The sequence below is a fragment of the Oryctolagus cuniculus genome, chromosome 11 (assembly GCF_964237555.1).
Source record: "Oryctolagus cuniculus chromosome 11, mOryCun1.1, whole genome shotgun sequence".
Lineage (NCBI taxonomy): Eukaryota > Metazoa > Chordata > Mammalia > Lagomorpha > Leporidae > Oryctolagus > Oryctolagus cuniculus.
This window is the reverse complement of record NC_091442.1, coordinates 57824343-57889549: the sequence shown is the minus strand read 5'-3', so window position 1 is coordinate 57889549 and position 65207 is coordinate 57824343. Positions and strand designations below refer to the sequence as shown.

Here is a 65207-nt window from a genome sequence, read left to right as displayed (position 1 = left end):
TCTCATCTCGTCCTTCATCGAGTTTCATTTTCAATTACCTTCATATACTGAAGATCAACTTAGTATATACTAAGCAAGGATTTCAACAAGCCTGTACTCACACAACCGCACAAGGTAAAGGGTATTGTTCGACTAGTAGTGTTGTTTTTAAGTTTCATAGTAAAACACATTAAGGACAGAGATCCTACGTGGGGAGCATGTACCCAATGACTCCCGTTGTTGATTTAACAATTGGCACTCTTATTTATGACATCAGCAATCACCCGAGACTCTTGCTATGAGCTGTCTAGGCTATGGAAGCCCCTTGAGTTCACCGACTCTGAACTTGTTTAGTCAAGGCCATATCACAGTGGAGGTTCCTTCCTCCCTTCAGAGAAAGGCGCCTCTCTCCTTGATGGCCTGTTCCTTCTGCTGGGGTCTTGTTCACCAGGATCTTTCATTTAGATTGTTTTTTGCCACCATGTCATGGCTTTCCATGCCTGTGAGACTCTCATGGACCTTTTAAGCAGATCCGAATGTCCCAAGGGTTGATTCTGAAGCAGGAGTGCTGCCATTCTATGAGTCTGCTGTGTGTCCTGTTTTCCCTGCAGGATCATTCTCTCCCTTTTAGTTCTATCCTTCATTAGTTGCTTACACTGGTCTTATTTGTGAAATCTCATCGACACATACCCTATCTTTTTGATCGGTTGTGTATTTATACTTATCACTTTACCAAGTGTGCTGGCATTGGTACCTGCCTCCTTGGTAAGATTGAGTTGAAATCCCCTGGCACATTTCTAGTTCCACCATTGGAGGTAAGTCCGAGTGAGCATGTGCTAACCTATATATCTCCTCCCTCTCTTATTCCCACTCCTATGTTTAACAGAGATCACTTTTCTGTTAATTTTAAATGCCTAAGAATGATTGTGCATTGATTGCAGAGTTCAACCAGTGGTCTTATGTAGAACAAACAGAGCAACAACAACAAAAAAAAAGTCAGAGTTACACAGAGACAGAGAAGGAGAGGCAGAGAGAGAGAGAGATCTTCCACCCACTGGTCCACTCCCCAGTTAGCCGAAAGGGTCGGAGCTGTGCCGATCCAAAGCCAGGAGCCAGGAGCTTCTTCTAGGCCTCTCACGAGGGTGCAGGGCCCCAAGGACTTGGACCATCTTCTACTGCTTTCCCAGGTCACAGCAGAGAGCTGGATCTGAAGTGGAGCAGCCGGGACTTGCACCAGCGCCCATATGGGATGCTGGCACTGCAGACGGCGGCTTTACCCGCCATGCCACAGCACCGGTCCCAAATCACATATCTTTATTAAGGGTATTATCTAGGATTTTTAAAATTCCGATCAATGAAAAATGAGTAATACAATGAAATTTGACAAATCTGGATATCATCAAAGTAAACGATACATTTTCAGAAAACATGTGTTCAACACCATGAAGAGCATAAGGAAGTTCCACCACATATGAGAAGCAGCGGTCCCCACTCAGACAGTGTTACCCCCGTCAAGAAGGCACTCAGCAGGCTGTGTGGTCTCCAGGACTGGTATGGTTGGATTTCATCACTTCTTTCTACCTGAACGAGTGTAAAATTGGCTCTTATTGTCAATTTGAGTCCCATTTCTCTGATTACTATCAGTACAAAACATCGCAGGCAATTTTATTTTTGTTCTTCTATGATATGTGTGTGAGTATATTTGGTCCATTCCCCAGTGCTTGGCTGAGCCTCCATTACAGATTTGTAGGCACTCGGTATATAATCCTGTTGGTTGTGTGTACTCTGGACACTTCTATAAAGTATCCTTCAATGTGGAAAAAAATTAATTATCTTATATTTATAGGGAAGTTTCCTCTTACATGGTTGATGCTCTTTGTGATTTTTGAGCAATATTTTCTATTGTGTGCCCTAAATAATTTTATAATTTTTCAAGAGAGGTCTTATACATCTCTTGCTAAATTACTCCTAAAACTTTGATTTTATCTGATATTGTACTTGCTTACTGCTTTTGTATGGACAAGCACTCTTCTTCGTAAATTAACCCAGGCATCTTTGTAAACTTATAAAGATTATGTAACATAAATGTAATCCCACATTTGATCATTAGACTTTTTTTTTTTTTTTTTGACAGGCAGAGTGGACAGTGAGAGAGAGAAACAGAGAGAAAGGTCTTCCTTTGCCGTTGGTTCACCCTCCAATGGCCGCCCCGGCCGGAGCACCACGCTGATCCGATGTCAGGAGCCAGGTACTTATCCTGGTCTCCCATGGGGTGCAGGGCCCAAGCACTTGGGCCATCCTCCACTGCACTCCCTGGCCACAGCAGAGAGCTGGCCTGGAAGAGGGGCAACCGGGACAGAATCCGGCGCCCCAACCGGGACTAGAACCCGGTATGCCAGCGCCGCAAGGCGGAGGATTAGCCTAGTGAGCCGCGGCGCCGGCTGATCATTAGACTTTTTATCTCTCTTTCTCTCTCTTTTTTTTTTTTTTTTTTCTGACAGATAGAGATAGACAGTGTGAGAGACAGAGAGAAAGGTCTTCCTTCCATTGGTTCACTCCCCAAATGGCCACTACAGCCAGAGCTATGCTGATCCAGAGCCAGGAGCCAGGTGCTTCTTCCTGGTCTCCCACACTGGTGCAGGCACCCAAGCACTTGGGCCATCCTCCACTGCTCTCCCGGGCCACAGCAGAGAGCTGGACTGGAAGAGGAGCAACCAGGACTAGAACCCAGTGCCCATACCGGATGCTGGCGCCACAGGTAGAGGATTAGCTAAGTGAGCCATGGCGCTGGCCCCCTTTTAATCTCTTTTTGTTGCATTGCACTGATTAGATTTCTGACATAATGTTGAATTGCATTAGATATAAAAAGCATGTTTATATTTTTCCTAATTTTTAAGAAATGCATATAATATTTTCCCATTTAGAATATGTGTATTCTCAGATATATCTCAGTTGTAGATATACTTTTTATTTAATAGTGAAGTTTAGTTATTTTGTAAGTTTACTAATGGTTTTTTTTTAATTATAACATGGTGTTAAAATTTATCAAATGTTCTTCTACAGGTTCTATGATATTTTTTCATGATTTTAAGGTTTTTCAAAAAAATTTTTGTTAATATAAATAGAACAGATTTCATGCATTTCACAGGATAATTTTTTTTAAGATTTTATTTATTTATTTTAGAGGTAGAGCTACAGATAGAGAGAGGGAGAGATGGAGAGAAAGGTATTCCATCCGCTGGTTCATTCTTCAAATGGCCCCAACTGCCAGAGCTGAGCTGATCCAGAGTCAGGAGCTTCTTTTGGGTCTCCCACACAGGTGCAGGCACCCAAGCACTTGGTCCATCTTCCATTGCTTTGCCAGGACATAACAGAGAGCTGGATTGGAAGTGGAGCAGCGGGACTTGAACCCGTGTCCACATAGGATGTTGTTCATGCAGGCAGCCCAGCCTACCATTCCACAGCACCAGTCCCTACAGGATAATTTCTTATTCTTTTACTCAGTTAATATGGTGAGTATTGTATTAAACAAATCTAACAATTTGCTCATAATGAGCAACTTTTATTATATTTAATTCAAGAGAAATCTCAATTTTATAATATAGAACAAGCATCCTGTGCTTAAGTTAATAGAATATTTAGAAAATAAATCTTGTGGGGCTGGCACTGTGGCACAGAAGGTTAAAGCCTCAGCCTGCAGCACTGGCATCCCATATGAGCACCAGTTTGAGTCCCCGCTGCTCCTCTTCCAATCCAGCTCTCTGCTATGACCTGGGAAAGCAATAGAAGTTGGCCCAGGTATTGGGTTCCTGCACCTATGTAGGAGACCCAGAAGAAGCTTCTGGCTCCTGGCTTCAGATTGGCTCAGCTCTGGCCATTGAAACCATTTGGGGAGTGAACCAGTGGATGGAAGACCTCTCCCCTCCCCACCTTCCATAACTCTGTCTTTCAAATAAATAAGATTTAAAAAAAAAGAAATCTTGTACAATAAAACACTATACAGACATTAAAACAAGATCTGAGCTTAAATTTTCTAAACTTAAGGTAATAAAAACTAGAAGTCAACAACAAAAATATATCATCTAAGTAAATTAATCATATTGAAATAGGAAACCTCCTCTAAATAACTCAGTGTGAAAGAGAAAAGTTAACAGAAAAATATTTATAAAACAATGAAAATAAAAACAAATTATATCAAAAGCTATGCAAAGTTTTAAACATAACTCATTAAAATAGAAACTGAAGGTAATGTAAGCACATACACATTCAGAAAAATAAGGCTAATAAAACAGACTAACTTAGAAAAATAAATTGAGCTAATTATGTTGGTATGTAGATGTACATGCAATTTATTAATAAATTTAATGTGTATCCAGTATTTGTAATGTTTTATATGTTGCCATTTTGAATACAAAATTTTTCATAGGCAAAACAAAAATACTAATGAGTAGACATCATAACATAAATAGTTTAAAAATAGTAATATGAAACAAAATCCTAAAGGTATGAAATCAAACTTTTGGTAAGTTTAACTGAGGGGAAAAATAGGATAAAATGTCTAGGATGAGAAACAGACATTTAAAGGAGCACACTGTTGCAAGAAGCTGGGTAATGCAGCAGGTTAAACCGCTGTTTGCATCCCCAGCATTCCCTGTCAGAGTTGCTGGTTCAAGTCCAGCTGCTCCACTTCAAATCAAAATTCCAGCTGATGCACCTGGGAAAGCAGCAGAAGATGGCCCAAGTAATTGGGTCCTGCCACCCATGTGAGAAAGCAGGTGGTTTCTCTACAGCTGTTACTGCCATTTGACTAGTGAATCAACAGATGGAAGATCTCTTTCTCTCTCACTCTGCCTTTCAAATATGTAAATCTTTAAATTTTTATAGGAATCCATTTCCTAACATTGATAATATATTAATTTGTTGTATTGTTTTATCATATTTTAATATTTGGATTCAAGAAAACATCTGTGAAAAATTATTCAAATCCAGTCGATAATACAGATTTTCAAATCAATCTATAAACTGTGAAAATAATAGGACATAAATAGAAACTAATTAAACCAATAAGCACCATACTGAGTATTTTCCAGACATTTATTTGAAGAGTCCCATGACAAGACAGTTTTGCAACAATGCTATCACCTCTATTTTATTTTTTATTTTGCTTTGCCTCTTGATGGAATTATTAGTATTTAGATGATTTATCAATATTGTGGTATAATATTTGGTACCATTCCTCTGTATAATTATTTGACAAAGTCAATAATTTATATTACATTAGCACTATAAATTCTTTTGCAAAGATTGAGCAATGGCAAACCTGATTATGATCTAAGGAAAACAAAGCTTGTAGAATATTCGATTGTGTGCATCTCTCTTTCTACCTCTCCACAGATAGATGAATATGTAGATATTCATATTTATAGAAATATCAATAAATTTATTATCAGTATTAATATATTAGTACTATAATTTAATTGAAATTTCAAATACAAATAACCCAACTAAAACAAGAATCACAAGTTTATGTAATACCTAGAAATCATATTACCTAGAAATATTTTTTAAAGTATCAGTTTTTTTTTAAACTTTTATTTAGTAAATATAATTTTCCAAAGTACAATTTATGGATTACAATGACTTTCTCCCCCATAACTTCCCTCCCATCTGCACCCCTCCCCTCTCCCGCTCCCTCTCCCATTCCATTGACATCAAGATTCATTTTCAATTATCTTTATATACAGAAGATCGATTTAGTATATATTAAGTAAGGATTTCATCAGTTTGCACCCACACAGAACATAAAGTATAAAATACTGTTTGAGTACTAGTTATAGCATTAATTCACATTGGACAACACATTAAGGACAGAGATCCTACATGAGGAGTAAGTACACAGTGACTCCTGTTGTTGACTTAACAATTTGACACTCTTGTTTATGGCGTCAGAAATCTCCCTAGGCTCTAGTCATGAGTTGCCAAGGCTATGGAAGCCTCTTGAGTTCTCCGACTTCAATCTTATCTAGACAAGGTCATAGTCAAAGTAGAAGTTCTCTCCTCCCTTCAGAGAAAGGTACCTCCTTCTTTGATGGCCCCATTCTTTCTACTGGGATCTCACTCACAGAGATCTTTGATTTAGGGTTTGGTTTGTTGTTGTTGTTGTGGTTTTTTTTTTTTTTTTTTTTTTTTTTTTTTTTTGCCAGAGTGTCTTGGCTTTCCATGCTTAAAATACTCTCATGGGCTCTTCAGCCAAATCAGAATGCCTTAAGGGCTGATTCTGAGGCCAGAGTGCTGTTTAGGACATCTGCCATTCTATGAGTCTGCTGTGTATCCCGCTTCCCATGTTAGATAATTCTCTCCCTTTTTGATTCTATCAGTTAGTATTAGCAGACACTAGTCTTGTTTGTGTGATCCCTTTGACTCTTAGACCTATCAATGTGATCAATTGTGAACTGAAATTGATCACTTGGACTAGTGAGATGACATTGGTACATACAACCTTGATGGGATTGAATTGGAATCCCCTGGCATGATTTTTTAGAAGATTTTATTCATTTATTTGAGAGGTAGAGTTACAGACAGTGAGAGAGACAGAGAGAAAGGTCTTCCATCCTGTGGTTCACTCCCCAAATGGCTGTGATAGCTAGAGCTGGGCTGATCTGAAGCCAGGAGCTTCTTCTGGGTCTCCCACATGGGTGCAGGGACCCAAGCACTTGGGCCATCTTTCACTGCTTTCCCAGGCCACAGCAGAGAACTGGATCAGAAGTGGAGCAGCCGGGACTCGAACCGGTGCCCATGTGGGATGCCGGCACCATAGGCGGAGGATTAATCTAGTGTGCCACAGCATCAGCCCCATGATGACTTTAAAAATGAAAATAAATCTTAACCTCTGAAACTTTTCATGGAAATGCTTCCACAGGAAGTTATTGATAATATTGATCTTGGTTGAGTCTTAGTTTATACATGGCTGGAGGTCAATGAAAAGATAACTCTTCAACAACACCCTTTCTGGAGCACTCTGTTCCCTAGACTATAAATAAGAGGATTCAACATAGGAATGATGAGAGTGTGGAATACAGCTAGCATCCTGCTTTGCTCTGGTGCGGAGATGGCCCGGGGCTGGGCTACATGAAGAAGACGGTTCCATAGAATGAATTCAGCACGGCTACCTGGGAACCACAGTGGGAGAAGGTCTTGCTCCTGCCGCGGGTGGAGGAGATCTGGCACAGTGCAGAGGCTGTGAGTGCAGGAAGCCAGGAAGACAGCCCAGCCGTGGTGCTGATGGTGCCCAACGCAGAGGACAAACCGCAGGAGCTCATTCACAAAGGGGTCGATGCGTGCGATCTCCATCAGGGCTGGGACATCGCAGCAAAAATGCCCCAGTCTGTCTTCTGCCAGAAATGCAGGCTGAAGGTGAAGCCTGTTTGCATCGTGGAGCTTGGGCGGCCGCAGCTGTAGGAGCCCATCAGCAAACGCACGCCAGCCAGCTGAGACAGCCGCACAGCCCGCGGGGAGAGCAAAAGCTGCCTCAGCCATGGCGGTCATCTGAGAGTAGACCAGCAGGTGGACGATGCCTCTCTCTTTCTGTCACTCTGCTTTTCAAATAAATTTTCAAAAGTCTTTAAAAAAGAAATACATTAGCATAACAAATACCTTCTTATGGGTACCTTCTTTTGGTTCTGTTTCTACTAATACATTTACTTTGTAAAAGAAGGACATATTTCATTATTTCTGCAAATAATTAATAAAAATACCAACATAAAGTAAGCAAAATTATAATCAATAATTTGACACTACATTAATAAAAAATTAAAATTGGAAGAAAAGGTTTAGAAAGAAGTTTAAAAAATTAATTTTTTCATACAGAATCTCAACACAAAAAACATGGTTACTTTTTTGAATTGAAAGTAAACATTAATAAATGTAAACAACCTAAATAAATATATCATTTCTTTTTTTTTTTTTTTTGACGGCGGAGTTAGACAGTGAGAGAGAGAGAGAGAGTCAGAGGGAAAGGTCTTCCTTTCCGTTGGTTCACCCCAAAATGGCCGCTACGGCCGGAGCTGTGCCAATCCGAAGTCAGGAGCCAGGTGCTTCCTCCTGGTCTCCCATGCAGGTGCAGGGCCCAAGCACTTGGGCCATCCTCCACTGCTCTCCCGGGCCACAGCAGAGAGCTGGACTGGAAGAGGAGCAACCAGGACAGAATCCGGTGCCCCGAACGGGACTCGGTCCCGGGATGCCGGCACCGCAGGCAAAGGATTAGCCAAGTGAGCTGCGGCGCCGGCTATAAATATATCATTTCAAACATAATTTCATAACTTCTTAACCTCAGAGTCATTGTGCATCTACACATATCAAGGAGAATTTAGTGGAAACCTGGAGAGGATTCCGCACTATGAATTATTTTACTGAAAAGTTTTTTCTTCAAGCACCATGTCATGTAGTGACTTTCAAGTGTACAGAACTCTTTTTGGTCTCCTTGTTTCAGATTTAAAACTGTGACTCAGCGTTCGGTGACAGCAAATCAGTCCCATGATTTCCCCAACAATTTGTAAAAACCCATAGAGAACTTGGAAACCTGCAGAAGGGCTTGGTTAAATGATGTATGTTAAAGAATTTTATCACTCATTAAGCAGTTTTGTAAGAACCTCAGACTATTTTGTATTATTGATTTATTTATTGACGTAAGAAATTGTACATCTCAGTTACTTCACAAGTTGTTAAATACATCATCATCTCTTACTTTTTTAACCACTAAAGGAAAAAACTGATGGGTCAACTCTTAGTAAAATTTGCGCAGATTATGTCTCCTGTTATTTCTTGCAAACCTTAAGGGTGCATAATTTCAGTGTTATCCAATCTCCTCTTCAGAATTAAAAAAAAGGCAGAATTTCTCTATCTTGAAATGATGTAACAAGTTTGAGCCCTCAACATGGCATGGGTAATATGAAGAGAACAAATACTGTTCCTTCTTGATTTTAAATTTAAATGACTCTTAATGAAATTTATCAAAATTGTGCAAAGGATAAGACAAATTCAGGGATAACATAATTGCCAAATACCATCCATCCTGTTCACCCACTTTCTGCAGGCCAGGGAGCAAGGTGACAGGGCAGGCAGCGCCAGACGACACAACAAGTTCGAGTGGCTTGCACAGTGCCAATTATTTCCAACCAGTCTTCTTTGTTCAAAACAATTTGGTGAGGGAAGGAAATTCCTAGAAATCTTGGGTTGTCCTGAAAGTTTCATTTTGTCCCATCATCCACAATCACTGTAGGTTGAAATTACAGCGAAACAGCCACCAGAGGGCAGCAAACTGCAACCGAGTCCAGGGTTGCCCTCTGAGCCACAAATCCTGCAGAGGGCTCACTTCACGCTAGCAATACCCTTTCTTTTAGGAGAATACCTTGGAAGGTTTCTGAAATCAAGCTAAAGTGTGACTTTAAAAAGCATTAGGAAATTGCATTCGTCAACTTATTAGAAGTACAGTACCTTACCGCAAGGTTGATCATATTCCAAGAATGCGACGTTGTTTTACTATTAGAAAATCTATTAGTAATTACCACAGTGTTAGAACAAGGGATCATGGAGGCATCGAGTGATAGCTCAAAAACCTGGGTTCCTGACACCTGTGTGGAAGACCAGGGCTGAGTTCCTTTAGCCCTGGATGTTGCAATGTTGCAGGCATTTGGAGAGTAAACCAGCAAATGGGAAATTCTCTCTCTCTCTCTCTCACAAATACACACACACACACATACACACACACACACATCAACATTCGAAGCAGTTTGTTCTCTGAATATACAACATCAGGTGTGCAGCAATTTTTATCTCAATCGTATCCCTGTTTTCTGATCCACATGTTGACTTTGAGAACTCAGCTGCTAGTCTAAACTTGGCTTATTTCCTCTAGTGACTTCTATGTGTCCTTGGTATTTGCAGCCTCAGTATGATAACAGTGCCCTGTATACTTCCCTGTTGGATATTCTGTTTGGAATCATCTTTACATCATTTCCATTGGACATATTGTGGATTTCCTCACACTATTATCAAAATTCTGCACGTTGACCTCATGTCTATCGCTAAGCTTGATCTCTTTTGCTGTTTTTTTTTTCAAATATCCTAATTCTTTATTCAGTTGTTCTCTACCAGTATTTAAGTTATCGATTTTAAGTTTTAACTTTAAGGTTTTTTTTTTTAAAAAAAAAGGTTTATTTCTTTATTTGAAAGGCAGATTTGGGGTGGGGGAGAAGGGGAGGTCTTCCTTCCACTGGTTCGCCCCCCAAATGGCCACAGCAGCCAGTTCTGGGCCAAGCTAAAGCCAGGAACCAAGAATTCCAATCTCATCTCCTACATGAGTAAGAGGCTCAGGTACTTCAGCCATGTCCTGCTGCTTTCCCCGGGTGCATTAGCAGGGAGCTGGATCAGGAATGGAGCAGCGGGGACTCAAACCAGCACTGTGATACCGGATGCCAGCATCGCAAGCGGCAGGTTAACCCACTGAGTCAAAGCACTGACTCCCTGTATAATCAGTTATTAAAAACTGATACCCAAAATTACATGCAAATGTTCACTGCTCAGTACCAAAGATTGATTAAAATGTTAAAATAGGAGCACAAAATAGCTTTTACACAAATAATGACAAGAGAGGGGTCAACTTGGTCAAATTCCAAAACTGACCCTGTGGCTACACTGCTCCTAAGGAATGGCTGTTTCTAGGCTGTTGGAATGTGTATTGGAACACAGTTTGGATTAAAAGATTGGAAAGCCTGCAGGTATTAAGTTCTGCCTCTACCAGCTACTTCATCTCCTGATACTTCATACTCCTTGTCTGAAAAACAGATAAAAAACAATCTATGGTGTATCATCCCCACTGCATAAAAAGGCTTTTATTATGTTATGTAACACTTTGCATTAAAAAGAGAGTGGAGAAATAAAGGTAGCAGAACGTTATGGAAACATTTTTGAAGTGAAGAATTAGAGACCCCTTTTAAAATGTGTCAACTATAGAACAATGCTCCCCAGGAAGCAAATCCAGGTACTCAGGGAACAATCGCCTTTCACTCAAGTGTGCTCTGTAAATTTTGCCACCAACATGATGGGTTTTACCTTGTGAAAAATGTAAGCAATAATACACACAAATATAGTATTATTTCATGATTATGTAACAATAATTCTTAATATCTAACCAAAGCATAATTTAAATGAAAATAGTATTGTTACCTCATAAATTAAAAATACATATGCTTTAATATATTTTAACAAAATTAAATGATTTTATACCTATCTTATTAGAAATATTAATTTATAAAACTTAAAAAAGAAACTTGTTCCTATAAATAAGTATTTTTGACATACTAATTTTGTAAAAACAAGAGTAACTAGAATCCTTAGAAAATCAACTTTGTCTAAGATATAGCAATTTTATAAATATTATTGAGAGAACCATCTCCCACATACTATTCCTTTCTCTTTTTTAAAGATTTACTTATTGATTTGAAAGGCAGAGTTACAGAAAAAGGGAGAGACAGAAGGAGGCCTTCCATCCGCCGGTTCACTCCCCAAATGGCTGCAACGGCCAGAGCTGGGCCGATCCAAAGCCAAGAGTCAGGAGCGTCTTCTGGGTCTTTCATGTGGGTGCAGCGGCTCAAGGACTTGTGCCATCTTCCACTGCTTTCTTAAGCTTATTAGCAGGGAGCTGGATCTGAAGTGGAACAGCCAGGATTCGAACTGGCGCCAATAGGAGATTCCAGCACTATAGGTGGCTTTTCCCACAACGCCATAGTGCAGGCTCTATTTTTTTTTTTCATAGATCTATTTACTAGAGTGACAGAAAGAGAGAGAGAGAAAGAGAGAGAGAGAGAGAGAGAGAGAGAGAGAGAGACAAGTTCTCACTTGCTGATTCACTCTCCAAATGTTTGAAATGGCCAGGGGTGGGCCAGGCTGAATCCAGGAACCAGTAACTCAGTCCTGACACCTGACACCATGTGGGTGTCAGGTAACCAACTACTTGAGCCATATCCTGCTCTCTCCCGGGTACTGTAATAGCAAGAAGCTGGACTCAGGAGTTAGAGCCAGAACTCCAACTCAGGCATTTGATACGGGGGTATAGTTTATCAACTGCTGAGCTAAACACCTGCTCCTCTACATACCATCCTTTTCACAGCGTCTTTCACATCTTTGTTTCTCAGACTGTATATGAGCGGGTTTAGCATTGGTATGATAAGTGTGTAGAACACAGCTACGATCTTGCTTTGCTCTGGTGCAGAGATGGCCCCAGGCTGGGCGTACATGAAGAAGACGGTTCCATAGAATAAACTCACCACGGCTACATGGGAGCCACAGGTGGAGAAGGTCTTGCTCCTGCCGCGGGTGGAGGGGATCTTGAGCACAGTGCAGAGGATGTAAGCGTAGGAAACCAGGATGATGGCCGTGGTGCTGATGATGATGAGCGCAGAGAGGACAAACAGCACGATCTCATTCACAAAGGGGTCGACGCACGCGATCTTGATCAGGGCTGGGACGTCACAGAAAAAATGGTCCAGCCTGTTTTCTCCACAGAAACGCAGGCTAAAGGTGAAGCCTGTTTGCACAACAGAGTTGATGCAGCCGCAGAGATAGGATCCAGTGACCAATCGAACGCAGACTTTCTGGGACATGTGCACTGGGTAGAGCAGAGGGGAGCAAATGGCCGAGAATCGATCAAATGCCATTACGGCCAGGAGGAAGCCTTCTGTTGTGACAAACAGGGCGAAGAAGAAAAACTGGGCTGCACAGCCATTGTATGAGATCTTCTTTTCCTTGGTCAAGAAGTTGGCTAATGTCTTGGGAGCAATGACTGTGGAGTAGCAGAGATCTAAGTAAGACAAATTGCTAAGGAAGAAATACATTGGTGTGTGGAGCTTGGTGTCTCCCCTGACGACAATTATCATGCTCACGTTTCCCAACACAATGACCACATAGACCATCAAGAACATCAAGAATAAGAGAAGCTGCAGTTCGGGGGGAGCTCTAAATCCCAGCAGAATGAAGTCAGTCACCTCTGAATCATTCATTTTAGCTCCCTCTTCATGGCTGAGATATAGATAGAAACGGAGGAGTGACGAAAATGAGAGAAATGAAATGATCAGAACCCTTGCATTACTGTGAGTAACTGGTGAACCTGCATGGAAGAAGGTTTGTCATAGGAGTCCCAATATTTTATAAAAGCATCGATATATACAGATAATTACTATTTAAAAAAATCTTCCTAATGAACAGTTCAATGGAAACCTTTTCAGTTGGGGGGGTGGGGGCCTGAGGTTGTGATGTACCAGATTAAGCCACCACTTGCGACTCCAGTATCCCATATTGGAGCTGTCCAACTCCCTGCTGATGCCCCTGGGAAAGCAGCGGAGGATGGTCCAAGTGCTTTAGTCCCTGCCACCCAGGTGGAAGATCCAGTTAGCGTTACAGGCTCCAGGCTTCAGCCTGGACCAACTCTAGAGGTTGTTGCCTTTTGGAAAGTGAACCAGCAGATAGAAGATTGATCTTTCCTTCTGTCATCTCTGTCACTCTGCCTGTCAAATAAATAAATAAATCTTTTTTTTCAAAAGTGGAATCTTTGGCTTATATTTCCTAAACATGATGAAATCAAACTTTTGTTTTTCTCCTCCCTTCCTTCTTTCCTACACTCTTTTGTTTGCTTTGGATTTTTAACATAGGAATTCAAGTGGAAAACTGTAAGATCTTTGGGAGAGCCATCTTTTCTTTCTAGAAAGAAACCTCATTAAAAATGCAAGGTCATCTTTAGTTGGAGTACAGAAAACACAAAGACAATTAAAGACAGCTGCAAATGTAGAAGTAAAAAGAAGATGTATGTATTTAAATAAACATCAATTATATTTATTTATGGTCATGGTATGACAATCAAATGCTGTGGTGACCTAGGGAAAGAAATAACTTTTTCTTCTAGTTTTATGAATGAGAAAACCAACAAACACAGACTTATCTTTATTCTGAGTCATGAGACTGACACGCCAAATAACTACCCAATAATCTATCTAAAATGGAAAAGAAAATCAGCAAACAACAAATCGATAATTAGTGTTGTATGGAAATGTCTTTTAGAAATGTGCAATTATCTAAATTTACACTAATATGTAAATCATGTAACTATATTGAATTAGTTATAAATTATGTGTTAATTATTATAATTACCAAAGGTCTCAAATTCTTATTGCTAAGTTTGACATTCTTTTTGTAGATATTGAATTTATAGAAGCATAGGAAAATCAATTTGATCTCATCATAATATTCTACATTACTGAAAAAATTTAAAGGGAACAGAAATGTCTTTTGTTTTCCTTAAATTCATATTTTATGTGAAAAAAAACTGGTTTCAACAAAGTTATTGAAAAAAATGCAACTAAAGCTATCTAAAAGAAGGGTATGAGGAGAATAAGCAAATTAAATATGAGCCATGCTCAGGAATGAATACTAGTTCTTACCTTAGTTACCATTGTACTATCCATGACAGTGAGTACATTCATGAAGAAATAAAAGCATGAAAAGAAAGGTTCCCTTAGAACCTTTGTTCTAAGGGAAGATTTTCCTGCAACACAGATTGCATTTCCTCATGACTCCAATTTGCTGATGTGAGCAAATACTAGCGCAAATTGTGGCTTGTCCCTCTTACTACTTTTTAGCTTGCTGTACTGTTTCATTGGTTAAACTAATAGACCTTGGTTGGGTCCTGAGAGAAATTATCTCCAGGGGCACAAAAACAAAGTGGTGGGCAATCCCTCCGCAAGGGACTCACTGGAGATTAAAGGTCTCTCGCCAGTGAGATATCTTGTGTTGTAACACAAAGAGAAAAAGTGACAGAAGAAATTATTAACTTGCAAGCTTCCCAGGCCTATGGAAAAGTCAGAAGAGATCCCTAGAGGGCCCAGGGCTCTACTTACTCAGCAATAATTATAATAAAGCAAACATGGCTGGGTGAAAAGTATTTGATTCTTCCCTTTTAAAATTTGTATTTAGGGGTTGGTGTTGTGGGTTAAGCTACCGCCTACAATGCCAACATTCCATTTAGGCACTGGTTCATGGGCCAGCTGCTTCACTTCCAATCCAGCTTCCTCCTATTCTCCTGGGAGAAGCGGTGGAAGATGGCTCAAGCATTTGGGCCCCTGCCACCCATGTGGGAGACCCAGATGAAACTCCTGGCTCCTGGCTTCTGGCTTCTGCTTGGGTCAGCATTGGCTGTTGCATCCATTTGGCAAGCAAACCAGTGGATGGAAAACCTCTCTCTCTCTCTCTCTCTCTCTCTCTCTCTCTCTCTCTCTCTCTTTTTCAAAATAAATCTAGGGGCTGGCACTGTGGCGCAGCGGGTTAACGCCCTGGCCTGAAGCGCCAGCATCTCATATGATATGGGCGCCGATTCAAGTCCCAGCTGCTCCTCTTCCAATCCAGCTCTCTGCTATGGCCTGGGAAAAGTAGAAGATGGCCCAAGTCCTTGGACCCCTGCACACGTGTGGGAGACCTGGAAGAAGCTCCTGGCTCCTGGCTTCAGATCTGCGCAGCTCCAGCCATTGCGGCCAACTGGAGAGTGAACCAGCAGATGGAAGACCTGGCTCGCTCGCTCTCTCTCTCTCTCCTCTCTGTGTAACTGTGACTTTCAAATAAATAAATAAATCTTTAAAAGAAATAAATCTTCAGAAAATAAAATAAAATTTGTATTTATTTATTGTCATTTTATTTGAAAGGCAGAGACCTTCCATCTGCTGGCTCACTTCCCAAATACCCTCAACAGGCAGGGCTGGGCCAGGCTGCAGCCAGGACTGTGGAATGCAATCTGATTCTGCCACAGGGGTCACAGTGACCCCACTAGCTGAGCCCTCACTGTTGCCTCCAGGGTGCATATTAGCAGGAAGTTGGATCAAAAATGGTGCTGGAACTCAAGCCAGGCACTCCAGCACAGGATGTGTGCATCCCAAGTGATATCTTAACCACCATGCCAAACACCTGCCCCTTAATTCTTCTTTTTATTTCTGTGATGAAAACGGATAATGAGCTGACAGCCAATGGAAGCACGGGATTCAAATGTGCAGGATGTTGGAGTAACAGAGAGGCTGGTCCTACTGCCACTTGTGATACCAAAGCACAAGGAAAAGTGGTCTTAGAGGATTCCAGAAACCTGGGAATTCCTTCAGGAGTGAGAACTATACAGAGGTTTTCCTGCCAAGTTCTAGAGCCAAAAAGTGAAAACACCCCCAAGGAGAAAGAAATACTGTGTATTCCTACCTCTGCCATTGTGCACAAAAGCAGCAATAGTGAGGAAAAGGTGAATGAAAGCAATTGAATTTGGCCCATAGTACATAGTTCGTTGACCACTGCTCTAGAACACACAAAGATTCTAGAGGAAAAAAGAATCATCCAGAAAAAATGTTCAAGGCTTTTCACAATCATATTCTGATATTTTATATATTTTCTCATTTTTGTTGCATCAATTCCCTATCAAGGGAATAATTTTAACGGATTCTGTGTAAATGACATGTTAAAACACTGCAAAAGGAGCTTCAAAGATACACTTCTTTTGCAGAGATGAATCAAAGCAACAAAGAAATGCTTTTCAAGTAAGTGCTTGAAGGAGAACATTGAACTCACTGGGGGGAAATAGTGGGGACTTGGTAGGACAGGGAGACCTGGGATGATAGCATAGAGATAGAGATGGGGGGGGGGGAGCCAACCAGCACAGAGACCCCACCTCTGTGACCAGGGAGAATCCTCACTTTAGGGGAAAGGGGTCCCGGGAGAGCCTCAAGAGACCCCATCTGCGTGATTTTGCCTTAGGGGTAAACCTAGCTACAGAAGGAATCCATGGGTAACACAGAATCCATGGTAGCCCAGTAAAGAGACTGACAGTCCGTCACTTTCGATTCAGAGTAAAAGACGGTATTATGACCCCCACACCCCCGAGAGCTGAGCTGTGGCCATATGACTCTATCCTGAGACAGGAGTCACTGTAGGAATCCATACTTCACTAGAGGACAGAATCCTCTGTGTATTCTCATTCCTGGTTCTCCACAGATATTCTGACACCCTAGGGGGAAAAAAACGCAACCTCAAAAATCCAACAAGACCTAGCAGAGCAATGGGGCACAGGAGCTCCGCACAAGGGGCAGGGAACATGGAAGGTCAGGGGACCCGGCCCCTAGAACACTCCAGGTAGGCTCATCTACTTCATCAGAGTTGGGCCCTTCACCCCTCCCTCTCCCTCCACTCCACCTGCTACACAGGGCACAACTCACTGCCATTGCAATCCGTGCACACCTGGACTCCCAGTAAGGTCTCCTGTGACCCTAGCCAGGTCTGCCCAGCCTTGCTCAGAACTGTGTACCTATTCAGGACTGTGCTCCGGACTATAAAAGTGCTGGGCTTACTGACAGCACAAATGCCTCTTCTGCAACTTTGCACCCTCACAAGCATAGTAGCTGAGAGTTCCTTTATGCCCTGTCTGTCCTGATAGTGGTGTTGGTCTCATAGTTTCAGGTCTTCACACCCAGGCAAAGCCCAGAAGAAGGGGTGTCTGTCTGAGTCGTCCATCCCAGCACCAGTGTCTTTGGGCTTTTGAAAGGACAATGTGCAGTAGCACAGATTCTGTATGCCCTGCCTGAATCAGCACCAGTACCGCTGCCACCACTTTGGACCCCCACACAGACAGCAACGGGGTGAGGGCTGCAGACTGAGCGAAACCCCTGGGCTCCAGGAGTGCCCTAGGCCCCTGTTTCTGTTGGCCTCCACTTGCAGAGAAAGAAGTTAGACAGGATTACCCTATAGTCTCACCTATTTGTGACTATAGCCACAATAGACTATGAAGCCAACACCCAAAGATACAGGCTCAGAAAAACCCTTCATTTCATGAGATTCATCTATAAAAGTGACAGAAAGAACTGAGCCACAAAATGTGCAAATATCAATGTAAGAACATAAGAAGTAGGGAAAACCAGAGCAATATCATGCCCCAAAAGGGATGTAGCTACACTTTAGGATCATACTACTGTGAAAGAGAGATTGAAAACAAGCTGACAAGGATTTTAGGGATCCTAACAGGCCCACAACTACAGGTAGATAATTAAAAAGAGACTGTGGAGGGGCTGGCACTGTGGCACAGTGGGTTAAAGCCCCAGCCTGCAGTGCCAGCATCCCATATTGGTGCCAGTTTGAGTCCTAGCTGCTCCTCTTCTGATCCAGCTCTCTGCTATTGCCTGAGGGAAGCAGTAGAAGATGGCTCAAGTCCTTGGGCCCCTGCACCCATGTGGGAGACCTGGAAGAGGCTCCAGGTTCCTGGCTTCAGATCAGCTCAGCTCTGGCCATTGCAGTCATCTGGGGAGTGAACCAGCAGATGGAAGACCTCTCTCTCTCTCTCTGGCTCTACCTCTCTTTGTAACTTTGTCTTTCAAATAAATAAAATAAATCTTAAAAAAAAGAGAGAGAGAGACTGTGGAACTAACTATGAGAAATTCAGGGAGAGATCCTGAAAAAGAACAAAAAAGAAAATGTACATAACTCAGTGAGTGAAATGAACAATACAGTGCAGTTGAAGGCCCCAAGAACGGATTAGATCCAGCAGAAGAAAGGATATCTGAACATGAAGGCCTTTCCAGACACGCCAGACCAATCAACCGAACAATGAAGGCGGACTCCAAGCTCTCTGACACGTGGCTAAATGAAGTACTAGAGCATGAGATTGTAAGGGAGAGGAGAAAGGCACAGAAAACAACAGAACACCATGAAGTCACGCTAGTGTCTCCAGTCTGGAGAGAGATGTGGGGGTACGAGTACAGAAGGCCCATAGGACCCAAAATACACACGACCAGAAAAGACCCTCACCACAACACTTATAGTCAGATGCTCAAAGACGCTCACGAAGACAGAATCCTAAAATTTACAAGAAGGGCAAGGTTACCTTTAAGGGAACTCTCATTAGTATAATGGCAGTTCTGTCAGCAGAAACACTACAGGCCAGGAGGGGTTGGAATGATTTATTCCAAAGAAGTGCTAGCAAGAACACGTTAACCAGTGAGGCTAACTCATGAGTGAGGGAGAAACACTTTCTAAGGCAGGGAAACCGAAGGAGGTCATCACCACCAAACCAGCCTTAGAACAGATACCATGAGACTCCTACATACAGAAACAAAGAAAGAGAACAGCTGTCATTAAAATGTGGAGAGCATAAAACCCTTAAGAAAAGAAGAGAGGATATTCAAACCAAACAGAACAAATGTTAAACATGAGTAAGTCATTCTTTATCACTATTTTGAGTTGAAATGGACTAAAGTTCCCAATTAAAAGATACAGACTTGGACCCGTGCTGTGGTATAGCAGGTAAAGCCTCCACCTGCAGTTATTGACATCCAATATGGGTGCTGGTATGAGTCCCGGCTGCTTCACTTCCAATCCAGCTCTCTGCTATGGCCTGGGAAAGCAGTGGAAGACGGCCCAAGACCTTGGACCCCTGCACCCACATGTGAGATCTGGAAGAAGCTCCTGGCTTCTGGCTTCCAATTGGCCAACTCTGACTATTGTGGCCATTTGGAGAGTGTTCCACTTCCAATTTATCTCCCTGCTAATGCACCTTGGAGAGTAGCTGAAGCCAGCCAGTCCAAGCCATCTTGGCCATTTGGTAAGTGAACCAGTGGATGGAAGACATCTCTCTCTCTCTCTCTCTCTCTCTCTCTGCCTTTCAAATAAATATTTAAAAATTCCTGATAAATTCTAGAAATAGTTTTTAACTAAAAGGGATTTTTTTTATTTATTTATTTATTTATTTATTTATTTTGACAGGCAGAGTGGATAGTGAGAGAGAGAGACAGAGAGAAAGGTCTTCCTTTTTGCCGTTGGTTCACCCTCCAATGGCTGCCACGGCCAGCGTGCTGCGACCGGCACATCGCGCTGATCCGAAGCCAGGAGCCAGGTGCTTCTCCTGGTCTCCCATGCAGGTGCAGGGCCCAAAGACTTGGGCCATCCTCCAATGCACTCCCTGGCCACAGCAGAGAGCTGGCCTGGAAGAGGGGCAACCGGGACAGAATCCGGTGCCCCGACCGGGACTAGAAACCGGTGTGCCGGCGGCGCAAGATGGAGGATTAGCCTATTGAGCCGCGGCGCCGGCCACTAAAAGGGATATTTTAAAAAAGGATTGCAATTAACTTATGGAGCTATTTAGGGAAGAATAACAACCTTAAAGTTTCAGACACATTAAGAAGTACTATAGCATTAATTTTAATCTAGTCTTTCAGTTGCAGTGCTATTAGGAAGTTTTAAATATAGGTTCCACTCTCTTGTCAATATGTTTACTGGAGAATTTTTTATAATTATAATTATGTTGAGTGCTATTATATCTTCTATTGCATTCTCTTTTAGTATTCAAATATAGAAACAAATAGAATTAATGAATCATTATCGGCCGGCGCTGTGGCTCAACAAGCTAATCCTCCGCCTAGCGGTGCCGGCACACCGGGTTCTAGTCCCGGTCGGGGTGCCGGATTCTGTCCCGGTTGCCCCTCTTCCAGGCCAGCTCTCTGCTATGGCCCAGGAGTGCAGTGGAGGATGGCCCAAGTCCTTGGGCCCTGCACCCGCATGGGAGACCAGGAGAAGCACCTGGCTCCTGCCTTCGGATCAGCACGGTGTGCCTGCCACAGCGTGCCTGCCGCAGCAGCCATTGGAGGGTGAACCAATGGCAAAGGAAGATCTTTCTCTCTGTCTCTCTTTCACTGTCCACTCTGTCTGTCAAAAAAAAAAAAATGAATCATTATCTGACTTTGAGGTGGTGATTTAGAGGGCATTAGCAATAAGAGGAAATGTCTGACATCAAGAAATAGGAGCAGGGGCCGGTGCCTTGGAGCAGTAGGTTAATCCTCTGCCTACGGCACCAGCATCCCATATGGGCCCCCATTCTAGTCCCTGCTGCCCCTCTTCCAATCCAGCTCTCTGCTATGTTCTGGGAAAGCAGTAGAAGGTTGCCCAAGCCCTTGGGCCCCTGCACCTGCGTGGGAGACTGGGAAGAAGCTCCTGGCTCCTGGCTTCAGATCAGCGCAGCTCCAGCAGTTGTAGCCATCTGGGGAGTGAACCAATGGAAGGAAGACCTTTCTCTCTGTCTCTCCCTCTCACTGTCTGTAAATCTACCTCTCAAATAAATAAATAAAATCTTTTTAAAAAAAAGAAATATAAGCAAACAATAATTTGGAGAAATGTTTGGTTTTTTAAATTCATAGAAAATATAGCTCGCCATAAAATGTTAAATGTTCAGCTACTTAAAGCTTTTCTCATAGGATGCAAACTTTATAACCTATTTCTCTGTGCTTGATGACATATCTGCTGTGATAATCACCTGAAAACTTTTCACATTCAGTTCAGTCCAAAGAGGCTCCCTAGGGGATACACAGTTCGAGAAGAAAAGATTTCTTGCATTTTGACTGTTATTAGATTCTCTGTTTATAGCCGCATTTCCGCAGTCCTCCTGGGCAACAGCCCTAGAGCCCGCACTGATGTCTCCATAATTGACTTTATGATTACTTCTCTCTCAGTGGAATCCACCAAGAAGATGAAAAAAAAAAAAAAACCAATGTTGGAATATCCTGAAAAAAATAAATTCACAAGAGTAAACTAGCCAAAGCTTCATAAACAACCACTGTGGATACCGTGGCAAGTCGTCACAGAGCCTGGATGACCCACGCTGCTATGGTACTGAGACACCCATGTTCCTACTGTGAGATGCAGCTTAAGATATATAAAGCGTGCCAGAATCCAGGAAAAGAACTTTGCTGTAGAGTATGCCTTAAGTTTGCTTGTACTCACTAATGAGTAAGATCCCTTTAACTGATTCAGCTCTGGTACAAAGGAACTCATTTGGAAGATCTCCCAGGTTCTCTCTCTACTTTAGAAACAGGGTAAATTATTAAGGCATCTTTTAATTAATGAACTATTAATGTAAATTAAGTGTAATAAGGAGGCAACAGGATGCATTTATTTAGGGAATGGCCTTAATCTGGATAGTGAATACCTGGAAATAGCTCAAGCTACTTTTATCTTTCTGAACTTAATGATGGTTATATGATATTAATTTAATTTCTTTGTTTACTCTGCTTCAAAGATTGCTTCAGCAGCAGTGAAAAGTAAATACATCAAAGTAAAACAAGGTAAGCATACTTTTGAAATGTTTCTTAATGAAATGTTACTTGATGATTAAAGCCCTGACTTAGCCATCATACTACCATGGCCACAAACATCCTGCTAGCAAATGCATAATACTGCTATTTTAGAATATATATAATACTGCTGATGCATAATACTGCTATTTTAGAATATATATAATACTGCTGATGCATAATGCTGCTATTTTAGAATATATGTAATACTACTCCCTTAAGTACAGATAATCCTTTTACTATAAATATATTAAGAAGAAAATTCAGAAAATGTGTAAAATTAAGCAATAAAATTATGCTACTTTCTTGCTAAATACCTCAAAAAGCATGACTTCAACACAAAAACCAAAGGATTTGCTTCACCACTTGATAGAAATGCAACTTCAGGGGCTTGGTAATATCTAAGCTTTATTTTTGCTACTTCATGATAAGAAAATTATTCCACATGCATTACCTAAATAGCTTGTACTTATTTTATTTCTACATTCAAGACAACAATCACATCACTAGAATCAAAGTGTGTTTATTTTCCCTGTGCCTCTCAGCAGGTCTCCGCCATGGGTGAAAGGGGAGCAAACAATCACTCAGAAACCAGCGACTTCATCCTTGTGGGCTTCAGGGTCCGCCCGGAGCTCCACGTCCTCCTCTTCCTGCTCTTCCTGCTCGTCTACACCGCCATCCTCCTGGGGAACCTGGGCATGCTGGCCATCATCACGACCGACCCCCGGCTCAACACACCCATGTACTTCTTCCTGGGCAACCTCTCCTTCGTCGACCTCTTCTATTCCTCGGTCATCGCCCCCAAGGCCATGACCAACTTCTGGTCGGAGAGCAAGTCCATCTCCTTCGCGGGCTGCGTGGCGCAGCTCTTCCTCTTCGCCCTCTTCATCGTCACGGAAGGCTTCCTCCTGGCGGCCATGGCCTACGACCGCTTCGCAGCCATCTGCAACCCCCTGCTCTACTCCGCCCAGATGTCCCCGCGGCTCTGCGCTCAGCTCGTGGCCGCTTCCTACCTCTGTGGCTGTGTGGCCTCGGTTCTCCTGACCAGCGCGACATTCAGCGTACCCTTCTGTGCCTCGCGGGCTGTTGACCACTTCTACTGTGACACTCGCCCGCTTCAGCGGCTGTCTTGCTCTGGCCTCTTTATTCAGAAAATGGTGTCGTTTTCCTTATCCGGCATCATCATCTTGCCTACCATCATAGTCATTCTCGTCTCCTACGTGTACATCGTGTCCACGGTGCTCAGGATTCCCTCGGCGGAGGGGCGCAGGAAAGCCTTCTCCACCTGCAGCTCCCACCTGGGCGTCGTAGGGGTGCTGTACGGCGCCGTCTTCTTCATGTATCTCACGCCGGACAGGTTCCCCGAGCTGAGTAAATTTGCGTCCTTGTGCTACTCCCTTGTCACGCCCATGCTGAACCCCTTGATTTACTCTCTGAGGAACAAGGATGTCAAAGAGGCTCTAAGAAGACTTGTAGAGAAGAAAAGTGCTCTTCTCTGATTGTTGTTTCTCTTCTACCAAATGTACTGTGGCAGTTTGCTTCATACCTCTTGTGGCCATTAATTGAAGTTATTCTCCTGAATATCATAAAATTACAACTAGCAGATTTTCCCATGTGCTACATCTTTTCCATTAATCCTGAAATTTCTGGTTATTGGAGATGACTTTGATGTGAGGAATCAGTTTTAATGATGAAACTTTTCACTTTTCTCCAATAAATTATATTTACAGAACTGATTTGTATGGTAATTTGTTGAACAATATTTTTATATTTTATTACACTACTTTAACAATCTTTTGTGTGTTATTTGTCTTTGAAATTGCTGCTTGATTTTTTTTTAGAATTTATTTTATTTGAGAGGTAGAGTTACAGACAGCGAGAGACAGAAAGAAAGGTCTGACTTCCATTGGTTCAATCCCCAAGTGGCTGCAATGGCTGAAGCCTCGCCGATCCGAAGCCAGGGACCAGGAACCAGGAGCCAGGAGCTACTTCCGGGTCCCTGACGTGGGTGCAGGGGTCCAAGGACTTGGGCCATCCTCTACTGCTTTCCCAGGCCATAGAAGAGAGCTGGATCAGAAGTGGAGCAGCCAGGACTATAACTGGCACCCATATGGGATGCCGGCATTGCAGGCGGAGGATTAACCTACTGCGCCATGGCACCAGTCCCCATTCCTTGATGTTATATACAGTCACTGATAATCAACAAAGAAACCTAGATTATTTTTGTCTTATTTTTATTTTAGAATATCTTGAAAAATACAGAAAAACATAAAGAAGAGTTCAATGAATATATACAGATTTCACAGTTTTTAACATGCCATTTTTGTTTTATGTATAGATATGAAATATATCCCCTTACATACTACTTTTTTTGAAAGCAGGAGTAGATATACTATCATATAATATGAGTTTCTTGGCAAAGATTAAAAAGCAAGGAAAGAGGGGTATATTGTTATTCAACTTGTATAATTCAGTGAAGACGACTCTTATACATAACTAAACAACAAATAATATGGCATCCATCCATTTTTATACAACATATATTAACTTCTACAAAGTTGCTTTATACAATTATCTATTCATAAGCATCTAGGTTGCTTCCAGATATTGTGACCAGGGCTACGATAAATCTAAAGATGAAGATATCTGTGTCACATGGTGACAGCATTTTGTTCGGATATAGTCCCAGAAGCAAGATACCTGGGTCATATGGTAGATCTATTTTTAGTTTTTTGAGGAATTTCCATGCTGTTTTTCCATAATTGATGTTCTGATTTGCATCCATAAAGAATCTATCAGGGTTCCTTTTTCTCCATGTGCACCTGTTATTTACTGTCTTTTTATTATAGCGGTTCTAACTGGAGTGAGATAATACCTCTTGGTGATTTTCATTTGCATTTCCTTATTGGCTAATGATATTGAGCATTCTCCCATGTGTTTGCTGACATTTCTTCTTTTGAAAGTATGTCTACTTATAACCCTTATCCTTCTCTTAACTGGATTGCTTTTTATGTTGAATTTCTTGAGTTCTTGATATATTCTGGATGTTAATCCTTTATCGGTTGTATAGTTTGCAAATATTTCCTTCCATCCCATCAGTTGTCTCTTAACATTATTGATTGTTTCCTTTGCTGTACAGAGGCTTCTTAGCCTTATGTAATTTCATTTGTCTATTTTTGTTTTTATTGCCTGTGCTTTTCGGCTCTTACCCCAAAATCATTGCCTATGCCCATGTCTTAGAATCTTTTCCCTTTTCCCATTTTTCTATAGTGATTTTGTAGTTTCAGGTCTTATATTCAGATCTTTAATATATTTTGAGTTGATTTTTGTATAGGGTATAAGGTAGGGGTCTAGTATCAAAATTCTCCAGTGAGTGTTTTTATTTGTAGATGTAGAGATTTATTTTCAATGGATGTTTTTATTTATAAATATGTAGACTTATTTCTAGGGTTTCTATTCTGTGACATTGGTCTATGTTTCTATTTTTATGCCAGTACTATGTTGTTTTGGTTAAAATAGCCCTGTGGTATGTATTAAAATCTGGCATTGTGATGTTTCTGGCTTTGTTTTATTGCTCAAGATTTCTTTGGCTGTTTGGAGTCTTTTGTGTTTCATATGAATTGTTTTTCTAATTAAGTGAAGGATGTTATTGGTATTTTGTTGGAAATTATATTGAATCTGTATATCTCTTTATGTAGAATGGCCACTTTGATAGTATTAATTCTTCCAACCCATAAGCAAGGGAATTCTTTTCGTTTTTGGAAAAAAAGCCTTGTGGAGTGCTCTAAGGCACCACTAGTTGCTGAATCCCCACTCAAAAGTTAAAGTGGGAGACAAAGAACAGTAAACATTTTTAAGCACCCATTCCATCAGTGTGGATCTTCAGAATGTTTCCTTGTGTTTGTTACTGCTATGGAAAACTTTAAAAGGTACTGAAATTTAAAAAAATCCTTAAAATGGAGTCTGACCTCCATATGCTACAGCTTAGTCACTCCCAAGTTAAATTGCATGATTCACTCTCTGAGAGTTAAGAGAGACATCAAAAAAGCCCCAACAGATATTCAGGAGGAAAACAAATGTTTTGATTTAATTCTCTTTTAACAGTGATATAAACGAAAGGCCTGGACATTATGATAATTTAAGGAAGCATTGATACAATGAATGTTCCCATTTATCTTACAAATAAGCAATATTAGAAGGTTTATTCATCTTGATTTCATGTACTTATATCTATAATGGGCTATAGTGGTCTATAACAGAAAATATTGACCATGCTTTGCCTTATTTTAAATCTGGAGTGACCTGCTCCTGAGTTCAACCCTCATTTTTGGTGCAGGTCATGACTGTCATATAATTTATTTTTAGGAAAATTGTGTTTTCAAGTTTGGAGCTGATTCTCTGCTATTGTTATTTGAAGTGTACTGTTTATGTTGAGTCAGTAATATATGTTATGAGGATAGGGATGCAATTGGCAGAGGTACCAATATCATATATAATAAGCAGAAAGAAGAAATACCAGGTATGCCTGGGGAATAGTTATGTGTAATAAGTGAATCAGACACTTGACAAGGCACAGGCTCATAAGGGTAGGATGTGAGTCATTCTTGTTTGTCCACAGGCTGGAAGAAAGACACATTTGTATTTATTTCATTTTTTTCTGTGTTGGAAAAGCAGTATTTTGTCTTTCATCTAAATACCTACTAAATATCCACTAAATTTTTCATAAAAATTCTGCTTTTCATAAGAATACAGTAATAAAGTTTCTTAAATTACTTATATATTTATTTGAGCAGCAGAGAGACAGAGAAAGTTCCAGAATGCTGGCATCTCCCCCAGCTGGTCTGGGCTAAAGATGGGAACCAAGAACTAAATCCAGGTCTTACATATGAGAGACAGGAACGCAATTACTTGAGCCATCACTGCTGCCTCCCAGGGCCTGCAAGAACAGGTAGCTGGAGTTAGGAGCAAGAGCTCCGCTTCAGAGTAGGATGCAGACATATTTTTTATTATTATTATTATTTTGTTGACAGGCAGAGTGGACAGTGAGAGAGAGAGACACCCCCCAATGGCCGCCATAGCCAGTGCACTGCGGCCGGCGCACCGCGCTGATCCAAAGCCAGGAGCCAGGTGCCTCTCCCGGTCTCCCATGTGGGTGCAGGGCCCAAGGACTTGGGTCATCCTCCACTGCACTCCCGGGCCACAGCAGAGAGCTGGACTGGAAGAGGAGCAACTGGGACAGAATCCGGTGCCCCGACCAGGACTAGAACCCGGCACTGGCCATAGGTATGCAGACATCTTAACTGCCAGGCCAAGTGTTCAGACCTGTAAAGAAATCTTTTAAGAAATTGGATAATCCCATTTTTGTAATCTATGTCTTTGTGATGATTTATTCATAAAATTCATACTTACTGAATTTTGATGGCTTCTTCATCCATAGACAATTTCTAGATTTAAATGAATTTCTGTACTTACGAAGGCTCACAACCAAATAAGGGAGACAAATAAGCTGAGAGAGAACTAAAATGTCATGGAGTTAACACAGTGAATTGAGACATACAGAAAATACAAGAAGCCAGCAATGGAGCCTCTAAAGGCAAATGATCTTAATTATCCGGGAATATTTTCTGGAAATATTTTTTTAAAAATCGAATTCAACAAGATAAAACAGAGAGGCTTCCATGAAGAACATAAATAGCTATGTGGTGAACAGCAATGTGCAGTAGCATTTAATAACTGTTCTCTCATAAAGCATGCTGAGATGAGACTTACAAGGGCATCCATGGAAATCTTGCAAAATTGTATGAGAAACAAAGGAAAACAGCCTTTATTCTGTAGAAGCGGGGGACACTGGAGATTTTTAGGAAGGGTAATATTGGGTTCAGGTTGTCATTTAACAAAAATCACATTGGTAACTGTGCAGACGGTAAATACTCATGAGATAATACGGCAATCACAAAAAAGGGTGGTGGTCCGAGGAAGAGGTTAATGTGGCTTCAACAAACATGGTAATTTCTGGAATCTAGTGGGGAGAGTGAATTTTTTAAATAGCAGGTAAACTTAGATGAATACGCATTGATTGATTGATAAAATGAGAATAAAGTCAAGGTGCTCAATGACTTCTCATGTTTGAGTGTCTGTGCCTGCCGAAAAGGTGTTCATAAAATGTGAAGAAAATGCAAGGTGATGACAGTTAATAGTTAACTGAAGAAAATAGCTCAGAGCTCAGACTGCTTTCAAATGTGGTTTCCCTATGTAGATTTATTAAAATTACATAATAATGCTGCATTTTAACTGTGTCACGTAAATTGGTAGGTATATATAGTAGGTATGGTGTCTGTATCTTAGAGTTACTTGAAGGATTTGATTACATACATTTCATATAAACTTGTTAAATCCATATGTTTAACAGACAATGGATTTGTTCTTTTCTCACACCCCTAATACTATATCAAGTCAATTATTTGCCTTTCTGCTGAGAACTAACAGAAAAAGTTGGAAAATGGCCAAAAAAAATGAAATCAGCTCTCCTCAGTTTCTCTTTTGTCCTGCTGAGAACTAATAAAAAATAAATGAAAAATGACCCCCAAAAGGACACAGTGTCCCTAATTAGAAGCAGAATAGATTTGTTTTTTAAAAATTATTTATTTTAAAATCAGAGTTACAGAGAAGGGCGGGAAGAGAAAAAGAGAGAGAGAGAGAGATCTTGTATCTGCTGGTTCACCCTCAAAATGGCTGCAAGATCTGGGGCTTGTCCAGGCTGAAGCCAAGAGCCAGAAACTTCTTCCAGGTTTTCCATGTGGATGCAGGAGCCCAAGCACTTGGGCTGTCTTCTGCTGATTTCCCAAGCACATTAGCAGGGAGCTGGATCAGAAGTGGAGCAGCTGGGACGTGAACCAGGACACAAATGGGATGCCAAAATTGCAGGTGGTGGCCTTACCTGCTATACCACAAGACAAGCCCCCAGAATAGATCTTATAACCAGTGCATATTCATGGCACAGGCACTTGGCCTATTGGTTAAGCCACCAGTTATGAGTCCTATGTCCCATGTTGAAGAGCTTGGCTGAGTCTGAGTTCTGGCTCTTCTCCTGGTTTCACCTTCTTGCTAACGCAGACCCTGGGAAGCAGCATGTGATGGCTCAAGAAATTGAGTCCCTTCTACCCATGTGGGAGACCAGGATTGGGTCCCTGGCTGCTGGCCTTGGCCAAGCCCAGTCTTAGCCATGTGGGCATTTGGGGAATGAACTAGTGAATAGGTGTGCTTTTGTGCTCTCTCTCTCTCTTTTTCTCCCTACCCCCATCTCTCTTTCTCCCTACCCCCATCTCTCTTTCTACCTCCCTCCCATCACCTCAAATAATAAATAAGCAAATAAATAAATAAATGTGCATTTCTTTAAAAAATGAAATATATCCATGTGTCCCTGTATTCATGTCTCTCTTAAATAATCCTTCCTTTCACTTCAACAAATTTCTTCTTTTTCACCTACATTATTTAATAAAGAATACTGGTGAAAATAGAAGGTCCAGTCAACAGAAAATCTGTATAATGATTTTCAGCAAAGTTGTCACCCTTAAGGTGATGTCTTCAGGAGAAGACTGGGATTGGAAGAGGTGCATTTGACCAGTTCTTCCTGGGTGTCAACTGCAGAATCCTTCACAAAACACTCTGAATCTTTGAATGGAACAATCCCTCAATAAAAGAGTCTCCCAATTTTTCCTACCTGCACAAATCTCTGATGCAGAGGGACTTAATTCCTATATAATTCACTGGATATTCATAATCTTATGTCAAACCGAAGGAAAAGGCCCGAAGGATGAGTTTTATTATCAAAGGAAAAGAATATTCTCTTATATTCTTCATCAGTCATGCACTGCACACTCCCACAGTTGGACACCACTACATACACACAGATAAATATAAACATAGTTGTTGTCTCTGCACCCTCATGCACACACATACTCACTGGCACAGCCCGGACCATTGCGGCATTTGGAGAGTGAACCAGCAGATGGGAGATCTCTCGCTGTCTCTCTGTCTCTTTCTCAGTTTAACCACCCCTGTATAAAACAGTTCGCACATGGGGAACTTCTTTATACTCATTCAATAACTTCCATTTAAATGTATAGCTATGGTTGACCATAGAGTTGATAACTAGTCTAATTTTCTTAATTTTAAAGATAGTATCTATGATGCTGAATCTTCACTTGACTGCTGCTACACTAACAATAATTACATTGAAATAGTTAGCCTACTTCACTTTGCATTTCAAGATAATTTTCACAAACTTTAACATGACGTCCTTTACTAGGAAATACTTGTCAGAGTGTGTAAGACTCTATAGTGTAGAAGTAAACACTAACGAGAGAAAGAAAATAAAACTTAAATAAATTGAAACATACAGTGTCTATAACATTGATATTTTACTATAAAAATGTCTTCTATTGCCTTTGATCATTTTCTATTTTTAGGTCAAAAATTAAACCTTCAAAGTAAACAAACAAACACACAAAAAAGGTATGTCTGGGCCAGCGCCATGGCTCAATAGGCTAATCCTCCACAGGCGGCACACCGGGTTCTAGTCCTGGTCAGGGCGCCAGATTCTGTCCTGGTTGCTCCTCTTCCAGTCCAGCTCTCTGCTGTGGCCCAGGAGTGCAGTGGAGGATGGCCCAGGTCCTTGGGCCCTGCACCTGCATGGGAGACCAGGAGAAGTACCTGGCTCCTGCCATAGGATCAGCGCGGTGCACCGGCCGCAGCGGCCATTGGGGGATGAATCAACAGAAAAGAAGACTTTTCTCTCTCACTGTCCACTCTGCCTGTCCAAAAAAAAAAAAAAAAAAAAAAAAGGTATATCTGACTTATTACTCTAAAATGCAAGTCCTTGCATCTCAAAAAACAACTCTGCCCAGTTTTTCCTCAAGATCTTTATAGAGGAATAATTGTTAGAAAATAACAATATCGGGCCCGGCGCCGTGGCTCCGCCTATGGAGCCGGCATCCCATATGGGCGCTGGGTTCTAGTCCCGGTTGCTCCTCTTCCAGTTCAGCTCTCTGCTGTGACCTGGGAGGGCAGTGGAGGATGGCCCAACTGCTTGGGTCTCTGCATCCGCATGGGAGACCAGGAAGAAACACCTGGCTCCTGGCTTCAGATCGGCATAGCTCCGGCCATAGTGGCCATTTGGGGAGTGAACCAACGGAAGGAAGACCTTTCTCTCTGTCTCTCTCTCTCTCTCTCACTGTCTACAAATCTACCTGTCAAATAAATAAGTAAAAAAAAAAAAAGAAAGAAAATAACAGTATCTATTTAACATGTAAAATTCTCAAGATTTGACTGTTTTATACACCAATGAAACAATCAATATAATCAAGATATGGAACATGTCCCTCAGTCCCAAAGACTTCTCATGTCCATCTGCAGTCTGGGCCTCCCTGCAACCCCATCCTAGCTAGTGACCCGATTTTTGTGTATATGCACTCAAACAGTAAGCACCCTTTTGTGTCAAGCATCTCTCACTCAGTACAATCATTTTGAGATTCATTCATGTTGTCAAGGTAAGTTGGACATTGCTTTCACTGCTAAATAAGACTACATTTTCTTTTGTACAGATATAATACATGTGCTTGTTCACTCAAAAATGGAAGGACAGTGGAGGTATTTATAATGTTTAGATATTGTGAATAAAGCTGATATGAATATTCATGCATATCTATTTGTCTGGATGTATGTTTTCCTTTCTGTTGGGTGGATTCCTTGATCTTATAATAAGTGTACATCTAAATTTTTAAAGACACTACCAGGGAGACAACATTTAGAAGAGCAACTTAAATAAATTAAACTTAAATAAAGAACGAAGAAACGCTTTTTAGCAAAATGATCATAGCAGCAAAAACTAGTTTAAAGTCTCTTGAAATTATCTTATAAGCATCCAGTAAATGGAGAAATATTTTTGAAAATCTACTAAATATCAGGAAAGTTCACAAGAATCTGTATCATTTTTTAACGATTTATTTCTTTATTTTAAAGGCAGAGTTACACAAAGAGAAAGAGAGGTAGAAAGGTAAAGAGAGAGAGAGAGGGAGAGAGAGAGAGGTCTTCCATCCACTGGTTTACTCCCCAGTTGGCTGCAATGGTCAGAGCTGTGCTGATCCGAAGCCCGGAGCCAGGAGCTTCTTCCAGGTCTCTCACGTGGGTGCAGGGACTCAAGGACTTGGGCCATCTTCTACTGCTTTCCCAGGACATAGCAGAGAGCTGGATTGGAAGTGGAGCAGCCGGAATTTGAATCGGTGCCCATATGGGATGCTGACATTTCAGGGGGCGGCTTTATTTGCTACACCACTGCACCAGCCCCCTCAAATAAATTTAAAAACAAAAAGTATTGTCATCAAAGGGTGTTTATGCAAAATCAAGGTTGTGCCTCTGAGAAGTTATATCAGAGATTACTCAATGAAAGTAGAATTCAGTAAAATAATCCCAGTCACTAAAAGATAAATAAGCAAACAGCAACAAAAGCCCTCAACAAAATACTGGTAAACTAAGCCTAATAGCAGATAAAAAAGATTAATTCTCTGATCAAGTATGATTCACTCCAAGGAGGCAAGGATGGTTCAACATATGGAAATCTATAAACATAATGCATCATGTCAATATAATGAAGAGTAGAAGTCATTAGGATCACCTTAATAAACACAAAAAAGGTATTTAATAAAAAATTAACATCCTTTCATTACAAAAATCTCTCAACATATTGATATAGAAAGAACATACCTCAATATAAAATACTATATATCCCCAAATCCCCTTAAGCTGGGTGGTAAAAGTATCATCTTAAGTGTTAAAGTGATCATATGGATAGGATTAAGTGCTAACAATAATACATAGAATTAAAAAGGAGAGAATGTTCTAACAAGGGAAGCAGTCCACACCACAGACTCATAGAATGACATTCACTTTAAGTAGCACTCTGACCTCAGAATCAACCCTTAAGGCATTCTGGGCTGGCTGAAATGTCCATGAGAGCATTTCAGGCATGGAAAGCCAAGACACTATGGCAAAAATGTCCTACATGAAGGATCTCTTTGGGTAATACCCCAGTAGAAAGAAGTGGCCACCAAAGAAGGATGTATTTTTCTCTGAAGGGAGGAGAGAACTTCCACTTTGCTATGGCCTTGTCTAAATACTGAAAGAGTTTGTGGATTCAAAAGGCTTCCATAGCCTAGGCAGATCATGTCAAGAACCTTCAGTGATCACTGACATCAAACATGAGAGTGTTAATTGTTAAATTAACAACAGGATTCACTTGCATTAAACTGTAAAACTTGTTCTCAAAGAGTTATTTCATTTTAGTGTAAATTAAGTGGAAGATATGAACAGCCCTTGTCTCAATGGTTGAGGAACAGTTTTTTGTGTGTGCAAATTGTTGAAATCTTTTAGTGTAGAGTTGGTCCTCTGTGTATAAAATTAATTTAAAATGACTCTTAGTGGAGAATGGGACTGGGAATGGGAGAAGAAGGTGGAAGAGTGGAGTGTGGGTGGGAGGGTGGGTATGGTGAGAAGAATCACTATATCCCTAAAGTTGTACTTATGAAATGCACGAAGTTTGTATTTCTCAAATAAAATGTTTCTTTGGGGAAAAATATACTACATATGACAACCTGCTGCTAACATCATCCCGAAGGAGAAAAAGTTGAAAGCTTTTCTTCTAAGATGCTTCAAGACAGGAATGTTGAGTTTCACCAGACATATTGAACATAGCACTGGAAGTTCCAGCCAGGGCAATTAGGCAAGTGAAAGAAACAGTTGGTGGAAAAGAGGAAGTCAAATTCCGTTCCTGTTTGAGATGACATGACCTTAAATAGATAAACATTTAAATACTCCACCAAGAAATCCTTAAAACTGATAAATTATTTTTGTAAAGTTGCAGGATACAAAACTAACACACAAAAATCATTAGTGTCCCTATACAATGATAATGAACTAGCTGAAAAAAATCAAGAAAGCAATTCCAAGATATAAAAAGCCCGACTATATTTAACAAAATAGATGAAAGTTCTCTACAATAAAAATTATAAAGCACTGATGTAATTGATAAAGACACATAAAAAGTGAAAGATATTCCATGTTTGTGGATTGAAAGAATTAATATTATTAAAATTTCCTTACTATGTGAAGCAATATAAGATTTGTTGTAATTCCTATCAAAATCCCTTGATTCTTTGGAGAACTAGAAAAATGTCTAGAATTAGTATGGAACCACATAAGATCTTGAATAGCCAAAACTATCCTGAACAACTAGAAAAAAGCTGGCAGCATTACAGCATTTAAAACATGCTATGAAGCTATTCCAACTAAAAGACCATGACATTGACATTAAACCAGACATGTAGATCAAAGGAACAGAACTGAGAAGTCACAAGTAAATTCATGCACTGCACTCAAAAATTTTTCATCAAAGGTGCCTAAAACATGCATCAAGGAAAGGACAGGTTCCTCAATAAATAGTGGTGGGAAAAATAATATCCAAAACAGGGGCCTCCATTGTGGCATAACCAGTAAAGCTGCCACCTGCAATGCCAACATCCCACGTGAGCACCCATCTGAGTCCCGGCTGATCCAGTTCTGATTCAGCTCCCTGATCATTGCCTGGGAAAACAGCAGAAGATGGCCCAAGTACTTGGCCCCTGCCACCCATGTGGGAGACCAGGATTCAGGTCCTGGCTCCTGGCTTTGGCCTGGCCAAGCCCCAGGTGTTGCAGCCATCAGGGGAGTAAACAAACAGATGGGAGATTTCTCTCTCTCTCTCTCTCTCTCTCTCTCTCTCTCTCTCTCTCTGCCTCTCCCTTTCTGTTATGCTTTTAAATAAACAATTTTCAAAAAAGACTCAAAACTGTAAAACTGCTTTAAGGAAACATAGGAGAAATGTTTCATGATATTGGTATGGGCAAAGATTTTTGAGGGTAAGACCTCAACAGCACTTTTGCGTCTGCAGTTGACAAGATGGCGCCTATGGGGATGGAAAAGAAGCTGCTGTTGGGCCCTAACAGATCCACTGTGGTGGCCACCAGAGACCTGACTAACAAGGAGGAAGAGAGCAAGACTCCGTGATCTTGGATCTTGAGCGAAGTGTCCACCCGTGCCAGGTCCAAACTGCCATCTGGCAAGAACATCCCGGTCTTCAGTGAAGATGGTCCTGGTACAACACCCCTATGCCTAAACCACAAGGAGCTGAACATGAAAAAAAAAGAAGAAGAGGTATCTCTACCTCCATGTTCCCGATGAGGACCAAGATGATCACACCCTGCAATGTGTGGATTCTGGCTGGAGACCTGGACCACAACGGCTCCTGAAATTTGCAGTCTGCAGAATCCTTGCCAGAGACCTTGCTCATTTTTGTTGCAGACATGTCTAGGCCTTGGACTGTAATGGAATCGTTACAGAAATGGGCTAGTGTTTTTCACGTGAGCCCATGGATAAAATGAAAATTCCGCCAGAAGGAATGAGGGAGCGGAACGGAAGTTTGGGAAATATTTCCAAGGCTATATCAAGTTTGAGGAAGGTTGTCAAGATTCCCCACAGCTGAAAGGGCCTCTGCCCACAGGCTCGGGTGAGGAGCATGCTGCCTTGCCCCTGGTGAAAACGTGCGAACTCACAACATGGGGGCCCTGCGTTGGCAGTGTGCGCAAAGTGGGATGCAGTGAGCATCCCAAAGAAGGGGCAGGACTACAGCCAGCAGCACCTGGACTTCATCCAGTCTCACCTGTGCAGGTTCTGCCTCCAGGATGGGGCTGCCTTGATGCACACAATCAGTGAAGAAAGAGGAAAACCTCAACTTGTTGCATAAGTACCTTGTGCATAAAACATGTGGGTTCCATTTTACCACACCTGCCTTAGCTGTGGAAAAGGGTGCAGTTTTTATACCTGCAGGCTGGGATGGTAAAAAGAATATAGCTATTATTACATGAAAACTTCACAACCGTGAAGCCCAAAGATGCATATGAAGACTTTGTCCTGAAACCTGCTGTGAGAAAGCTGGTCCACGACAAAGGGTTGGCAGTAGAGGGTATGCAGGTGTTCCTAAGGAAGCAATAATCACCCCTTGCGTAGCAGCCAGCCATGCCCACGCCAGCGTCGCAATCCTCTGCAGGAGGACCTGCTGGCTCTCCAAGTACCCAGGGCCCGGGCGGGCCAGCCAGTATGCATGTCAGTGAAGAAGCCAGACCCAAACATCGAAAACAATGCAGCAAATGGAAGCGTGCTGGCCAGCTTTTTCAACAGTCTCTTGAGTTCCAGTTCCCCGGGAGGTCTTGGTGCTGGTGGGACACAGAGCACAGCAACGAAGTCAGGACAAAGGACTGTGTTGTCCAGTGTTCTGGATAAAATGACTTGAAAACCAGACTCCATGGTAGCAAACTCTTCAACAGAAAACAAAGCCTGTTCTTCCTTAAAAAGCGTGTATGTCAAATGACCAAAGAACTCCGTATATTAATCTGCTAAGACCAGGATTTTTCTGAAATGGCAAAGGCTATGAGTTTTTTTTTTTGGGGGGGGGGCAGGGAGATGAACCCTAAAGAAATGAAAACTTCATGAGCTTTTCCAGAAAAGAAATGCACATTGAGGAAGGTTGTACATCAGCCACTTTATTAAGGAAAACCCTTGGACTCCTGGGTGCGTGGCTCTCTTGTGGGCAGTGAGTGCCATTGGGTTTCTTGTGGAGGGTGGGTGGAGTGAGAGAGGGATGGCCCATTTCCTGTGGCGGTAGAGCAGATGAGCCCAGGCAATCATCTATGCAAGGGTGGGGAGTCTGACCTGTTGTGCCTTAGCAAATTCACTCGCTCTTGGGAGGCAGATCAAGGAGCAGAAAGTGAGTAGTGTTAGCAAACACTGTGTGTTCAGTAGAAGTCAATAATCATTGTTTAAGGATCACAATGAGAAGCATTTCCAAACTACACACTAAGCAAATGGCAATTTGACTTACTCTGGAAGCGTATTTAACTTAAGAAAGATGTGTTGGGGCCAGTGCTGTGGCATAGCGGGTAAAGCCATCTCCTGCAGCGTCAACATCCCATATGGGCACCGGTTCTAGTCCCAGCTGCTCCTCTTCCAATCCAGTCTCTGCTATGGCCTGGAAAGGCAGTAGAAGATGGCCCAAGTCCTTGAGCCCCTGCACCCACGTGGGAGACCCAGAGGAGGCTCCTGGCTCCTGACTTCGGAGGTGCAGCTCCAGCCATTGCTGCCATCTGGGGAGTGAACCAGCAGATGGAATACCTCTCTTTCTCTCTCTCTCTCTCTCTGCCTTTGCCTTTCAAATACATAAATAAATCCTTAAGGAAAAGAAAAAGAAAGAGAGAAAGAGAGAAAGAGAGAAAGAGAGAAAGAGAGAAAGAGAGAAAGAGAGAAAGAGAGAAAGAGAGAAAGAGAGAAAGAGAGAAAGAGAGAAAGAAAGAAAGAAAGAAAGAAAGAAAGAAAGAAAGAAAGAGAGATGTGTTAAGCATGGGGGTGCCTGAGTCAGGTGGAGGGGAAGATGGCAGCAGGCCAGGACCCACATGCTTGTCCTCACAGGAGGCACTGCCCTCTGCACAAAGGCACTGTGAGGCAGAGAGTCACTGCGGGGTGTGTGCAAAGTCAGCAAATTAAGAATTAATTTACTTTAACTTGTGTTTTCTAAATAGCGCTTGCATTTTTTTTTTTTTTTTTTGACTACCATAGGCTGGCCTGTAATAGGAAATGAGTGATCATCCTCTCCTGTCACTGCAGTTTCCTGCAGAGTGTCAGGGAAGGTTTTGCTTGTGACTGCACTCTGGTTAATCGGCTTGCACCAGTCCCTGCCTTACAGTCCATAGGAACCTTCACGGAGTGACGTTTTTCCATAAGGGAAACAGAACTGAGACCTCCTATTCTTCCAACTTGCTCATGTCACCTCCAGTGTTGCACTTTTAACTCCAAAATCTCCTTATTCAATGCTGAGTTACAGAAAATAAATTGACTTTTGTGTATTAGCTTTGAATGCAGCTATATTTCTATAGCCAATTAATAGTTTCAGGGCTTTTTTTTGTTGTTGATCCTGTCGGATGTTATACTTGGAAGATCAGGTTATCTGCCAATAAGGGGAGCTCCCTTTCTTTCTTCACAATTGGTGCTGATATTTGCCTGAGTTTTCTAGGGTTTCCATAATGCATTATTACTCACTGGGTATCTTAAACAATAGGGATTCTTTTCTTTTTTTCTTTAAAAAGTTTATTTATTTGCGAGGTAGCGCTACAGACAGTGAGAGGAAGAGACAGTGAGAGAGAGAGAGAGGCCATGAGCTTCTTCCAGGTCTCCCATGAGGGTGCAGGGGCCCAAGGACTTGAGCCATCTTCTACTGCTTTCCCAGGCCATAGCAGAGAGCTGGATCAGAAGTGGAGCATCCAGAATTCGAACTGGTGCCCATATAGGATGCTAGCACTGCAGACAGCAGCTTTACCCGCTACGCCACAGCACTGGCCCCTCGCCCCTAGTCACAGTCTGAGGCTGGACCTCAGGGGTTCAATGTACAAATGTTAAGGGATACAGTTCTTTCCAGAACATTTTTACTTCCTTTTCTTCCTTTATTTCAATAGCTAACTCTTCCAGTACAGTATAAAAAAAAAAAGTGTGGTGAGAGATGCCTTATTCTTCATCATAACAGGAAAGCTATGTTATGTGATTTATCAATTTAAGGAAATTCCTCTATATCTCACTTTTCTGAAAGCCTCATTACAATTTATCTGTTTGTGCCATCTACAAACACAGACATTCAAGTTCAATACCGGGATGAAACATTTCCTTTTGTACACTTGTCTCTCACCAATCAGTTATTTTGTTCTTTGTATTTTTACAAACCTGCCTTTGTTCATTAACATTAAGACACCGATAATAACATGAACCCATGCAGCAATTTTCCTTACTCCAATCTCACCCTCTTTAAATTCATCTTCCCCAGAGCCAGTGCCAGCATCCCATATGGGCCCCGGTTTGTGTCCTGGATACTGCTCTTCCAATCCAGCTCTCTGCTATGGCCTAGGAAAGCAGTAGAAAATGGCCAAAGTGTTTGGGCTCCATGAGAGACCTGGAAGAAGCTCCTGACTCCTGGCTTTAGATCAGCTCATCTCCAGCCATTGTGGCCATTTGGGGAATGAACCAGCGGATGGAAGATCTTTCTGCCTCTCCCTCTCTCTGTCTGCAACTCCACCTCTCAAATAAATAGATATAATCTTTTAAAAAATTCATTTTCCATGTAGCCCAAAAAGAATTTCCCATATTACCAATCACCTACTCTCTGGCAATTCACATCCTGATCTCTATGAATATCTTTGGCACACTCTTTCTGGATTTTAATTGTCTTCCCAAGGATTCATCTCTCACTAAATTGAAAACTCCCTAAGAATGAGATTGTTTATGTCAGTCTATCAGGAGACCAGAACAGATATGTATACTATCAAGTTAATCGAATAAATAAATGGATTCAGAGGTACAGATGGGTAAATTTTGTATCACACTCTATTTTGATGACAATCTTGCTACCATACATTTGTTAAATATTCTTCAACAACACAAGAAAAAATTACCACGTTCTAAACAAAGGGATTAAGTGCTCAAAAATGTTTATAGTTTTAGTTTTTAAGTTAGGCTCCAATAAGTAGCAATGCCTAGAACACTCCACAATGCCTGGAATGACAAAATAGAAATTGTTTGTTTCTTCATAAGATTTTTTTTTTGAAAGTCTGAGTTACAGAGAGAGGGGTGTGGTGGGAGAGATAACTTCTATCCTCTAGTTTAATCCCTAGATGGCTGCAATAGCCAGTGCTGAGCCAGGCTCTTTATCTGGGTCTCCCACATGGGTGACAGTAGCCCAAGCTCTTGAGCTATCCTCTGCTGCTTTTCCCAAGCCAGTAGCAGAGAGCTGGATCGGAAGTGGAGCAGCTAGGACTTGAACCGACACCCATGTGGGATGCCAGCATTGCAGGCAGCAGCTTAACCCGCTATGCCACAATGCTGGCCCCTGTTTCTTCTTTTTATTTGTTCCTCTTTATGTAACACAGATGAAATGATCAGGATGAGAACTTAGTAACCATTTAAGATGTTAATGAGACTAATGATAAAATTGGCAAACACTTTTTCCTTAAAATATCATCTGGGGACAGGCATTTGGTTCATTGATTAAATCAATGCTTGGGAAGCCTGAACCCCATGTTGCAGTTCCTAGTTTGAGTCTCAACTCCATTGCTTCCAAGTCAGCTTCCTGATAATGTTCACCATGGGAGTCAATGGATGATGGCTCAAGTTCTTGAATGTCTACCACTCTGTGGGAGACCCAGACTAAGTTCCAGGCTACCGACTTCAGAATAGACCAGTCCTGACTGTTCCAGACATTTGGGGAGTGAATTGGTAGGCAGATGATTTCTCTCTTTCAAATAATTTTTAAAAATTAATTAATTAAATTTTATGAATATAGTAATCAAGGCTTTAGTCAATTGTTGATGATTGTGTGTAGATGCGAGGGATAATCAGAAAGACAATCACTAGAAAAATATAATTTAAGCATTATAATAAAATTTGAAAATATCGTTCAATGATATGCCATAAAGTATCACTGAGAGCAGTGAGGAAGGTTCATCACGAAAAATGCTTTCTTCATGTCCAAGACTTCCGAGATTAATGGTATTTCAGAGGACATTCAAAGTAACATATGGAAATGTTCAAACACATGGAAAACTGTTAATCATATTTTTCCAATATTCAGGAGAGTAACTTCAATTAATGGCCACAAGAGGTATGAAGCAAAGTGCCACAGTACATTTGGTAGAAGAGAAATAACAATCAGAGAAGAGCACTTTTCTTCTCTATAAGTCTTCTTAGAGCCTCTTTGACATCCTTGTTCCTCAGAGAGTAAATCAAGGGGTTCAGCATGGGCGTGACAAGAGAGTAGCACAAGGACGCAAATTTACTCAGCTCGGGGAACCTGTCCGGCGTGAGATACATGAAGAAGACGGCGCCGTACAGCACCCCCACGACGCCCAGGTGGGAGCTGCAGGTGGAGAAGGCTTTCCTGCGCCCCTCCGCCGAGGGAATCCTGAGCACCGTGGACACGATGTACACGTAGGAGACGAGAATGACTATGATGGTAGGCAAGATGATGATGCCGGATAAGGAAAACGACACCATTTTCTGAATAAAGAGGCCAGAGCAAGACAGCCGCTGAAGCGGGCGAGTGTCACAGTAGAAGTGGTCAACAGCCCGCGAGGCACAGAAGGGTACGCTGAATGTCATGCTGGTCTGGAGAACTGAGGCCACACAGCCACAGAGGTAGGAAGCGGCCACGAGCTGAGCGCAGAGCCGCGGGGACATCTGGGCGGAGTAGAGCAGGGGGTTGCAGATGGCTGCGAAGCGGTCGTAGGCCATGGCCGCCAGGAGGAAGCCTTCCGTGACGATGAAGAGGGCGAAGAGGAAGAGCTGCGCCACGCAGCCCGCGAAGGAGATGGACTTGCTCTCCGACCAGAAGTTGGTCATGGCCTTGGGGGCGATGACCGAGGAATAGAAGAGGTCGACGAAGGAGAGGTTGCCCAGGAAGAAGTACATGGGTGTGTTGAGCCGGGGGTCGGTCGTGATGATGGCCAGCATGCCCAGGTTCCCCAGGAGGATGGCGGTGTAGACGAGCAGGAAGAGCAGGAAGAGGAGGACGTGGAGCTCCGGGCGGACCCTGAAGCCCACAAGGATGAAGTCGCTGGTTTCTGAGTGATTGTTTGCTCCCCTGTCACCCATGGCGGAGACCTGCTGAGAGGCACAGGGAAAATAAACAGATGAACTCTTGGCTTTGTTCCTAGCATTACAAATAACCTCTGACAGTATTCATTAATTCTAGCCTCGTGGAAATGCTATGACTTAAATCAAAGCTAATCAATTGATCCAAACATTTGCTATTTCTTAATTCCTGCAAAATTAAGTCTTTTGTCTGTACCTGTAATCAATGCCTATCTACTAAAATGACTTTCACATTTGCAAATATCACATCTCTATATATTTCCCTTCATAGTTCACATCTTAATTTCAATATCAGGAAGCAGTGACTGTAAGGGAGCATAAAGTTGAAGAAATTGTATGCAGAAAGTAACTTAGGTTGCCTGATCTTACAGATATTGTAGATGTCAGTAGTGATGTTGAGAACATTGGGGCTTAATGCAGAGGACCAATTGATATAAAGAAATTGACTAATTTTTAAAATCAGTTAAGATGTGCAATTACCTCTGGTGACTGATAGACAATTTTAATTCTGATGGAAGTTATATAACCCTTAAAACAAAAGGTGTACACCCGCCAAACACAAAATTATTTGAACTTGTGTTCCAAGATCTCTCTCTCAGATGGACCATGAAAGCTTTTTCCTAAAGACAATTTCTCTACATTTCCTGAGCCCATGGGCCCCTGTTGTCTTAAAAAAATCCCTTTACGGTTAATGTAGACAGAACAATTTCTTTAGATACAGACACTGAACAAAAGATGCATAAGATATCCTTATTGATTGTACTCCTATTTTCTCTTAGAACAACTTTCCGGGCATCAAGAATTCATTTACTAGACAACTCAAATAGATAGAACTCCTTGTATAAGGAGTTCCATTCATGGAAATGCCCATTGTGAAAAACCTGTGCAAAGATTTTAAAAAAATTTGCACCAAAGTAAATTTATCTTTAATTCCATTTTTGCATGAATTGACATATCCCCTTATTAACACTTTCTCTCCACCTTGGAATTATGTATGGTTCTGTATGGGCAACAAAAATAATGGTAAACATTTATGTGGCATTATTTTATATGCCAGATACATTTCTAAGGGATTTCATGATAGTTTATTTAATCCATACAATAATAATATAAGATAGATAGTATTGTTTTCCAAGTTTACAGGGGAGAAAGAATTGTATTGAAGCCCCCAACTATAGTCAGAAGAGGGAATTTAAAGCCAGGAAGCCTGGCTCTGGAATCTATACTCTTAATCATTCTTTTTAAAAATTAATCTAGTTTTACATATTTGAAAGGCAGAGAGAGAGAGAGAGAAATCATGTGTAATGACTCATCACAACACTATAAACATTCTGTTAGGGAGATCTTCCCATTCCTTTAACTCACTCCTGCTTGTTTGAAGACACTTCAAAAAGTTCATAGAAAATGGAGTTGAAGGATACATTTATTTTGGAGCAGAAAAGAAATTCATAATCCACACATAGCTTTTTTCATAGTATGCAGTATTCATGGACTTTTTTGAAGACTCTTCATACTTCAGAATTGTTAAAATTTCTTTTCCTCATAATAAATTTCCTAATTCCCCATCTAGATCAAACATCTCTTCTAAAAATAGAAACTACTATCACCATATTTTAATATTAATCAATTATTTTTCACATGACAATAACTTCCTTAAGATCACACACAACTATGTTCTGTGTCTGGAAAGTGGCCTCTAACAGATATGGACTTACTATCGCTACTGATCAGGCAGAATCAGCAAAAAACAAGTAGGCTGTGCAGTACTGCTGTGGTTAACACTGGTTTCAGGTTGAGACAGACTTAGGTTCTAGTTCAGCTTCTCTCACTTTCTAAATGGGATTTTGCACAAATTCCTTGTACTCTCTGTATCATTGCATTCTCACATCTAAAGGAAGAATGAGAATTACATAGCCTTCAAAGGTCTTTAGGACTGGCATTGTGGTATAGCGGGTAAAGCTGCCACCTACAATAACAACATCCTATATAGGTTCGATTTCCTGTTGCTCCACATCTGATCCAGCTCCCACTAACAGCCTGGGAAAAGCAGCCGGAGATGGCCCAAGTGCTTGGGCCCCTGCACCCACATGGGAGACCCAGAAGAAGCTCCTGGCTCCTGGCTTTGCATTGGCACAGCTCCAGCCATTGCAGCCATTTTGGGAGTGAACCAGCGAATGGAAGACTTTTCTCTCTCTCTCTCTCTCTCTCTCTCTCTCTCTCTCTGACTCACCTTCTTCTTCTCTGTAACTCTGCCTTTCAAGTAAATAAAATAAATCTTAAAAAAAATATTTCACAAAATGACCTATGTAATGGAAATCAACTGACATAATTTTGTCATAGTAGTATTCAATAAGTGTTAGCCATTGTTCTTTTTATTACATTTTAGTACTTCAATTCACACCAAAATAATCAGTGCTAATTAGGTAGAAAGTTAACAACATGTATGGCCCTTTTTTTCTGGATAAATGTAAATTAAGAGAAGGAACCAGAGAAACTGCTTAAAGTTCGGAGGGAATAAAGAAATCTGTAAGAAATAGAATATTTTGCTTGGGGAAAATTATGACTAAGGGAAAAATTGCAGCATGCTGTGTGTTTTCATTACTCAAGAATTTTTTAATGTTGAAAATATTCATCAGTTCTATTAAAAATTAACTATACAAATAGTTATATTACAAAAGAGCAAGATTTTACATTGGCTAACCTTAGGGTTTGGGGAGATATAACAGTGTGGAAGAGAGCCTGAGGTAATCATGAAATATTATTAAAAATAATAGATTGTATTGATCTTTCATTAATCTCACCTAGAGGCAAGGACACAGATTATTTTAAGATTCAAGACTTATTTCTTTCAGGCTATTTTAAACACATATTTTGGTATTTTGCTATTAAATATTTACTATTCCTCCCTTGGCAATAACTTCCTTAAGATCAAATTTGGTATATTTACAGTCAGCATATGTTCTGCATCTGGAAAATGAACATTAACTATTATACATTTAGTATGGCAGAATCAGAAAAACATGTTTATAAGTATTATAAAATCATAACATCATACATGTGAATAAATTTGGAACTGAAGACACTCTACCTGGGACACAGAATTCTTCCCAGAGTAGCCAACAAACTAGCAGTCACTTGAAGACTTATTACTTGTCAAAATCTCAAAAGTTTCCGAAGTCACCTTTTCCTTCTGCTGTTTAATAATTTATCAGACTCTGTCAAAAAACGAAGCAGCAAATTCCAGGGATTTCTTCTTTCAGTTGCTTTAATTCTAGAAAGGGTAAATGTAAAGTTAAACCTTGACTATGTCACAGCTACAAATACTGAAAAATTACTATACTGAGATAAAATAAACTTTCCCTAATGCACATTCATTTGCCAGTTTTAGTCTTCCCTCAGAGAAATATGATCTATATTCTCATTGCTCTATTTTAAAAAACTGTCTTTTCCTTTAGCAGTATATTTTTTGAAACATTCTATTGTCCTTGACAGAAGAGAATCAAGGGAAATTTTCAATGCTGAAACAGCCCTAGAATTACATTCCATAGTTGTGCAAAATGAACCTGAGCCATCAGTCTCCAGGATGTTCTCTCTCCTCCATTCTTAGATGTGTGTGAGCTTTCAGGCAGGAGGAAAGAATGCCGTGGTTGTGTAGGTGGAAGCCCCGAGCCATCTGGAATTGCTAAAGATCTGCCAAAATAGCAGCAGCAGTTACCCGTAGGGCTTTGCTTATGGTATAACCATGTAACTTTTTCAAATAATTGAAGCATTGAGATTTCTCTCACCTCCTGGGAGATAGACCCCTGGGAGAATAGAAAAAATATACCTCAATTACTAAGACATCTAGATTCTGGAATCAAGGTACATGAGGGCTATGATGCCATAAACAGGAGTGTCAATTTGTAAAGTCAACAACAGGAGTCACTGTGCACTTACTCCTCATGTAGGATCTCTGTCCTTAATGTGCTGTACATTGAGGCTTAATGCTATAACGAGTACTCAAACAGTATATTTCACTTTGTGTTTCTATGGGGGTGCAAACTGTTGAAAGCTTTACTTAATGTATACTAAACTGATCTTCTGTTAAAAAAAAAAAAGAAGAAGAAATTAGCAATTCCCAACTTGACTCTCGCTGGGATTAAACATGACAATAGGTCTGATCTGATTTCATCATCATTTAAAAAATCATCTATTATTTTTCACTTTATGTTTCTGTGTGGGAGCAAACTGTTGAAATCTTTACTTAATGTATGCTAAACTGATCTTCTGTATATAAAGAGAATTGAAAATGAATCCTCTGCCGGCGCCGCGGCTCACTAGGCTCATCCTCTGCCTAGCGGCGCCGGCACACCGGGTTCTAGTCCCGGTCGGGGCGCCGGATTCTGTCCCGGTTGCCCCTCTTCCAGGCCAGCTCTCTGCTGTAGCCAGGGAGTGCAGTGGAGGATGGCCCAGGTGCTTGGGCCCTGCACCCCATGGGAGACCAGGAAAAGCACCTGGCTCCTGGCTCCTGCCATCGGATCAGCGTGGTGCGCCGGCTGCAGCGTGCCGGCCGCGGCGGCCATTGGAGGGTGAACCAACGGCAAAGGAAGACCTTTCTCTCTGTCTCTCTCTCTCTCACTGTCCACTCTGCCTGTCAAAAAAAAAAAAAAAATGAATCCTCATGTGAATGGAAGGGGAGAGGGAATGGGAAAGGGGAGGGTTGCGGTTGGGAGGGACGTTATGGGGGGGAAGCCATTGTAATCCATAAGCCATACTTTGGAAATTTATATTCATTAAATAAAATTTAAAAATATATATATAAATAATTTTTTTGACAGGCAGAGTGGACAGTGAGAGAGACAGAGAGAAAGGTCTTCCTTTTCTGTTGGTTCACCCCTCAATGGCCGCTGTGGTCAGTGCTGCAGACGGTGCACCGCGCTGCTCTGAAGCCAGAAGCCAGGTGCTTCTCCTGGTCTCCCATGCGGGTGCAGGGCCCAACACTTGGGCCATCCTCCACTGCCTTCCTGGGTCACAGCAGAGAGCTGGACTGGAAGAGGAGCAACCGGGATAGAACTGGTGCCCCGACCGGGACTAGAACCTGGAGTGCCAGCGCTGCAGGCAGAGGGTTAGCCTAGTGAGCCATGGAGCTGGCCTCTTTCTTTTTAAAAAAACTTTTATTTAATAAATACAAATTTCAAATGTACAACTTTTGGATTATAGTGGCTTTTCCCCCCATAACCTCCCTCCCACCCACAACCATCCCATCTCCCATACTCTCCCCATCCCATTCTTCATCAAGATTCATTTTCAATTATCTTTATAGATGGAAGATCAACTTAGTATATAAAAAGTAAAGATTTCAACAGTTTGCACCCACACAGAACACAAAGTATAAAGTACTGTTTGAGTACTAGTTACAGCGTTAAATCACAATGTACAGCACATTAAGGACAGAGATTCTCTATGGGGAGTAAGTGCACAGTGACTCCCTTTGTTGATTTAACAATTGACACTCTTATATATGACGTCAGTAATCACCCGAGGCTCTTGTCATGAGCCGCCAAGGCTATGGAAGCCTCTTGAGTTCACAAACTCCGATCTTATTTAGACAAGGCCATAGTCAAAGTGGAAGTTCTCCCCTCCCTTCAGAGAAAGGTACCTCCTTCTTTGATAGCCCCTACTTTCTGCCTGAATCTCACTCACAGAGATCTTTCATTTAGGTCATTTTTTTTTTCCACAGTGTCTTCGCTTTCCATGCCTGAGAAACTCCCATTGGCTTTTTAGCCAGATCCTAATGCCTTAAGGGCTGATTCTAAGGCCAGAGTGCTATTTAGGACATCTGCCATTCTATGAGTTTGCTGTGTATCCCACTTCCCATGTTGGATTGTTCTCTCGTTTTTAATTCTTTCAGTTAGTATTAGCAGACACTAGTCTTGTTTATATGATCCCTTTGACACTTAATCCTGTCTTTATGATCAATTATGAACTTAAACTGATCATTTTGACTGGTAAAATGGCATTGTTACATGCCACCTTAATGGGATTGATTCGGAATCCCCTGGCACGTTTCTAGCTCTACCATTGGGGTAAGTATGAGTGAGCATGTGCCAAACTGTACATCTCCTCCCTCTCTTATTCACACTCTTATATTTAACATGGACCACTTTTCAGTTAAATTTAAACACCTAAGAATAATTGTGTGATTAAAGAGTTCAACCAATGGTTTAAGTAGAACAAAAAAAAAATACTGAAAGGAATAAAATAGTAAGTTGTTCCTCAACAGTCAGTACAAGGGCTGATCAAGTCATTGTTTCTCAAAGTGTCCATTTCACTTCTCCAGGTTTCCTTTTAGGTGCTCACTTAGTTGTAGCCGATCAGGGAGAACATTTGTCCCTTTGGGACTGGCTTATTTCACTCAGCATGATATTTTCCAGATTCCTCCATTTTGTTGCAAATGACCAGATTTCATTGCTTTTTACTGCTGTATAGTATTCTGTAGAGTACATATCCCATAATTTCTTTATCCAGTCTTCTGTTGATGGGCATTTAAGTTGATTCCATGTCTTAGCTATTGTGAATTGAGCTGCAATAAACATTGAGGTGCAGACAGTTCTTTTATTTGCCAATTTAATTTCTTTTGGTTAAATTCCAAGGAGTGGGATGGCTGGGCCATGCAGTAGGGCTATATTCAGGTTTCTGAGCAATCTCCAAACTGTCTTCCACAGTGGCTTTACCAGTTTGCATTCCCACCAACAGTGGGTTAGTGTCCCTTTTTCCCCACATCCTCACCAGTATCTGTTGTTAGTTGATTTTTGTATGTAAGCCATTCTAACCAGGGTGAGGTGAAACCTCATTGTGGTTTTGATTTGCATTTCCCTGATGGCTAGTGATCCTGAATAATTTTTCATGTGTCAGTTGGCCGTTTGGATTTCCTCTTTTGAAAAATGTGTATTGAGGTCCTTGGCCCATCTCTTAAGTGGGTTGTTTGTTTTGTTGTTGTGGAGTTTCTTGATCTCTTTGTAGATTCTGGTTATTAAAAATCCTTTATCAGTTGCATAATTTGCAAATATTTTTCCCATTCTGTCGGTTGCTTCTTCACTTTCCTGACTGTTTCTTTTGCAGTACAGACACTTCTCAATTTGATGTAATCCCAATTGTTAATTCTGGTTTTGACTGCCTGTTCCTCTGGGGTCTATTCCAAGAAATCTTTGCCTGTGTCTATATCTTGCAGGGTTTCTCTGATGTTCTCTAATAATTTGATGGTGTCGGGTCATGTGTTTAGATCTTTAATCCATGTTGAGTGGATTTTTGTGTAAGGTGTAAGGTAGGGGTCTTGCTTCATGCTTCTGCATGTAGAAATCCAGTTTTCCCAGCACCATTTGTTGAATAGACTCTCCTTGCTCCAGGAATTGGTTTTAGATCCTTGATCAAATATAAGTTGGCTGTAGATGTTTGGATTGATTTCTGGATTGATTTCTAGTATTTCTATTCTGTTCCATTTGTCTATCCATTTGTTTCTGTACCAGTACCATGCTGTTTTGATTATAACTGCCCTGTAGTATGTCTTGAAATCTGGTATTGTGATGCCTCCAGCTTTGTTTTTGTTGTCCAAGATTGCTTTAGCTGTGACTCCATATGAATTTAAGTTCTTTGGATCCCTTAAATAATCATATCATCTGCAAAGAGGGATAGCTTGACTTCTTCCTTCCCAGTTTGTATCCTTTTAATTTCTTTTTCTTGCCTAATGTCTCTGGCTAAAACTTCCCATACTATATTGAATAGACAAAGATCTTTCAATATCAATTTATCCACCAAGAAAGCACTTTCAACTTACCACACAATTTTTTCTAAGTAAAAAGAAATAAATATGAAAACTATTTTACTTCATCATTTATAGGGAACTTTTTGGTTCTAGTTATAAAGTTCATGCTTTTAAATTCCACTCTCTCCAAGCTCTCTCCCATTATTTTAGCTATATTTGATCAACTATAGTTGATAAGAAGAAATAGAATAGTGTGACCACTGACATAGTTTGCCTTGGGGCAAACCTCAACAAAACTCTTTAGTTAAAGATTAGGTAATGATCCATTGCCTCTAAAGTTGGGTTTACTCAGAAAGACAAACATCATAAGGCTTCTCTTATCTGTGAAAGTAAGTACAGAGTATAAATTATTTGAATGGCACATCATATATTTATAGCTATAAATATTATTTCAGGGAATCATGCCCCATAAAAGACAACCAAACCTTCTTGTCCATGTTATGATCATTGCCATGTATCCCTCAAGTCATGATGTTAATATCTCTGTTTTCAAGAAAAATAAAATGAAATAAAAACAAAAAAGAAAAGTTGGGTTCAATGGTAATTTTTGTTACTTGAAAGTTGTTGTTCTTAATGTAGGGTTAACTTTACCATGATCAAGTGAATTGAAAATAGATCTTTGTAAAAAGTAAGAATGGGAATGAGAGGAAGGAGGAAGAAGGCTTGGAGTATGGGCAGGAGGGAGGGTGGAGTGGCAAGTTTCACTATGTCCTTCAGTCTGTATATATAAAATACATGACATTTGTGTAACTTCAATCAAATGTAAAAAAAATAAAAAGAAAAGAAAAGAATTCAAATCTTCCTACAAGATCAAGGCAATGTCTACTGTACATTTTCTGACAACAGAATGGCCACTCATTTTTAGACTTGATAATAAAAATTATTTGAATTTTAAAAAAAGAAAGTTGTTGTTCATGTCATGCATTAAATTGATAATTTATTATCAGAGAGCCAGCGCAGTGGCGCAGTAGGTTAATCCTCCGCCTGCCACACTGGTATCCCATATGGGCGCTGGTTTGAGTCCTGGCTGCTCCTCTTTCAATCCAGCTCTCTGCTGTGGCCTGGGAAATCAGTAGAAGATGGCCCAAGACCTTGGGCCCCTGCACCCGCGTGGGGACCAGAAAGAAGCTCCTGGCTCCTGGCTTTGGATCAGCACAGCTCCGGCCATTGCAGCCAACTGGGAAGTGAACAGAATGAAGACTTTTCTCTCTGTCTCTCCCTGTCACTGTGTGTAGCTCTGCCTCTCAGATAAATAAATAAAATTTTTTAAAAATTAATTTATTATCAGTATCTGCATGGATGTGAAAATAATTGTAAGAATCTTTTGAGATCACTCAAAAACTGCAAATTGTATTTAATAAAAGTTAAATTAAGCTAACTGCTATGAATGAGTAAAATAGTAAGGGAAGGGTAATGGATGAGAAAGAAGAAAATTATGGCTCATAGAATCCTCATAGGGGCCAGCGCTATGGCACACTATGTTAATCTTCTGCCTGCAGCACCAGCATCCCATATGGGCGCCAGTTCTAGTCTCGGCTGCTCCTCTTCCAATCCAGTTCTCTGAGGTGGCCTAGGAGGGCAGTGGAGGATGGCCCAAGTGCTTGGACCCCTGCACCTGCATGGGATACTGGGAGGAGGCACCTGGCTCCTGGCTTCAGACTGGCATAGCCTGGTCATTGCGGCCATTTGGGGAGGAAGAAAGTCCTTTTTCTCTATCTCTTTCTCACTGTCTGTAACTCTACCTGTCAAATAAATAGAGAAAAATATTTAAAAAAAAAAAGAATCCTTATAAATGCAGCTAGTCAAAGGCAGTAGTTGCTGTAGCTCCAGTTCATGTCCCCTTTGGCCACCTCAGAGACATTCAGCTTCATTATTTCCAAGTTCCTGTTCATTCAGCTAAACTACCATCTCACTGCCCCTAAATCAGGGTTGGCAATAAGACCCAGGCCGTATTCAGGACAAGAGGACAATAAGATACGCAACTTGAACGCATGCTCATTAAGAAGTCTTTCTTACTCAGTGTTCTTCAAGGAACACCTCTGAGTTGTATTAGTGATGGCAATAGTCCAGTCCATTAGTCCATTTTTAACTGCTGCCTAGATTACATGCAGCCCTATCTTTAAACTTGATTAAATATTTTTTTCAGAACTTTGATGAGAAGATGTCCCATATGATCATAGGTATATGCTAAAAAGAAAGTTGGAAATACATTAGAAGCATGTATACTTGACATATAGGCCACTTGTTAATAAAATTGGTTTCCAACTTTAAGACATTCTTGATGCAGACATCATATATATAACAGTAACTTCATGACGGAATGGTTCCCTGCTAGTACAAACCAACCCTTCCTTGATGGGGCAGATACCACCTATTCAGGATTTTGCTGTCACTTGATTCGTGCATTAAAGAGCACGGCCTTCATCAGGGCTCAAAGATAGGACATGTTTCTCCAAAAAAAGGAATTGTATAAAGCTTGCTTTCTTCTAAATCCTTGGGAGTCTGACGTTGGATTTTCCAATCATAGTTTGCTTGTTTCCACAGGGTATCTGATCCTCCGCATGAATTCAGGGCATCACTGGATACTCTTGTTCATGGGTTCCAAGTGACAATGCTGCTTACTCTGAATCCTGAGTCATCTGAAAAAGAATGACAGCATTTTATGCATCAGGTAAATCTATTTATTTTTAATTAATTAATTTATTTGAAAGTCAGAGTAACACAGAGAGAGAAAGAAGGCTATACGCAGCTCAATAGGCTAATCCTCCACCTGCGGCGCCAGCACACTGGGTTCTAGTCCCGGTAGGGGCGCTGGATTCTGTCCCGGTTGCCCCTCTTCCAGGCCAGCTCTCTGCTGTGGCCAGGGAGTACAGTGGAGGATGGCCCAAGTCCTTGGGCCCTGCACCCCATGGGAGACCAGAATAAGCACCTGGCTCCTGCCATCGGATCAGCGCGGTGCGCCGGCCGGGGCGGCCATTGGAGGGTGAACCAACAGCAAAGGAAGACCTTTCTCTCTGTCTCTCTCTCTCACTGTCCACTCTGCCTGTCAAAAAAATAAAATAAAAAAATAAGAAAGTCTAGCATAAAGATATTTCTATCACACAGAAGCAGAGGCAGATAATGCAAAATAAATGACGTTCATTTCACTTCATCGTAGTACAATCTAAATATCAAAGGAAGAAAAGAGAAATGGAGAGGGGGGACAAAAACTATGTTGGGATAAAGGAAAACAGAAACGCAGCAAACAAAAACTTAATGAATGCACCAAAATGAGTTCTAAGAGGGAGGTTTATAAATGCCAATGTTAAGAGTAAAAAGAAAGGGGGCCAGAGTGGTGGTGTAGTGGGTAAAGCTGCCACCTGCAATGTCGCCATCCCATATCAGTGCTGTTTCGAGTCCTAGCTGCTCCATTTCCTATCCAGCTCCCAGCTAATGTGCCTGGGAAAGCAGTGGAGGATGGCCCAAGTGCTTGGGCCCCAGCACCCATGTGTGACGCTTGGAAAAAGCCCCTGGCTCGTGGCTTCTGACTGGCCCAGCCCTAGCTATTGTAGTCATTTGGGGAGTGAACCAGCAGCTGGAAGATTCTCTCTCTCTCTCTCTCTCTCTCTCTGCCTTTCAAATAAATAAATAAATAAATCTTTTTAAAAAAAGAATTAAAAGAAATATCTCAATCTAACTTTAGATTCTAATGAACTAGAAAAAGGAACAAAGAAAAAGCAAAGTTAGCAGAAAAAATTAAATAATACATGTTAGCACAGATATAAGTTAAGCAGAGGGGCCAGCGCTGTGGCTTACTTGGTTAATCCTCCGCCTGCTGAGCTGGCATCCCATATGGGTGCCAGGTTCTAGTCCCAGTTGCTCCTCTTCCAGTCCAGCTCTCTTCTGTGGCCCAGGAAGGCAGTGGAGAAAGGTCCAAGTGCTTGGGCACCTGCACCCGCATGAGAGACCAGGAGGAAGTACCTGGCTCCTGGCTTCGGATCGGCGCAGCACACCAGCCATGGTGGCCATTTGGGGGGTGAGCCAAAGGAAGGAAGACCTCTCTCTCTGTCTGTCTCTCTCTCTCTCACCGTCTAATTCTGCCTGTAAAATAAAGAGAGAGAGAGAGAGAGAGAGAGAGAGAGAGAGGTAAAAAAAAAAAAGTTAAGCAGAGAAAAATAATAGGTAAATAAAACTGATAATTGATTCTTAAAAGATAAGCCAAATGGGCAAACCTTTAGCTATACTAGCAAAGTAAAAGCAAGAATCCAAATAAATAACACTAAAACAGGAAACATTACAACTGATATTATAAAAAATGCAAAGAATCACCAGACTAAGAACAATTATGTGCCAAAAATTGGACAACCTAAAAAAATTGGATAAAGTCCTACAGACAAGATTGAATCATGAAACAGAAAATCTCATCAGATCAATAACAAGTAAAGAGATTGAATCAGTAGTCAAAATCTCCTAACAAAGAAATGTCCATGACCAACAGGATTCACAAGTGGATTTTACCCCAAATTTGAAGAATTTGTGTCCATTGTCTGCAAACTTTTTGAAAAAAAAATTGAAGAGGCAAGATCCCTCACAAATTCATTTTTATGACACCAGCATTACCCGTACATGAAAACTAGATAAGGATATTACAAGAAAAGGAAATTAGAGGTCCATAACCCTGAGGAACATAAATCCCTAACTCAACAAAATAGTAGCAAACTGACATCAGCAACACAAGGAAAGGGTCCTGCATCGTGATCTGGTGACATTTATTCCTGAGATGCAAAGATAGTTCAAATATTCAAAGCAATGATATGATCCTCCTCATCCATAGAATGTAGGATTAAAAACATCATGCGGTCCTCTCAATAGGTGAAAAAAATACATTTGATAACATTCAATGTCTTTTCATGATAAAAACTCCCAACAAATCTGCATAGAAGGAATCAATTTCAGTGCAATAAAGGTCATATATAAGGAGCTCATAGTTAGCATAATCCTCAATGTCAAAAGCTCAAATATTCCTCCCTGAGATCAGGAATAAGACAAGGATGTCCACTCCCACCACTTAGTTCGATAAGGAGACTAACGTTTTTGCATGTTTGTTTTTCATTTCCCCTTTTAATAGCAATAGAATGTAACATTTCATAAAATATTAAAGACATAATAAAGCTATCTTTGAGGGGAAAGAGAAAATACCAGTGAGAAAACAGAGCTGTTCAGAAGGCTGAAATGGGTTATTCTTATGTGCTTGCTCTTTGAATCATTAACCACACAGTTTTAGCTCCCTGTTGTTTGCCCCCTTCTCATCCAGCATACAGGAACATGTACCCATGCATGAGTGCACACACACACACACACACACACACAATGCCTGCATAGGCTAATGACAAGAACTTACAGAGGGAGTGTGCCTTTGTTATAAATGTTCTGTAAGTGACAACTTTTGTTTCTAAATAATATTTTTAATCTAGTACTCCAAATAACCCCCAGTTTCACCTTATTTTCTTTATTTTCAGTAAAATCGTGGTAATCCCTGACTGGAACCTCTTCACCTAAACTTGAATGGAATAATACACTTTTTAAACTCCTACATGATTTTCTTGTTCCCCTCAGCGTTCATTTTTTTTTTGGATTCCAGATTTGTCATTCTAAAACATTATTGCAATCATGTCACTCTTTGCCTAAGAGATCTTTATCAGTCCCCAGTTTCCTATCTAGCAAGGTTGGGTCTCTATTCCCCTTCAACTTGTAGTCAGGTGAGACGCTCACCATTCGTCTCACTCAAAGTGGGCTCACATCTTACTTGAATTACCGCTGAGACTTTATCCTTGAGTTTAGTTCTAAATCAGTCCAATATTTAAGATTCAGTTAATATCTCCCAGAGTTATCACTGTCTTTCTACCATAAGTAACAGTTGGCACCTCTTCATATTCATTTCAGCCTAATTACAATTTCATATTCATTTTGAGATAATTACAGTCATTCCCTATTTTTAATATAATTATAGTCGTTCCCAACATGTAAGGCTCAGTTTCCCCATAATTGCCACTGTCTTGCTATTGTAGGCAACTTTTAATACTTCTTCATAGATTTAATACAATTACAGTACAGCGATTTAGACTTTAATGAATGCCATTTTACATTTCCAACTGAATTTTCAGCTACTTTAAAAAGGGATGGATTGCTATACAAAGCCATTTAACACTTGCCATAATCTGGAATGCATTACAAGTACTCATTTCTTTTTATTTATTGAATTTTTATAGCTCCTCCTCTAAAAAGAATTTCAGAGTAACTTGCAACAAGAGAAGTGAAAAACAGATTATTAGAATTACTGACAGCCTAACTGGTGTCAAGCATTTTTCAAAGCACTTTACATGGGTTGCATTTTTTAATACTCAAACAACTTTATATACTAATTCCAAACTCTTGCATCCTACTTTTATCATTGTAGAGAAGGAGAAATAGAAGTGCAAAGAAACTTAATACAAAAAGGAGAAAAAGCTCCAATCCAGAATTCTGACTTTAATAACAATATCCCTAACCATTCAACAACTCTAGAACATTTACTGTAGAAGAATTAAAATGAAAATATCACACAAGACCAGTGAAATGGCAAGTTTTGTATACGCTAAGTAAAACATTGCTGCAATTTAGCTTTGAGTAACCCCTTTATATTTACAGCAACCACAAGTGAACAGAAAAGGGTACTTCTTGCATTATTTTATTTATTTTTCATGTTCTAATCCTCTGAGCAGTATGCCTTACTAAATGCCTACTTGAATATTGTTGCAAAAAGAAAAAGAGAAAGAAAATACAGTTATGTTGTGTTACATTTAAGATTGACATCTGATGTGAGAGAAACAGTTAATTGAAGTAAATTCAAAATACTAAGTGGAGACTTCCAACAGTATGAACACCACCCTGAGCACAAAGTGGGAGTTCCCCAGATGGGTACGAAGCAAGGACACTGATTCTATGCAGGCTGGAGAAAAGAGACAAAGACAAGACACAGAAAACTTACAATGGGGGGGGGGGGGGGCCAAGATGGCGGAATAGCAACAGGGCGGTCTGATCTAGGCTAAACGAAATTAATAGGAAAAAAGTGGAGAAGGCACTCTCTCAGGGTGAAGCTGGGGGGAAACTGCAGTGGGAGATCCTGCAAAAGCGGTAGAAACGATCTGGACCTGTCTGGAAGCTGCGGACACGCAGCTACGAGCAAGCAACCTAGGACCCAGCAGCTTGGATCCGGAAAAAGCGTCCCCTTCTGGCAAACCGGGTGAAGTCAGACTGCACTGGCCCGGGGCCACTGTTGATACAGCTGGAGGGAGAGCCAAGTGGACTGCACCGGTTTTGAGCCCGGCCCGGGACCCTCAAGACAGCGGGGTGAAAAAAAAGTGGGGCGTCTCTCTCTCTCCCTTTCTCGCCGCTACAACAGCGACCTGTGGCCAGCTGTGGGAGGGCTGGCGCCTTTTCTGGACATAAGTAGGTAGCAGCTGCTCCAGCTTTTGTATGCACACCCAGCAACTCTCAGGGACACCCTCCACCAGGTCGGCATGGGCAATCAAAGCAGTTCAAGAGCAACTGGCAGAAACGGAGAGACAGCCTCCACCTCGCCAGCTGCGCCCACCGGCCAAAGGGTGGGGAGGGGGAGCCATCCCTACGGAAGGGAAGTGCCGCCTGCAGGGACCTTTGTGCGTGCCCCGCACAACTGTGAAGTGAGGGGGCTGCTGCCGGCAGGTATTGTGAGCACCTGTGATCCAGGGACTTTACCAGAAAGAAAAACCTGTGTTTCCCATTGACTTTGAGTCTGGCTGGGAGGATCAGGCTCAATCCTGCAGGGCAGACCACACGCGGGCAGCGGCTCTGGGAACACCTGGGTCTCCCTGTGCACAGGCAAACTAGCCGGCAGAGTGGCCCCTCTTGCACATCCTTGACCGTGAGAGCCCGGGTGCTGAGACTGAGAAAACACAGAGGAGGCCGGGTGTAGCTGGGTTTCTGGGCAATCACAGAGGGTCACTGCACACTCTCAGAGCTCCTTGTTAGAACAGCTCATAGCAGAGGGAACCGTGCTCACAGGGAGGACTTCCATAACTGAGTGCAGGGGGAGAGAAGGAGAACTGGGACATTCTTCTTGGAAGAGTGCTGCGGTGGGATTTACCATCACTGGTCCCCTGCCATGTGAAAAAATAATGGTTGCACTCATGGTCTTTCTGTACTTCCTCAAAAAGTCCTCCTCAACTCTCGAGTCTCTCTCCCCAGAGAGTCCCTTCTGATGTGAAAGGACATTGACAGCAGTGGCTCCATTTTGTGATCCCAACGCCAGCTTCTGCTGCGGTGACCTCTCAGGAACTTGAGGTGGTAAAAGCCACGTTATTTGCAGGGAAGGAACTGTGCATACTCAATTCTTCCATAGTAACAGTGATTTTCTAAACTCCTCAGCACTCCACCAATGAACACTAGAATTGCAGTTATACCCCAACTGCAATTCTTGGGAAAAAAAAAAAAGTGTACACCAGGTTCTGTCCCGGTTGCCCCTCTTCCAGACCAGCTCTCTGCTGTGGCCTGGGAGTGCAGTGGAGGATGGCCCAAGTGCTTGGGCCCTGCACCCCATGGGAGACCAGGAGAAGCACCTGGCTTCTGCCATCGGATCGGCGCAGTGAGCAGGCTGCAGCGCGCCGGCCGTGGCGGCCATTGGAGGGTGAACCAACGGCAAGGGAAGACCCTTTCTCTCTGTCTCTCTCTCTCACTGTCCACTCTGCCTGTCCAAAAAAAAAAAAAAAAAGTCATCTGCAAGCATTCTGGCCAGAACTGTCTTTGGGCCATGATATTCTTTTTTTATTATTATTTTTATTTTTTATTTTTTGACAGGCAGAGTGGGCAATGAGAGAGAGACAGAGAGAAAGGTCTTCCTTTGCCATTGGTTCACCCTCCAATGGCCGCCGTGGCTGGAGTGCTGCGGCCGGCGCACCGCACTGATCCGATGGCAGGAGCCAGGAGCCAGGTGTTTATCCTGGTCTCCCATGGGGTGCAGGGCCCAAGCACCTGGGCCATCCTCCACTGCACTCCCTGGCCACAGCAGAGAGCTGTGGGCCATGATAGTCTAACATTATCTCAGCTGAAAATTCATTTACACATCTTGTAACACTAATTATATCAAATACCTACATGCTCCCTGTATAAAACAAAACACCAAGAATCTTGGCTGTTTATCTTGAATATTTTTATATTAAAGATTTGCTTATTTGCTTCAAAGGCAGAGTGTGCAGCGGAGGGGGAGAGAGAGATCTTCCATTCACTGGTTCACTTCCCAAATGGCTGCAATGGCCAGGGCTGGGCAAGGCTGAAACCAGAAGCCTAGAACTCCATCAGGGTCTCTCACATGGGTGGCAGGGGCCCACGCACTTGGACCATCGTGCATTGCTTTCCTAGCTGCATGAGCTGGGAGCTGGATCAGAAGTGGAGCAGCTGGGACTCCAACATGAGATGTCAGAATCACAGCAGTAGCTTACCCCACTGCACCACACAAATCGACCCTGGGACTGGAATTGTTTTGAAAGATTTGCTTATTTATTTATTTATTTATTTATTATTTGAAACTCAGAGTAGAGAGAGGAAGAGACAGTGAGAGAGAGAAAGAAAGAGAGCGAGAGAGATCTTCCATCTGCTAGTTCACCGCCCCCAGATGGCCGCAACGGCTGGGGCTGGGTGAGGCGGAAGCCAGGAACCAGGAGCTTCCTGTGGTCTTCCTCATGGGTAGCAGGGAATATATGTGACATATTGCTAAGCTTTATATATGTAAAACTCTAGTAAACTCTGCATCCACATAGCTACTCTGAAGCCTGTTTCTGCTTCAGAACACAGGTCTGGCCTGGGATTAAAATGAGATGGCAAAGAACTTCCTAGCTTCTAACGAAACACCCATTTGTCTGAAGTTCATGCAATTCTTTTTACCCCCTATTGCTTTATGGAAAATAAAACAACATGTAAGCATGTCAGTAGACTGAAAAGTCTTTTCTTTCTAAGTGATGTCTGCTTAGTTATAGTCCTTGACTCTATTTTTACTTTTATAATTAGGAAACAGTGGTGACAATGAACAGCAACAAAACTCATGAAGTGGAGCAGAACAGAAATTCATGAAAATTAAATCTTTATTTATTTATTTATTTGACAGACAGAGTGGACAGTGAGAGAGAGAGAAAGAGAGAGAGAGAGAAAGAGAGAAAGGTCTTCCTTTTCCATTGGTTCACCACCACCCCCCCAATGGCCGCTGCGGCTGGCGCACCATGCTGATCTGAAGCCAGGAGCCAGGTGCTTCTCCTGGTCTCCCATGGGGTGCAGGACCCAAGCACTTGGGCCATCCTCCACTGCACTCCCGGGCCACAGCAGAGAGCTGGACTGGAAGAGAAGAAACCGGGACAGAATCCGGTGCCCCGACCAGGACTAGAACCCGGTGTGCCGGTGCCACAGGCAGAGGATTAGCCTATTGAGCCGTGGTGCCAGCCGAAAGTTAGATTAGCCTATTGAGCCGTGGTGCCAGCCGAAAGTTAAATCTTAATGGAAAGGACTTTCTGCCTGAAAATAGTAGGAGTATAATAATTCCCAGGAAAGGGGATGCTAGACTTGTTGGACAGGACTGATCAGGAGGGGCGTGTCTGGGCTGGGGTTGCAAATGTCAAACTCCAAATAGAATGACTGGGAGGTAGGTTTCTTTTGCAGGCAAAGCAGCAGCTCAAATACCCTGGATGGTGTGTAAACTGTCCACTAAGGGATGTGTGTGTGTGTCTGTGTGTGTGTGCATGCAGTATTTGATCTCTTCCAACTGCTAAAACCGGAAACATTCTTCGGAAATCTCTGTTGACAACAAAACCGCTTAATGACTACATTACAAAATAGCTTATTCTAATCATCTCTTCTGATATTATTTCTGAAGGATTCATTCAATGTGAATAACAAACTAAAAATTCAAAGAATAAAATGTTCTCTTAGTAATTAAAAAATCATGAAATACATATATATGTATGTATATCTATAAAGTCTTGAGAAAGAAAGCATGGATGATTTCTTTAAAAAAAAAAAAAAAGATTCTACTGGGGCCAGCGCTGTGGCTCAATGGGTTAAAGCCCCAGCCTCCGGTGCTGGCATTGCATACGGGCACTGGTTTAAGTCCAGGTTGCTCCACTTCCGATCCAGCTCTCTGCTATGGGATGGGATAGCAGTGGAAGATGGCCCAAGTCCTTGGGCCCCTGCACCTGCATGGGGGACCCGGAAGAAGCTCCTGGCTCCTGGCTTCGGATCGGCTCAGCTCTGGCCATTGTGGCCATCTGGGGATTGAACCAACAGATGGAAGACCTTTCTCTCTCTCTCTCTCTCTCTGGCTCTACCTCTCTGTGCAACTCTTTCAAGTAAATAAAATAAATCTTTAAAAAAAAGATTTTATCTACTTATTTGAGAGGTAGAATTACAGACAGAGGGGGAGAGACAGAAAGGTCTTCTATCCACTGGTTCACTGAAAAAAACTGAAAAGCCCAAGCATGTGTGGACTTTCAGGGATACTTAGATCCTATCTCCGAATGGTGAGTAAAACCCAGGGACCCAGAATGTCTCCCAGAATGACTACAAGAATGCAGGATTAGAGAGGGTGAGACAGGGAATGGCATTTGTGTTCATTTCCTAATAGGAACCATGAAACCTCAAAATCAATAGTGGTTGCTACCCAATCTAAGGACATATATCACGGTGGAAATTGATGAACATGCACATTTGACCCATCATGTACATGATGGAACTGATAAAGCAATAAAGGCCAAATGGAATTTCATGGAGCTTCTTACCAATCCATCATATGAAGAGGGACACAGATTAGAAAGAGGAATAGCAAAGAACATTGGCCCCACCAAAAACTAAGATAAAGTTGGTTATTTCTTTGCATTTATCATAATCTGGCCAGTAAAAATATAAGGCTTCGAGACTCACCTTGGTTTATCATAATTTTGTCACTTAATGAGACTAGTGGTATTACTAAAACAGGTGTGATCTTAGCTAGAATAAAAATAGATTCTCAGTGCATGAGAAGCTGTTATGAAGATAAGAACTTATCTGAAGAATGTTCTCCTTTTCACTTAATGTCAAACAACAGAACCACTTAGTTTCTCTTTGGCAGCACCAGAAAGAATGATTTGCACTTCTGCCTGCCTCTGCCTCCTCTCTGGATCCTTTGTTCTCATGTGGTCCAAAAAGGAAAAAGGAATTGAGAAGCAAATGAGAAGCAATTCTTTTTCTTTAATCCTACCCTTTTAAAATTTTTATTTATTTTTAAAATTTATTAGAAAGGCAGAGTCACAGAGAGAGAGAGATAGAAAGAGAGAGAGAGAGAGAGAGAATCTCCCATCCTCTGGGTCACTCCTAGCCACAACAGCCAGGGTGGGGCCAGGCTGAGCCCAGGAGCCAGGAGCTTCCTCCAGGGGTCCCACATGGGTGCAGGGGCCCACGCATTTGGACTGTCTTTCACTGCCTTCCTGGATACACTAGCAGGGGGCTGGTTTGGAAGTGGAGCAGCCAGGACTCACGGCTTAACCCACTGTGCCAAAAAACCAGTCACCCTGCCTTATTTTTGTTTTTAATAAGGAAAAAATTCTGTATTTCCCAAACTCTCCAGCACACTATTTCTCACATCTGATTTAAATATATATATATATTTACCATTGTAGGCATTTGGGTAGTCAGCAGGCCTACGAGAGCTCTCTCTATATCCATCTCGCTATTTCTGTCTCTCCGCCTTTCAAATAAATAAATTCAGCTTTTAGAAAATGAGTGCATACATACTCAAAACTGAGACATAAGGGTCTTCACTGGCATTTGAATTCCCAGCAGAGGGACAAAGAGCCTGAAATTTCCTGAAGTGAAAGCTTTCAAGATGATTCTGTTTGGAAACTGGTTGCTTTCCATCTCTGGCTCCCTGGAAGGTTGAGGGGGAGCTTGTCTTCTCCAGGCTGATCACTGTGCTTGTGCAACCAGAGCAAAAGGAAACTTGTAGATAAAAATAGTCATCTTTTGCTTAAGCCATGCAAATTTAATTTATAAAAGTTGCCACTAACTCCAAGACATTCAGTGAAAGAAACTGATGTCAATCATTGAAGGACCAAAAGCTGTGACTACATGGATACTTGAAAGACATTGACAAGAACAAAAGAAACTATTTTGAAAATCTGGAAGCTATATTCTATAAAAGTAAGGAAAATGGAAATCAGTCTTTCTTTAAATTTTTATTTTTGCTGTTGCTTTTTTACACAACTGAGATAACTAAATAGGGCTTTAAAATGTTTTTGTGTGTGCTTTCAGTTTCTGAATACTCTGCTCTTCTTGCATCCCATCTCTTCTCTTTTTCCCTTTCTCCCCAGACATCAAGAGCTGTGTCTTTGCTGAGATTATAAGAACACTGGCCTAGAAGCACTCATAGTAAAGGGTACCATGAGACTGAGCAAAATGACAACCTATTCTCAGTTCACAAGAATTAAGAGTAGAGGCCAGCATTGTGGCGTAATGGGTTAAGCCACAGCCTACAGCACCAGTATCCCATATCGGTGCCGGTTCCAGTCCCAGCTGCTCCATTTCCAATCCAGCTCTCTATTATGGCCTGAGAAAGCAATAGAAGATGGCCCAAGTCCTTGGACACCTGCACCCACATGGGAGACCTGGAAGAAGCTCCTGGCTCCTGATTTCAAACCGGCCCAGCTCTAGTGGTTTCAACGATTTCAAGAGTGAACCAACAGATGAAAGATTCTCTCTCTCTTTCTTTTCCTCTTTGTCTTTCTGTAACTCTAACTTTCAAATAAAATAAAATGAATGTTTTTTAAAAATTAAGAGTAGCATTGTCCAATAGTACTCAACATTACACCATTTTTACAATACCTTATCAATTCAACTACTCCAGTCACCACAACAATTTACATCCCCAAAATGAGTTGAAACCATCATAAGGAAATGCAAGGGAGCAAGTTCTGAGAGCTAGTCTACAGTGTTTAATTTAGTAATTTTAATTTACATTTATGACGTTTGAATTAGTATGTAATCATCATTTACATCATTCTAATTCAAAGAAGCTTTGAATCTTAGTAATAGAAAATATTATAAATGTTCTAACTAAAATCTTGCATCAACACACTAAATATTTAAGCATCAATAATACATAAAATTTAAAGATGCATGCAAAAAATGCTATTACAATACAATACATACACGTACATGTACAAAAGTTTGTCAACAGAGAAGATAAAGCAACACAGAACAAATTGGTTAAGGGTGTTTGAGACGCCTGGTGCAATTCTCAGCCTCTCATTGTTGTAGCACCATAGAAATCTTTCTCCATGCAGATTTTTGTACAGTTTGGTAGTCACCTCTGAACACTAACTTATAAGGTACCTGACACTGGATATTACTTTCCAAAGTAACCCATGCATCGTTGCAAAAGAAAATACTTTGTCAACAAGAGCCAGCAAAACTTTTGTATGATCATGGTTGGCTCTGATGGAATATTGATGACACAAGAAAGTCTTAAATTAAGCAATACTTTTCACACATGGTTTATGAACCACCCCCCCCCCAAATCTTATCAAAGAAAATGTGACGGGAGAGGGAGACAAAAGAAATGACAGCTGAAAAATTCACATTTCTGAAAGCATCCTGTCTTGAGTTTTCAACTTTTCCACATTCCTTTAGGCATTCACAGCCCTTTAAGCAATGCTGTTTGTGAGGTCATGTTCTGGAATACTGCAGTCTACTAGAACTAGAAATCAGGAAACACAATCTACATATTTAGAATGAAAGCAAAGGGATCTAGGGTGTATTCTTATCCAATATTTTATTGCCTTTTTCCAACTCACACTTGGAGATATTTCATTTTTTTTTTTTTTTTTTGACAGGCAGAGTGGACAGTGAGAGAGAGAGACAGAGAGAAAGGTCTTCCTTTGCCGTTGGTTCACCCTCCAATGGCCGCCGCGGCTGGCGCGCTGCGGCCGGCGCACCGCGCTGATCCGATGGCAGGAGCCAGGAGCCAGGTGCTTTTCCTGGTCTCCCATGGGGTGCAGGGCCCAAGCACCTGGGCCATCCTCCACTGCACTCCCTGGCCACAGCAGAGGGCTGGCCTGGAAGAGGGGCAACCGGGACAGAATCCGGCGCCCCGACCGGGACTAGAACCCGGTGTGCCGGCGCCGCTAGGTGGAGGATTAGCCTAGTGAGCCGCGGCGCCGGCCTGGAGATATTTCAAAGAGCAGCAATTTAAGGCACATAATGGGAACAACAAAAACATAAACCTTAAAAAAACCTAAACATAAATAAAAAAAAACCACACCTTCCAGACTATTAATCCATTCTAAAGATCAGTGTGCCAAGTGATTTGGGTTGCTGTTTGCCCCTAAAGTTGTAGACTGGCAGATCTCAGCAGGAGAGAATCAATTTCACCTTTATGTACTAAGTCCCCTACCTTCCTT

General features: G+C 41.6%; 3 protein-coding genes, 1 long non-coding RNA gene and 1 pseudogene across 4 annotated transcripts in view; 2 read left to right on the top strand and 3 right to left on the bottom strand.

Annotated features, from left to right (window-relative positions):
* The window catches only part of LOC127491184 (uncharacterized), a 13160-nt gene extending 12662 nt beyond the window's left edge, over positions 1-498 (bottom strand). Inside the window, exon 1 of the long non-coding RNA XR_007919782.2 lies at positions 39-498. This is a non-coding gene — a long non-coding RNA (uncharacterized lncRNA). The remainder of the gene's footprint in view (positions 1-38) is intronic.
* Positions 499-12107: 11609 nt separating this feature from the next.
* LOC100355116 (olfactory receptor 9S13-like) lies at positions 12108-15878 on the bottom strand. The gene is made up of 2 exons (XM_051846601.2): positions 15761-15878; positions 12108-13141 (listed from the first exon to the last, which is right to left on the bottom strand). Exons 1-2 carry the CDS (start codon positions 15876-15878, stop codon positions 12108-12110), a joined length of 1152 nt encoding a protein of 383 aa, XP_051702561.2.
* Positions 15879-22720: 6842 nt separating this feature from the next.
* LOC100354855 (olfactory receptor 9K2-like) lies at positions 22721-23869 on the top strand. The gene has a single exon (XM_008256702.3). The coding sequence runs from the start codon at positions 22721-22723 to the stop codon at positions 23660-23662; it is 942 nt and encodes a 313-aa protein (XP_008254924.1). The 3' UTR covers positions 23663-23869.
* An 11284-nt stretch (positions 23870-35153) lies between these two features.
* Positions 35154-36621, top strand: LOC100354598 (cytoplasmic dynein 1 light intermediate chain 2 pseudogene; annotated as a pseudogene).
* A 4373-nt stretch (positions 36622-40994) lies between these two features.
* On the bottom strand, positions 40995-41966 carry LOC100342280 (olfactory receptor 9K2). The gene has a single exon (XM_008256587.3). The coding sequence runs from the start codon at positions 41934-41936 to the stop codon at positions 40995-40997; it is 942 nt and encodes a 313-aa protein (XP_008254809.2). The 5' UTR covers positions 41937-41966.
* Between the last annotated feature and the right edge of the window lie 23241 nt (positions 41967-65207).

Excerpts from the sequence above, each read along its gene's own strand:
- LOC100354855 (XM_008256702.3), top strand. The coding sequence starts at position 22,721 with ATGGGTGAAAGGGGAGCAAACAATCACTCAGAAACCAGCGACTTCATC.
- LOC100342280 (XM_008256587.3), bottom strand. The coding sequence starts at position 41,936 with ATGGGTGACAGGGGAGCAAACAATCACTCAGAAACCAGCGACTTCATC.
- LOC100355116 (XM_051846601.2), bottom strand. The coding sequence starts at position 15,878 with ATGCACCCTGGAGGCAACAGTGAGGGCTCAGCTAGTGGGGTCACTGTG. Across the intron at positions 13,142-15,760 it reads CCCAGCCCTGCCTGTTGAGG|GTTCACCAGTTACTCACAGT; the intron begins GTATTTGGGAAG and ends TCTTCCATGCAG.